The 72,089-nt window shown below is 38.8% G+C and overlaps 3 protein-coding genes across 4 annotated transcripts; all 3 read left to right on the forward strand.

Moving 5' to 3' along the window:
* Positions 1 to 15,275: 15,275 nt before the first annotated feature.
* On the forward strand, positions 15,276 to 18,659 carry S100a7l2 (S100 calcium binding protein A7 like 2). 2 transcript variants are annotated; one of them, XM_087630890.1, is made up of 3 exons: positions 15,276 to 15,378; positions 15,754 to 15,903; positions 18,344 to 18,655. In XM_087630890.1, the coding sequence occupies exons 2-3, from the start codon at positions 15,760 to 15,762 to the stop codon at positions 18,473 to 18,475; spliced, it is 276 nt and encodes a 91-aa protein (XP_087487016.1). In that variant the 5' UTR covers positions 15,276 to 15,378; positions 15,754 to 15,759; the 3' UTR covers positions 18,476 to 18,655. The 2 variants fall into 2 exon arrangements, with proteins under 2 accessions (XP_087487016.1, NP_001102657.1); NM_001109187.1 differs by lacking the exon at positions 15,276 to 15,378 and having other exon boundaries at positions 15,750 to 15,903; positions 18,344 to 18,659.
* A 7,844-nt stretch (positions 18,660 to 26,503) lies between these two features.
* On the forward strand, positions 26,504 to 29,900 carry LOC148006714 (protein S100-A7-like). Its single transcript, XM_087637587.1, has 3 exons — positions 26,504 to 26,606; positions 26,982 to 27,131; positions 29,589 to 29,900. The coding sequence occupies exons 2-3, from the start codon at positions 26,988 to 26,990 to the stop codon at positions 29,718 to 29,720; spliced, it is 276 nt and encodes a 91-aa protein (XP_087493713.1). The 5' UTR covers positions 26,504 to 26,606; positions 26,982 to 26,987; the 3' UTR covers positions 29,721 to 29,900.
* A 7,835-nt stretch (positions 29,901 to 37,735) lies between these two features.
* LOC134485741 (uncharacterized) lies at positions 37,736 to 41,130 on the forward strand. The gene is made up of 3 exons (XM_087637588.1): positions 37,736 to 37,838; positions 38,214 to 38,363; positions 40,819 to 41,130. Exons 2-3 carry the CDS (start codon positions 38,220 to 38,222, stop codon positions 40,948 to 40,950), a joined length of 276 nt encoding a protein of 91 aa, XP_087493714.1. The 5' UTR covers positions 37,736 to 37,838; positions 38,214 to 38,219; the 3' UTR covers positions 40,951 to 41,130.
* The last annotated feature ends 30,959 nt before the right edge of the window (positions 41,131 to 72,089 follow it).

Here is a 72,089-nt window from a genome sequence, read left to right on the forward strand (position 1 = left end):
CTATTTCTATTGTGAAATTAGTCAACTTTCCCAAGCTATGAAGCAACTAACAGAAGCTTGAAAAATGATCATATACTATAACTAAGATACACTCTGCAGATACAAAGATGGATATCACACCACAGGTGCTAGCCCTTCAAGAGTTCAAGCTCTAGTGGTAGGCCAGTAGATAAAGGAATGACACCATTTGACAAATGCTTATTTATCACCTAGGGGCTAAGAGAACATCTTAGAACACATTAACTTCTCAAGGTCCTTAATTAGGGATCTCTATCTTGATGATGAAGGGTGGATGTTGTCCTTGATGATGCAGCTATCCATCAAAGCTCATTCAGAGGCAGTGACTTATGAGGTCTTCTATGTCCAGAAAATATGTGATACCGGCTGAGTCAGAGGAGAACAAAGACAAAGAAGGGAGTGTGTGCTGAAAATGAGGGCTCAGAGAAGATTGTGAAGAGCCTGCTACACCAACCCAAGTTCTGATTTCATTCTCTGATGCTTGTGTTATAGCTTGTTAGTTTTGTGCTATTTGTTTCATGGTTTGTTTGATATTCTTTTTTATTGCTTTTTAAAAAAGAAATTGCTGCATAGATAATGTGAAAAACCATTAACATAATAAACATAATGGGAACATAACTCTGGCCACAGCCCAGGAAATAAGTCAGAGGCTACAGTCAGGAGTGATTTCTAAGCTCAAAATCCTAAGGCTTGCAACTAGCAGATGTGAACCTTGGTCAATGTGTATTGATGCCTGTTATGTTCTCAGTTGCTCCTTATCACTTGATCTACATTGTCTCATCCACTTTTCAGAGTGGTCTTCTAGGTGAAGAACTTGTACATTTCATTGCGTAGATCTGGAAACAGAAGCTTAGATTTGCTCCCAGTTTCATTTTAATTCAAAGTATGGCTGACGAACCAGCAACAGCGCAGCTTCCAAACTTTCAATGTGGATGAAGAAGAGAGGAAGAGTACTATGGAATTTTCTAGCTTAGATAAGGCTTTTGGAGGAAAAAGAAAACATGCTTATTGTTATATTGTAAGATCTGGAAATTTCTATTGCAAAGTTCATTGTATAAAGAGACTTGGCACTGAAAGACGGATCTTGGTTGAATTCACAGAATAAAGCATTGCCAGTGCAGGTAAAACTGTGACTATGGGTAAAATAATCTGTAGAATTGTAGATGAGAAACAGAAAAGAACAGAGAATTTTGATATTACATATAGCCAGAAGAAAGGCACTGTAGAAGAACTTGATAAAAGGTAGACAAGGAAGCAAGGGGAACAGCATGCTCTTCTCTAGGGCTCACTGGCTCAGCTTGTCTCTGCTAAGAAAAACTTAACATTGCTGGTGACCTTGTATTTCTGGATACTGGTCCAGAGAATAATAAAATCAACAAAATTCTGGAGAAATGGCTCAGCAGATTCGAACATTTTCTCCACAAGCATGAAGACCTGAGTTCAAATTTCCAATTCTTGTGGAGAATACAAGGGTATGCTTTCACCTGTAACACCAATGCTATGGAGTACAGAGGTAGGTGCATAAGTAGGACTCCAGGATCAAGGAGAGACCCCCATCTCAGAGGAGTAAGGTGCAGAGTGATAAAACAGGGCACTTGATATCCTCCTTTGGCTACCATATGCACATATTTGTTCACTCATGCAAATACCACAAACATAAACACATTTACACATGTGAGACCACATCAGTTCTGTCAGGCTGGTGGTGCTTCTCTACTACTCTCTGGATAAAAATATCATTGAAAACATCAACACTGAAGTCTAGAGCTATTTCTGAGGAGCACTACTCTTCCTTCATATTTCCCCTCATGCAAGAGCATTCGTTTTTGTGCTTAGGTGCCATTAGAAGTCAAAATGGGAAATGATTCTGTACTTACAGTTTCAGAATGTCTTGATACAGAAGACAGAAATAATCTGCCCCTGAAACCCAATTCCTGAAGCCATGACAATCACTGATCACACATCTAAGCTGAGGGGCTGTGTGAATCAAACTCTGGAACTAGAAAGTAAAGTCGAATCACAGGGTATGAGGTTAACGGTATGCTTTGCTGCATACGTCATGAAAAATCCAAATTTGAAAGTAAAAACAGTATAATTTATAACAATGACAAAATCAGTATGATCTTTGGGTACAAATTAAACATGTATAGAATTTATTTCAGACTATGACAGGACTAATTAATTCTGATTAAAAAATGATCTCAGAGAGTGATAGTCTAGATTCATAAATTAAAAGGCTCTAAGGTATCAGTCCTCCCAACTTGATTTCTAGGTTTGAGGCAAACCCAATCAAGATCTTAGAAAGCTGTTTTATTGAGAAATGGATTTTAAAGACTATATGAAGAAGCAAAAGACCTAGAAGAGACAATGTAATACTTCAGGAGGAAAAAAATAGTTTGAATTATTAACATCATTTAATTTTGAAACATGTTAGAAATCTACAGTAATCAAAACTACATGGTACTGGTGTAAGAAGAGACATGTAGCCCATTATTCCACAGGCAAAGCCAGACTGTCCTAAGAAAGAAAAAAGCAATTCAAATAAGAAAAGACAATAATCCTTTAAAAAATTTGTGTTGGAATAATGAGATGCTTTATACACAAAATATGAGCATAGACATGTGCATATTTTCCATAAATTTAAAATGAATCATAGCTTTGAATACTAAATAAAGTCTTTCTAGGAAAAGAAAAAAGAAAAACAAGAGAGAATCTAGGTGCCTCTGCTGAGAATGGTAACAAGCTCTGAGATGCAGGACCAAAAAACACAACAGATAAAGAAACACTGGCCAGTTGAACTTAATTGAAATTTATGATTTTACACCATAAATTATGTTTTAGAGATGAAACACTAACAAACTTGGAGAAAAGCTTTGTATAATATTTATTTAATAAATGTCCAACATACAAAATATGTAAATAGCTCTTAGACATCAATGATAAGTGCTATTCCCTGTTGCTGTAAAATTATAAAAAAAGGCTGTCTTTTATCCCGCACTAAATCCAGCACTGCAGTGCCCCAAGATATCTGATAGATATCTTAATCTCAGTCAGCAAAGCCTCTTACCTGCTTTGCTCCATCCCATATAACACTGCCAATGGACCTTCTCTGAGTATGGCAATAATCTCTCTACCCATCCAGTTCCCAAGGCAGGTTGCCACCATGCCAGAAATATACATCTCAATTCCATGGTGGCTTAGTGTCATAGCCGCTACATACTCTCTTAAACTTAATTCACCACAAGAAAGTACACACAACACAATAACCTCTGATCCAATTGGTAAGATATAATTGCCTACCTAAACATACAAAGCCCTAAGAACATTCATAACAACCTGTAAAGGTACAGAGTGTAAGTTTAACATTGGGCTCCATGTTCTCTTGGTGGTTTCTCCTCCTGTCTCCTTCCTTTCCAGTCTCTTCCTCTTCCTTCAAACTTTTCTCCTGCCCTCCTTCCTTCTTGTCCAATGACAGGCCTCGTTCTATCTTGTACCTGCCTTCACTTGTATGACATCCTACAATACCCCTAGCTCTGGTGCCAAGAGGTTTGTTCATCTCTCAACTTTGGTCAAGAAGGTTCTTATTACAGAGGATCTAGCTAATGTAGGAGGTCAAAACTGTTCAACATCACGAGAACAATTGACTATGGGTGCCCAGTCTCATAGAGAACATTTATAACAGCAGCCCAAGGCTCAAGGGACATCAAACAAGAAGGGGCAGCAAGAATATAGGAGCCAGAAGATAAGGAGTGGTGCAGTGAGAAGCTAACCCCTGACATGACAAGACATGACATGACTTGTTGAAGTCATTGTGGCTGTGCTTACCTGTACAAGACCTGCAAAACCCAAACCAGTTAAAATTTCCAGTATAAGTAAGGGAGGGGATTTCAATGCATTCTTAGCTGAGGAGCTATTGACAGTTGATGGAAGTTGAGGGAAGAACTATGTCCTTTAGGGCAGGTAGCCATTAGTAGGTTGCCCATGTCTCAGTGGATGACCCCACATCCATTCACATATAAGCTGCAAAATTAGTACTCAGTGAATTCTGTAAAAGAGTAGAAAGTGTGGAATTACGATGGGAGTATGTTGAGAGGACCCACAGGGAATTGGAGGAAGAGAATGTGTGTGAGTATGAGCAAACTACATGGTATAAATGTGAGAGATTTACAAAGAATAAAATAAAAAATGTTACTGATAAAAGTAAGCAAATAATCTAAGTAGAAAATTTACAAAATATCTAAAAACATATTTCATATACACACATGAGCCAATGCAGCACAACCAATTTAAGCTTTTCTCTGACTAGCTTACAAGTAAATGAGACTCAGACTATGGTTATTTTATTTGGTTTTGACAATTACTGGGGGGTATTCTCTAATCTACTTTTCTAACTTCTTGCGTAACTCCTCAGTGGCATTTCCCAAATACTTGCTGTTTCTCTGGTCCATGGTCTCATGACACATCTCTTCTCATGGTGCCATCTCTCTTTTCCGTGTTCCTCTTCCTCTTTTATTCTCCACCCCAACCAGGTAACTCAAAATCTATATACCTCTAATCCTTCCAGTAATTGACTATAGCCACTTTTATTTAATCAATAGTTTTAAGATAAGAAACAAGGTTTGTACAACAAAAGTTTGTAAACATAAAAATTCACTTGTAGACCTAGACCTTCTTGTACAGAATTTAGCCTTACAATATATAGCAATAGACCAAACCTCAACAAGCATACACATACATATACATACTAAAACACATTAAAGATTTGTCATTACTGGGTCAAGGACTGCCCCAGGAAGAACAAGAGGGGCCTCTCCAGTGGCTCCGAAGGCAAGCCTCTTGGTCCTAGAGTGCTGGCTATGCACAAAGATAGAAGGAAAGCCTGCCCAGTTGTTTTGTGAACGCGGGGGGCCTAACACTCTGTGCTCCTATGTCCAAATGGACTAGTGTCCAGCAAAAGACCTTGAGTATAGAGGACTACCGACAACAAATGATACTTATGGACTGCCCGAAGAACAGTGGACCTTGGCGTGGGCCGGGTAACCCACTAGTTCATGGTCATCCCTGACTGCCCCTATCCCTTGCTCATGAGAAATTTGCTCTCCAAAATGGTTTGTGTGGGCTGAATTGGCTGGGTGAGGCCATGTGTATGCATATCTGCAGACTGTGTATGTGGAACTTAAGATCTGTCTCAGTGCACCAGTACCTGATGCTGGGAGATGTGTGGCTTAGTGTTGTTCTGCCTAGAACACATCACTCCTGCCAGCTGGGCACTAACAATTATCACTCAATCCAGGACTTGAACTGTGGTAGAGTGGCTGATGTTTTGCCTTTGAATAAAATGTCCCAGAGGATGGGACCACTGGTCAGCTGCCATGGACTAGATTCTCCACCTGTTGGGGACAATCTGGTCACCTTGCTGCCCAATTCTGACCTGGAGCCACCATAGCATGAGTGTCAAGTACTGGCAGAAGCCCATGGGTGGAGGAAAGACCTCTGTGACTGGCTGATTGACCCCTGTTGAAAGCCGAGGCTACCTTGTCTACAGACGGGAACAGTTCTCTTCATGAAGGTCAGAGATAAGTGGGTGCTGCCATGGTGGACAACACAATGTCATCTGGAATGGCTGAACCCCAACCCCCCAGCACATCAGTGCCGCAGATGTCTTCGCCATCTCTTGGATGCCCTGATGAAGCCAGCAACTGTGAGTACTATTCATTGCTCAGGATATCAGGAGGGAAGAGATTCAGTGGCATGGGGCAGTAACAAAACAGATAAAGTGGCTCGGGAAATGGCTATGCAGGAGCCTATCCTGGTTACAGGCCTGCAAGAGACAGCCACTGGGAACTGGGATTGGACTAAGGGATGGCCTCACTTAGAATGTACAACAGAAGAAAAGGCCCAAATTGTGTAAACAAACAAACAAACAAACAAACAAACAACAAAAAAAAAAAGGACAATGGCACACTTGAGGGAAAACTATATTCCTCAGAGAACAAAGAAAAGACTCACTTTGCCAAATACAGAAATGGACTCATTTAGGAGATAAAAAGTTTGTCCAAGAGGCAAAGATTAAAACAGACACAGAAGGAACACCCATTCAGAGCCTGCCCCACATGTGGCTCATTCATATACAGCCATCCAATTAGACAAGATGGATGAAGCAAAGAAGTGCAGGCCAACAGGAGCTGGATGTAGATCGCTCCTGAGAGACACAGCCAGAATACAGCAAACACAGAGGAGAATGCCAGCAGCAAACCACTGAACTGAGAACGGGACCCCAGTTGAAGGAATCAGAGAAAGAACTTGAAGAGCTTGAAGGAGCTCGAGACCCCTTATGAACAACAATGCCAAGCAACCAGAGCTTCCAGGGACTAAGCCACTACCTAAAGACTATACATGGACTGACCCTGGACTCTGACCTCATAGGTAGCAATGAATATCCTAGTAACATCACTAGTGTAAGGGGAAGCCCTTGGTCCTGCTAAGACTGAACCCCCAGTGAACGTGATTGTTGGAGGGAGTTTGGCAATGGGGGGAGGATGGGGAGGGGAACACCCATACAGAAGGGGAGGGGGAGGGATTAGGGGGATGTTTGCCTGGAAACCGGGAAAGGGAATAACACTCGAAATGTAAATTAATACTCAAGTTAATGAAAAAAAAAGTTTGTCCAAGTAGTTAAGTGTATCTAATAGACTTTAAGATTTTAGCCAGAGAGGCAGTAAAAAGTATAAGGTATGTCAATAAGTGAATGCTTAGCAAGCAAACAGGGCAAAGAGACCTAGAGAGTTTAGTGAAAAGTCGAAGTGAACTTCACTGAGATAGAACCAGAAAAATATGATCACAAGTATCTCCTAGTGCTTGCAGATACTTTTTCAGGAATAGATAGAAGCTTTCCTCACCAAACAAGAGATGGCCTCTGCAATCATCAAGAAGATACTGGAAGAAATCTTCCCCAGGTCTGGAATGCCCAAGGTAATATGGTCAGACAATGGCCCTACTTTCGTTGCCAAGGTAAGCCAGGGTGTAGCCAAGTATTTAGAGGTTGATTGGAAATTACATTGTATTTACAGACCTCAAAGTTCAGGACAGGTAGAGTAAATAAATAAAACTCTGACCCTGACCAAATTGACCATGGAGGCTGGCGCAGACTGGGTGGCACTCCTTCCCTCTTGCTCTCTTCAGAGCAAGAAATACCCCTTCCAGATTCAGCCTTACCCCCGTTGAGATCTTATATGGGGCCTCAGCTCCTCTGACTGTATTAGATGATGTTACTGAACCAACATGTCATAGTAATAATGATTTGTATGCCAGGCTAAAAGACCTACAGGTGATACAGAAAGAAATCTGCTCAGAGCTGGCAGCAGCCTATGCCCTGGTGACCCCGAGACATCTCATCAGTTCCAGGTTGGAGACTCGGCTAAATACGATAGCACCGAATCCAGATACTCGAGCCTCACTGGAAAGGACCGTACCTGGTGCTGCTGACCACCCTGACAGCCATCAATTCTCAGCCCTCACCAGCTGTGTACTAGCTGTTGGGGCTGAGAGCTAGGACCTAGAGGGATACTCAGATCTTCAAAAAGCTCCCTAGACTTAATTTCATGTTTGTCCTGGGTTCTATCAAGATAGGTGTGGGGATAGGCTTGATTTCTATTACAAATGATGTAACATTGCATATGTTAGTACTCCTAACACTTCTTGGGACTTTGCCTTGGGATCACAATCTGTATAAGTTTAGAAATTCTAAAAGCTAGTCATGACCTTGGTGTGTAGGTTTAGATAGTGTCCAGATTGGAATCCTGATGCTAAAGACTTAGTAAAAAAAAAAAGAGTTGAGAACTACTTAAGGCTATCTAGGTGCTGCAAGGGCAGCACAAGGACATCTGCCATTGCCCTGCAATGCAAGGCTTATAGAGAATTCAGAACTGCCATTGACTCAGATATAAAAAGAGTGAAAGACTTTTTAGCTGACCTCCAAGAACACCTAACCTCCCTCTCAGAGGTAGTCCTTCAGAATAGGAGAAGATTAGACCTGATATTCCTTAAAGGAGGAGTCTGTGTGCTACACTGAGAGAAGAATGTTGCTTCTATGCAGACTATTCAGGAGTAATTAAAGACTCCATGAATAAACTTAGAGAAAGGTTAGACAAAAGACAGAGAGACAGAGAAGCGCATCAGGGATGGTTCGAGAGCTCCTTGGATGACTACTCTGATATCTTCCCTTATAGGACCCTTCTTAGTTTTGCTTCTGCTTCTGATTATAGGTCCATGTGTGTTAAAGAAACTAGTTAATAGATTTGACTCCTACAAAAAGATAGAGACGCTCAACAAGGTTGGTTTGAGTCTTAGTTCACTCGGTATCCCTGGATGACTACCCTACTCTCTGCTATATGGCTGGGCCATTACTAATAATTTTCTTGGTTTTAGTTTTTGGACCCTGCATGACAAACAGGTTAATTGCTTTTGTTAAAAATCGAGTGGGTGCTGTGCGGTTGATGGTTCTGAGACAACAGTACCAGTCAGTTAGGACAACTGGTGAGACCAAATACGAGACTTGATATCAAAATTCTAAGATTAGAATTACTTAGTAGAAGAAGAGGGGAATGAAAGGAAAATTATACAGTTTTAAGGTTTAAAAATATGAAGTTAAAAGAGTAAGTTTCAAAATTCACAAACTCAGGGATAAACACTGTGAAAAGCAAGTCCAGGCAGCCCCGCCCTGCCGCTAGGACTAACAGACCATAAAGATAAAGAAAAGGAATGCAGGAACCAGCCCGAGTTATCAGGACTGACCCAAACCATCTGGCAGAAAGGCACCTCCCCCAGCTTACTCAGAGTCACACCTTAACCAGATGTCCTTCAAACCCTGATACGCCCCTAGCTTCTAAAATCCTGTACGCTCCAGTCAATACATACTCTCCTGCTGTGCTGTAATCTCACTGCCATGTTTAAATGAGCCAATCACTTATAGCCACGCCAGAAATTAGCCAATTGTGTGTAACCATGCCAAACCCCCTAGCCTTCCCTATATAAACCCCTGACTTTTGAGCTTTGGGGTCAACACCTCTGTCTCCTGCGCAGGATACGTGTCGACCCGGAGATCCCCGTAATAGATCTCTGTAATAAACCTCGCCTTTGCTTATTACATCCAAAAAAAAAAAAAAGATTTGTCATTAGAAAATGTCAAACTAAAGCAGCAATGACATACCACTATTCATCTTTTAGAACAGCTAAACTCAAAAGACTGACAATACCAACTGCTGATGGAGACGAAAAAAAAATTAAAGCCTTCACCCATTGTTGGTAAAATCAAAATGTGTCTTTAGGAAGTCAAATGGCAATTCCTTATAGAGGTAACGCATTGGGCATATAATTCAGCACTTATGTTCCCTGGGACCCAGCTAAAAATTGAATGCTATGTGCATACGGAAACACTCATATAATATTTAGAACAGTTGTATTTATAATTGTGAGAACCTCGATGTAGGGCTAGAGAATGACTGAATAGTTAAGAGCACTTGCTGCTCTTGCCAATAAAAGAAGTCAATCTTAAAGGGCTAATGACTGTTTAATTCCAATAATATGACATTCCTGAAAAGGAAAAACTATATGATAGCAAAATAATAATAATAGTAATAATAAAAAAATTTCCTGGTTTCAATGTATGGGCAGGTTTGAATAGGTAAAGCAAGGGAGGTTCTCAGGAAATGAAACTGCTGTGCATGATATTACAGTTGTGAATGCATGCCACTGGATTTACCAAAGGCCATTGACCTGCACAAAACTTCAAGTGGCCTTTAGTGCATGCACATTTTAATATTATTTAAAATGAAGGAATAATTTGAAGATGGAATGAAGGGCATCATTTTTAATGCATATGAGTATTTTGTTTGCATATTAGTCTGCGTATGTATGTGGTTTGTTCCCACAGAAGCCAGAGAACATAACTGAACTGAACTTACAGTTTAAGCTGCCAGGTAGGTGCTGAAAATTGAACTGGATCCTTTGGCAAAGCAGCTAGTGCTCTTAATCATGGAGGCATCTCCCCATATCTAAATATGATTTTAAAATATTAGTTATATTGCACATGTGTACAGCAAATTAATTGACAACGTTGAAGGGAAAGGTGGTAGTCTAATAATTCAACCATGAGCAGTCTCTAAAATTGAGGCAATGCATATTGAATGTGAGCATGTTGCCTTCTTTAAGGCAGTTTGCCTCAGGTGGATGATTCTAATACTGCTGCACATACTAGAACTCAATCAGACAAGTCACATGATTGGTCATTTTGCAAAATATCTGGCAAGTACTTGTGACACATTGTTAAGGTTGTCAAATACATAGGCTCTCTGAGAGAACTTTAATAGATAGAAGGAGCCTCTAAAGACACCACAATTACATATAATATGGTATTCCTAATGGGACTCCAGAACAGAAAAAGGATGTAAGATTAAAAGCAAACAAACATGAAGTGGAAACTTCTGATTCCTTTGGTAAGTCAGCTTTTTCAAATGTATTTCACTGGTCACACAGGTGAAAGAATGTTTTGCTAAAGCAACCCATGAAAGCAAGTTTTGCTAAAGGAGACACAGGTGAAAGGACATATAACACATGAAAAGATGTGTAATGTTTAGAAGGAATGTAAATATGACATCATAGACAGGGGGAGCTAGAGGATTGGTTTCCCTTGCTCCCCTTTGCTAGTCTTTGCTGACAACATTCATGTATTGGTTTACCTTTCATTGTATTGCTGAGCTTAACTTGTGGAGGCCTGGGTCCTTATCACTGCTTGCAAGAGGAGTCTAAACAGGAGGTTTGGGAACAAAACAAAGGTGACTCACTGAGAGAGCTATGTAAGGCCAGAGGCTGGAATAGTGACCCAGAGAAAGCAACTTGTTCAAAGGCATCAATGGAGCTGGCAGGAAACCTGGTTTGGAATATCTGACTCTGAAATCTCAGAATCCGCTGCCATTGGACCAGCACTACAGTGTACTAATGTCAGAGCACCACAAGCTGTAAGCTCCAGTATGCCTATACCTGTAGTACCACACCTATACCTGTAGTAATTGACCTTCAGGTCTGCACCTGCTATGGTTCATCTTATCCCATTTGGATATAGCTTTTTCATCCATCAAAGGCAGGAAGTCACCTACTGGTAGTTAGAGTTGACATCTGCAAAGGTTCTCCTCCCCTTCCATCCTCCAAACCCCACTGAGCCAGCTCAGTTCTTTAGCACCACTGTTAGTGAGCCAGGCAAAGAACCCTAAAGTCCAAAGCATCTCAGGCAGGGAAAATTATCTCTATTATAGAAGATGCTGAGAAATTCACTTACTCCACAAGTCTCTACTGAGTTTCCTGGAAACTTTGGGAAATTTCTAAATTTCTAGTAATGATGTCAGATATAAACCCCACAGAATTAAAGATACAATTCAATGTGAACCTCTACTGAAAAGGAACAAGGTTCTGAATAAACATATGGGGAAAAGGTTGGACATGAAATTTGTATTAAACATTGAAGGATGAGTATAAATCAGCCATATGAGTAACTGAGAGTGCAGGAATATTGCAGACAGTAAAATCCAGTCAATATTGTAAAGGCCTTAATATCCACAGTCCATGAATAGGTCTCCTGAGAGGAGAGGACTCCTGAGACCCTCCACCCCAGTTCATTGTTTCTCTAGGGAAGGCAATGTTGTCCTCCTTAGTTACCTAGCTCAATAATATATAAATATTTTATTCTTAAACTCCTTTGTTATGTTTTAAGTTTCTCTAGTTCTTCTAAATATCAATCCAGAGAGATTCATTATATCCAAAATTTGACAAGGTAACAAATTAAGATGCTAAACACCCTTGACTTCATTGTAAATAAAATCTTTTGTGTGTGTAGTGTGTCTTCATGATCACGTGGGTGTTTCTATATATGTGTGCAGGTATATGTGCACATGTGTGCTTTCAGAGGTCAGAGGTTGATGTCAAGAATCTTTCTTCATAATTATCTACTTTATTATTTGATACATGAACTCTTACTAAATGTGGAATTCATAGATTGCTTGGCTGGTTGGTCAATGACAAGGTATCTACCTGTCCCTATGCCATCACACTGAGTTTACAGAAATCCTGTGCTGATTTTTATGTGTGTGATAAGGACAAGACTCAGAAGGCTGTGTTTGTAGAATAGGTACAGCCAGCTCTTCAGCGCCTACATCTAGAATATAAACCAAAAACTTCTGTGACTGTGAATAACATCAAACATTACATTTCCTAAATCACCAGAAGTCCATGGATTATGAAGTAAAGGGATAAGGAAAGCACCACTGGGTGAACGTGCCATATTACCAGGAAAATACCTCTGGAAATGTGAAATTCACCACACACGAAAAATATCTAAGAACAAGGGGGCATGGTGAATGGTGTTAATCCAGTTCCAGCAGACCTAATACCCTCTTCCAGCTTCTACTGACATCATGAATAGATGTGGTGCATAACTATAGAAGCAGGCAAACCACTCACAAGAATAAAGTTAATTCTTTGAAAAAGGATGAGTGTTAAGGGATATCCTTGCCTTCTAGCCAAAAATAAATATAATTTTTACCATCATAAGAATACTAGTGATGACTAGGGGTTTTCAGTAACAGAAGTGGACTGCTACATAGCAATAGCTTAGCACACAGCACATGTTCATGTACTTGGATTTTAACCCCAATTCCTCTCCACCCAGCAGTCATAGACTTAAAAAGCTTGGAAGATGTGTAGTACTTATTCAGTGCCTTTATGACTGACAGAAGAAATAGAATCAAGACAGGCATTGTGGCGTACTAAGAGGATAGAGGCAGAGGAATCCAGAATTCAAGGGCATCTTTGGTTATACAGTGAATTTGAAGCCTACCTGGAATATATGAGATGCTTTTAGGAAATATGGACTGTTGGAAGTAGATCTCTGCAACCCTCAAAAATAATAGCAAAGAAATAAATACCGGACTCCAGTTTAATTGGTTTTTTGACTGTAAAATGGAGGCAATATTATCCTCCTGTTCATAGTAGTATTCTTCTGTAGGTCAGATTGAGCGAGCTGCATAAAAGTACCCTGGGCAGGTTGATGGGTGGATGATGATCTAAGGATAAAGAAGTGAGCAATGACAGAAGAATTACAGAACCAGGATTCAAAAGGACTTCAACAGATTTGAGTGGACTCTAAATCAAGACAAACCAGAGTCCTTCAGTGAGGCTGACAAATAGGCCTGTGAAGGCATGATGGGGTGAGAGGTGCGATAATAGCATCTTTGATAAAGTGGGGCTGATGGTATGATATAGTGGTTAGACAAGTGAGGCAGTCCTGGGAGGCATTGCAAAGGTTGAGGAAGAGTCAGAGTCAGAGGAAGAGGTGGAGGAGGAGAAGAAGAAGGAGATGAACCCAAAGCTACACCACTGACTTAGGGTTTCACATGTAACATCAACTGAAGCACATTGTTTGTTCCAGGGAAAATTAGAATTTAGTTAACTCTGGCAGGCCCCACTACTATTTGTCACTGGCTATAAAGTCTTGGGAGCATCCAGAAGACAGTTGGTATAGGAAACGAATAGTGACCCAATTCGACATTGACATGTATTTGTTGTGCGACCTTAAGAAAGTGACTTGATCCCACCAAACCTATTCTATTTCCTCCAGTGTAACAAAAAGCTAACTACTGCTCCTCAGAGCTGGGGATTAAACAAAATCACATATAGCATGCACCCAGTACAGAGCATGCTCATGGAGGGGACAAGCAAATGACAGAAGGCCATCAGTCACTCACAGGTAATTCTCTTTTGTAGATATCTACACTTCACTTTAACCCTGGCTCAAGTTCCCTCGAATCTTTTCATTCTTTCACAGGAGGGCCCTTCTTTACATCTTCCCAAAAGGCCTTAACAAATATAGATTCAGGGAAAACAACTGCACTTTGCCACCTGATTTCAAGGCAGATCAAGGAAGAATAGCAGCTCGTTAACAAGATCTGATGTAGCAAGTCTGAAGTGAGCCCTACTGTGGGGCAGACTAGGGAAAGAACATGGTTTAACATGGTTCCATAAGTTTATAAACTAGTGGGGAAGTGATGGGCACAGGAAAAGAGGGAAGGAATAAAAAACAGAGTGCCAATGAAGGACAATGTGAGTCAATCTTAATTTGGTGACTTTAACATTTAGACTTGTAGAATTGGATGCAAGCTGAGCCTGTGAAGGTCAGTAGTAAGCATTCTTCAGAAATAGCTTTATCACTTAGGTCAACAGGACCCCAGCTTCCCTGATGTGAGCTCCCAGCTTCCAGCCCAGTAGGAGAAACTTCTTACCTCAGTCTACTGTAAAAAGACCTCCAAAAGATCATACCACACCTCCTAGGAATTGCTCTCCCTCCTACCACTCCTTTCATGTAATTAATGCCTTTTCTCCTTTCAAGGACCAGCTGGAAGTCCCAGCCCTTTTCAGACCTGCCTTGCAGAACCTGCTCAACTAGAAACACACCTGGACCAGCTGTGCCTGCCTCTAACCTCCTGAAAAACATACAGCTTTTTTAGAATCACCACACCCCTGGCCTTCTGCCCTTCTCCTCCCACTCTCTATGGTCTGTGGTAGCCTCAGGGCAACAGCGCAGGTGATTTTTCAGAGTGGAAATTATCAAAAATATTTGAACTATCCAATGAACATATATATATATATATATATATATGTTCTTAGATATATATATATTCATATATATATGTACATATATATATGTTCTTAGATATATATATATTCATATATATATGTACATATATATCTTCTTTGAGATCATGATTTCATTTCTTAGTCTATTTTCTCTCATTTTTGTTTCTTTTTATTCTATTTACATTCTACCCATATCCTTTTCCTGGTCTTCCTTCCTGCAGTTGCTCATTCCAGTCCTCCTCAGCCTTTCCTCTGAGAGGTTGCTCCACTCAACAGGATCAGTCCTTTCACTTTCCTGGGGCCTCTAGTCTATAAAAAATTGGGTCCATCTTCTCTTACTGAAGACAGACCAGGAAGTCCTCTGGTCTGCTTTACACTTAAGTTAGTTATTTGAAAGAGGGAGAGTAAAATAGCAAGCAAAGAAGGTAGGGACACTGGAAGGGAGAAGAAGAGAGTAGAGAAGGGAAAAAAAGAAAGGAGAGCAGAGAGAGAAGAAGAGAGAAAGAAAATAGATATAGAGATATTAGTTCTGTCCCAACTCTAGGATTGGGAGGGTAACTCCATTATTAAGTTGTGACTCAATATTTCCCGAGGAAAGTCATGACTCCAGCAAGGGCCTACCTATAAATATTTGTGTACACCTCCTCTGACACACATTCTGTTTGGCTCCACAGTTTGGTAAGTAATCTTTCAATTTCCCTATCAGGGTGCTACAAGCTGGATTATAACGATTTAGTTTTTCATTGGCACAGAATTGTTTTAATCCTTTCTCCTAGAAGCCTTTCCAACCAACCTTGACAGGTTTGTTGTTTTCTCTACTGTTTGTAAGAGCCTTATGTTACAAAATGCTGTAATTTTTGATTTTCTATAGAATATCAAAATCTCATTTTTTACATATGATTAACAAGCTTTCTCCCCAGCACCAGTAACCTAGCATTTCCTTTTATTTGATGTTCCTCTGATCTTACAATTTATTCCTATCTAGAAAACAGGTCAAGGAAAGGAGAACAATTCCTCCTCCTTGCAAAGCTTTTGTTTCCATTCTTCCAACAGTATAAGATGGCCCAAAATTTGACCTCAAGTGAGCAGGAGGTAATGAAACTCTTCGACTTATTTCAAAATTACCATGTGAGAAGAACAGACAAATTGGATGTCCAGGAAACAAAAAGGGTGTTGAGAGAATTTTTTCCAAATTTTATGAAGGTACGTACTTCTTACTGATGGTGGAGGGTATGGTCTGCAACAGTCAGAGCAAAAGTTCAAACTCTTTCCTTTCAGGGTGACTGGGGTGGTCATACTTAGATATTGATACTTAGGAAACTGCAGTTGGAATGTATTGTGAGAGCCCATATTCTAAACAGAAGTATATATCTGCTCACCAATGACAGAGAGGCACAAAATTAAAACACAGTTAATTTCACTGCCTTAATTGCCAGGAAGATAGACTGGGTGGGATATTTTGTGTGTGTGTGTGTGTGTGTGTGTGTGTGTGTGTGTTTGTTTGTTGGTTGGTTTTGTTAAAGCAAATTTGAGTTGCTATGGTAAAAATATGTAATTTCAACTATCAATTGGGAACGTTAGACATAAGGCCAGGTCCATGAATGCATTCCACAATAGTGATTTACTGAGAAATGGAGGAATACTAAGCCCTGAATGGGGACTTGACGTAGTCCTAGATGGTTTTTTTTATTCCATAGACCTAGGGAAGAAAATTCAAGCAGAACGATCACATGGAAATCATATTCCAATATCCAATACAGTTAGTATTCCCTAATCTAGCTGGATTGGAAAGGGAGGGAGGGAGGGAGGGAGGGAGGGAGAGAGAGAGAGAGAGAGAGAGAGAGAGAGAGAGAAGAGAGCTCTCTCTCACTCTCTCTCTCTTTGTGTGTGTGTGTGTGTGTGTGTGTGTGTGTGTTTGTGTCTGATTGATGAATATGGAGGAAAAGTATGGAATTGGCTTTATTCACTAGAATACAGATGTTTGTTAGCCACCATAATTACAAGATCCATGTGCCTGTAAAAAGGGCAAGTGTTCTTTTTTTTAAATTCATTTATTTTATATAAGTACACTGTAGCTGTCTTCAGATACACCAGAAGAGGGCATCAGATCTCTTTACAGATGGTTGTGAGCCACTATGTGGTTGCTGGGAATTGAACTCATGACCTCTGGAAGAGCAGTTAGGTTCTCTTAACCACTGAGTCATCTCTCCAGCCCATGGTCAAGTGTTCTTAATGCTTTAACTATATTTCCAGCCTCAGTTTAAACTTGTCACAACTGGGAAACTCAGAAAATCAGAAGGCTGTATTAAGACAGAGAATTTGTACAAGAAGCTTCTGGGCAGAGTGGCTCTTGATTTATCCCTCCATGAATACTACTCCCTAATCTAACATTTGAATTGTTATGTACAAGGAGAGGCTAAACCATGGTGTTCCAGGGAGAGAGTGTAAGATCTGCACCTGGTGGAGCTCTCACACTCACTAAGATCCATCATTACAATTGAGCCCCCTCACATCCATCCCTGCACAGGCTGAAGGAATGCCCATTCAGAGTGTGTCCCACACATATAAAGCTAGCAAACTAGATAAGATGGTTGAAGCAAAGAAGTGCAGGCTGACAGGTACTGGACATAGATGTCTCTTGAGAGACGCAGCCAGAATACGGCAAATACATAGGTGAATCCCAGCAGTAGACCACTGAACTGAAATGGGACCCCTGTTGAAGGAATCAGAGAAAGGACTGAAAGAGCTGAAGGGGCTTGAGGCCCCATATGAACAACAATTCCAACCAACCAGAGATTCCAGGGACTAAGCCACTACCCAAAGACTATACATGGACTGACCCTGGGCTCCAACTGCATAGGTAGCAATAAATAGCCTAGTAAGGGCACCAGTGGAAGGGGAAGCCCTTGGTCCTGCCAAGGCTGGACCCCCAGTGAATGGGATTCTTGGGGGGAGGGCAGTAATGGGGGATGGGGAGGGGAACACCCATATAGAATGGGAGGGGTAGGAGTTAAGGGGATGTTGGCATGGAAACCGGGATAGGGAACAGCATTTTAAATATAAATAAGAAATACCCAATTTAATAAAGATGAAAAAAAAACCTAGAAAGATCCACCATTTAGTCATGTTTTTCACATATTTCCCAGTAAGTAGCTTGAGTGGGATCCAGTAATCAGTTGCCTTCAGGAGAAATAATGAGGGACAAATGACTGAAAAGAGTTCAGGGAGCACTGATACATATAACTGAAAGTTAGGTTTATATCCCCTGTCCTTTTCTCTATTCTCAGCCTCTGCAACTGTAAAAACCATTCACCCTTTGCCAGGTGTCTCCTGACTTTCTCAAGGAAGATGGCATTCATGCAGGCTACATTTTTGTAAGGACCAAAGTGGGACATTTCTAAAGTTATTGTGTCTTTGTCTGAAAATCAGAGTCCTAGTTCAGGATTTAGAGGGCTGCCACAACCAAATTAAAAAAAATATCATCTGCTTATTGTGGATCATCACAAGCACTCATTTCTACACATTCATACTTAAATGGAATTTCTGGGTCATTTTTTCCCTGCATTTGCTTTCTGTTCACTCAGTGTGTAACCTGGTACTCTTCCCAGAACACTGTCAATACTAACAGTCATCTCTCTTCCAGGCATTGAATGCAAGTGGTATTAAGATACTGAATGACTTGGAGAAGGAGATAACCCTTGATGAGATTTGGGACATGATTGGAAGAATGGCCATGGCGTACAATAAGAAGAACAGCAATGCCCTCAAAGATTAGCCTCACAGCAATGTGCTTTTCCTTGAAGAAGGTGGGCATAGCCATGGCCAGAGCTCCTAAGTAGGAATTCTGCTCATGTTTCTTCTGCCCAACCAGTGCTACAGAAATTTAATGTCACAGGCATTAACATTGTGTGTGTGGGTGCAAGTTTCAGGAGAATAAAATCTTCACACCAGTGCTCTCCATGGTGCTGATGTCTCTTTTCAGACTTGTTCATCCCAAACAACTGAGCATCAGTTGTTCCGTATTCTTCTAGAGTGTTTTAAGCTCTCCATTCAGTCACAACTAAATGAGCAACAGCAATACTAAGGGTCTGTTTTTAGCTACATTTGTTCATCTTCATAACTATGTCACATCTCTGACATCAGAGCTAACTCACTTATTGCAGCCTATGAATATTGTCCTTGTGACTGTGGTTATGCAAAGTATCTAGTCTCTTCCTATCAACTTACCAGCTATCTTAAACCAGACCCTTACCACTCCACACTTTAAAATTCATGAACATCTCTCTCTCTTACTTGACACTGTACTATACCGACAGTCTTTCCGTGCAGAACCCCAGTCTATTCAGGAATGCTGTGGGAACACAGACAAATGGGCTTAGCAGCAAGAAGCCCATATCTGAGTCCATGTTTCTTTGCTTTGGGTCACTTATAACATTCTTTGGATAATAGATGATGGGTGCCATCCTTATTTGTGAGGTGAAAGTTGTGATTCTTCCACACAACTTTGCTTGAAGTGAATAAGGGTTTACATTGGTAAAATTCATGAAGACCTTTGTGAACTGTTGTCCTAAGAGACTTATCTGGGAGGTATTTGTTGGTACAGAACGTTTTGTGCTTCCTTTTCGAATCCTCAGGTATAGTCCACTTGAGAAAGTAGCTCAGAGTTGTCCCTCTTCATGACATACAGTGTAGTATGGGCATCAGATGAGTCCTTCTTAACATGTTTCTTTCCTCATAAAAACAATGTCAATGCAATAAAAACAATTGGAAATGAAAATAGTGCATGCAGGAAGCACTCTCTGGGGGCACTTTGCATATGTGGATATGGTACCTGACCTATGTCCTATGAAGAGACAAGTTACATGAGGGTATATCTTACACAACATGGAATGAGAAAGAAGTTTGGGGTCTAGCTTTAAGTGATCTTTGTTACTATTATATCTTCACAATCTCTCAATGTTTTTACAATAAAAATCACTGTAAATTCAGGCTACAGTTTGGGACTCTGACCATTACACACATTCATCCCTGACATTGAGACTAAGGAATATATAACAGCATTAATGGTTGCTGAGGAGTGGAGCTTGTATATGTCTTCACAATATGTGCCTGAGTTTAAAAGGAACAAGTATCTGACAATGACACTGAGGGGATATATAGACTAATGCCACAATAACAAAATCAAAGACACCAATCCATGGAAAATGACATATGGCTCGAATAGTTGAAAAGCAGAACCATGCCACCAGGCTAAGGGTTGATCCCAACTCAATGTCTCACTTAGGTTTCAGACTGGAAAGCTGTACAACCAAAGGAGCTGTTCCTGAGTGACATTAAATGTGTCCATTGCATCCTGAAGATTGCATCCTGAGACTGGCAGGATGAGGATACCGATTCTCCTGGTTCCTGTCATTGTGCATATAGCCTTAAAATACCACCCTAATCCCTGCTGCTCAAGAGCTCCTCACAGAGCCTGCTGGCCATGTTTCAGGTTAAACTTCCTTTCCTCTTATAAGAACAGGAACAGCTAGCACATGGAATTTCATTCATGAAATCAAGTCATTCACATCACAAGCCAATGATGTACACTCATCCTGAAAACATATACTCATTCTCCAAGGCTTGTATAGCTTTTGTTCACCCCCATTTCACTAAAACCTCTGCAGAAGGCTATTTCTCCCATACTAAGGTCAGCTAACAGCTTATTGGACCCATATGCCCTGCTAGGCGTCATTCCTTCCAATTCTAGCCTGGTGTGCAAATATGTCTGCAAATCTCAAGGGAAAATCAGACCTTGGCTAGAACTTGGGTAATTTATTTCTCATCAGTGTTCAGGATTGCCACTCACAGTCAGAAAGGATCCATAATGCCTTCCCCAACATGTGTCTTTCCCCAAATTTAGTTTCATATAACCACATTAAAATGGTTGTCTAAAGGACAACGTGATATAAATCTAAAATATTTCTTTCATTTTCAAGCATTAATTATGTATGTAAGTACACCCGCTATTTAACTACCAAACTAAAGGGTCTGGGAGAGGCCAAATTTTTAAGAGCACATACTGCTATTAAGGAGTGAGGGCTAAGTTCAAGTCCCAGAATCTGTAACAGTGAGCTTACATCAGCTGTAACTCCAGCTTCAGGGCAGGTGAGATGCCTCTGGCCTCTAGGGCACCTTTGATCATATGCACAATATTCATACACAATGTTTGAAATAATAAATATTTAAAAATGAGAATTACAATGCCTAAATCCATTTAATTCAAAAACAATTTATTTACTGAGTATTTGCCATATATGCAATCACCTTATGAACTGATATAATATCTTATGTGGCTGTAAATTTAGTCTGGTTCAAGAGGGATGTATGTTTATTTATAAATGTGACTTGACTCTGTACTGAGTTCAAGTCTAATTTAGGTAATTATGGAAAAAATAGGAGATAATTAAAAATGTTGGCATATTAGATAATATTTATCATATGAATATTATCTTTAATAATTTACATTTGATGCATATGATCAGTAATCTGCTTATTTTAGATTAACATAAGTTAGAATCACTGAATATAGGAGCCTGTGGGGGATTATCTATATTTGTTAAATTGATCTGGGAAACTTAATCTAAATTTATGCAGCTATGACCATGCCAGAGTTGGTAAAAAAAAAAACAAAAACAAAAACAAAAAACAAAACACAAAAAACAAATAACAAAAAAAAACAATCCAAAAACTCCAAGAGGATCACTTGCATTCACTCATCTCTTTGCTCACTATAAATAAAGTTAGCAAATGCTTGAATGCTCCTGACAGCAGTGTGTCTTTGATGTCATAGACTCTTCCCTGGAACTGTGAGAAAAACAATACTTCCATAAATTTCTTTTTTCAGGGATTTTTGTCAAAATGAAAATGCTTATTAGTACAGATTTGATTTAAGTCATAAAGAAATTATAAACGATTGTTAGCATTGTCTGTTTTAATGAATCAAAAAACCTCAAAGTATATATTTGTGGAGTAAGACAGCCACTGGCAGGATTCTCATTTGAATAGTAATTGGTTTGGTCCAGAGCAATTCCAGGAAAGGGGAAAGGTAGTGAAGCCTCTAGCAAAGAGGACTGGGGGCATGTCTGTCATTCAATTCAAGGGCAAATAGCAAATAACCCAAGCAATTCTGAAAAGGTTTAAAGAACTTATCCTCATGTTGGGAAGCCCAAAGCAGTTGAGACAAGAAGCCTGGGCAGCTTCTTCTGTTCACTGGACACCAACAGGAAGAGAGGTCAACAACACTGGAGGCTACTGACAATATGATTCTTCTTTCTTTGTATATGGGACAGCCACTTTTGCATGGCAACTTCTTTGTTTAGCAAGAGCCCGCATCTGACTCAGAAACATTAGGAATACTGACACACTTCAGGTGTTATGTAATTGTGAAGAGGTTGATGGCAGTCAGAACTACCTTGAACAATCCCTAGGAATTTCTGGTCTTTAGTAGGAGCTCTGGGCTTAAGTTAGGCTTTCTTCACTTGTCAAGTATTACAATTGCTCTTGTCTGTATGAGAGCATTATAGGAATATTCTATAGACATTCTCATTTCTATTACTTTAATTTTGTGGTTGGCATTCACACAATGTTGGAAGAAAAACAACTTGTGGCTCATTTTTATAACTGAGAGTACATGACCTTATACTTTGTGTAGAGTTGAGGCAGGTTTGGCAACATACCATTCAGTGTAGTGCACTTAGAAGTATCGGGCTCATCCAAGTGAGTTTCTTACTGTTCATCATTCATGAAGGATGCTAAGGCCACCTGTCCTCCAGTAAAAATATAGATAACATCCGGCTGAGTTCCTTCTCTGTTCTCATCCTGTTTCCCAGTCTTTTGCAAGGACTCCTCACTCCTTTCATTAAGCAGCATAGAGACCTATGAGAATATATGCACAAAATATTAAGTCATAATCATGAAATTCCTCAAAGTGCAGGTACATAAGCAATCTCTTGTACCTACTGAAGTGGACCAATGCCTCATCCTCCTCCTGAATCATATTCCTGGTTATTTTCTGTTGTAGGATGAAGATTCATCACATGGAATCACAAGATACAGTACAGAATTTTACCAGGTCTGCAATCCACGTACCTTTTCTGTTTCTATAGGCAGAAATGAATTTTTTACTCATCTGCAGTATGAAATGCAAGCACCATGTGCTTCCAATTAATTCATCGGTTTTCTCCAAATAAGAAACTATGTAGAGGTTATTGTGGTATTTCAGGATACAGATTACTCCTTAGTTTTGACACATGGGCATCTAGAGATGGAATATTTAACAGCACAACTTAAAATTTGATTCTATGAAAACTTCCTCTATCGGCATAAGACATATATCACATACTATAGTAGTTCTCATTCACACCCAAAGACGTGAGCTCTTCACCTTGGTGCAGGCACCACGTTAAATAAGTATGTGAAAATGAGTTAAAGGCTTTTGCTTCAGAATCCACAAATTTCCTTCATCAAACAAATTAAAGACAAGGATCAACTTGCCCAATATGGAAGCCCTGCCAACTGACCTCCTTAAATCAAGAATAACAAATAAATCAAGGTTAATAAATCAAGCTACTTCTCAAAAAGTACTGCAATCCATGTAAATCCCTGTCAGCAAGACGCCTGGGCCTTGATCACCTAATGATGATGATGCTTCCCCAACCCTTTGTGTTCATTACAGATGCCTTGATCCAGTCTGTACATACCATGCAGCTTACCTTTGAAACACTAAATCATCCATGACCTTGCCGACAGCTGAACTAATGGCCTCTCATATCCAATCTCAAACACTGAACTGTCACAAAAGGTTAATGTGGTGGAAATTTTTAATCTTTACATGAGGTTTCTACTCCACCTTTTTTCTTAAAGTTTTCAGAGAAAAGACATGCATAATCTTTATATAAGTCCTGTCAACATTACAGCTGTGCATCTATCTATCCTCTATGCTATTGAATCTATTTTCTATTGATAACCCTGAATTTAATTGTTATTTATTTTGTTTTATTTCGACTGCTCTTAATTCTAATTGGTCTTGGCCTCATAACAATATTTTAATGTCTTATCTATCCCATAATGGGTTTTCTTCCTCTTTGACCTTTTTCTTCTCTCTTGTGCTCCTTCTCTGATGATCACCAAACCAGGAATTCTAAAACCTGTGTATATCTCTGCTTCCTATCTATTGGCTCTTGGCATCTTTATTTTCCAATCAGAAATACCTAGGAGACAAAGTCATATAAGGTCTACAACTGACTCTCTCATCTCTGGGGAAACCAGACTTGGGCATTTGAATATTAACATTAGAATACAAGAAGCATCAGTCCAACCCACTATGTTTCCCCATATTAGTGCATTTCAAAGAATTTTTTCCTTATAGCAAGAAAAATATGTATTAGGAACTATTTTGAAACAATTTTGAGATTTATTAAGTGTGAATTTCATTTAAAAGTATACTGTTTGAATGTCATAACTTAGATGATATTTTCTTCATCTATTTTCTCTTAATGAGTTTATAAATTTTATCTAAGTTATCTATTATTTTAATTCATATCTTCATCTTAAAACTATCTTTTAGACCTTGACTTCCTTTCTAATTTTTAAACACCTTTTATTGCACCACAGGAAGATCTTAAGTGAATCAGAAATTATGAAGGACTACGTATGTACTCTGTATTGGCACAGTGCAGCAGTCAATCGCCTTGTATCTGTTTGTTCTCTTTGGACAATATTTTGACCATAGGTAACATCAGGGCATTTTGCCCAGTTGCTAGATTGTCATAATCAAGGCAAATTTATTTGAAGGTATTGAGGTATGATATAGTGGTTAGACAAGTGAGGCAGTCCTGGGAGGCATTGCAAAGGTTGAGGAAGAGTCAGAGTCAGAGGAAGAGGTGGAGGAGGAGAAGAAGAAGGAGATGAACCCAAAGCTACACCACTGACTTAGGGTTTCACATGTAACATCAACTGAAGCACATTGTTTGTTCCAGGGAAAATTAGAATTTAGTTAACTCTGGCAGGCCCCACTACTATTTGTCACTGGCTATAAAGTCTTGGGAGCATCCAGAAGACAGTTGGTATAGGAAACGAATAGTGACCCAATTCGACATTGACATGTATTTGTTGTGCGACCTTAAGAAAGTGACTTGATCCCACCAAACCTATTCTATTTCCTCCAGTGTAACAAAAAGCTAACTACTGCTCTTCAGAGCTGGGGATTAAACAAAATCACATATAGCATGCACCCAGTACAGAGCATGCTCATGGAGGGGACAAGCAAATGACAGAAGGCCATCAGTCACTCACAGGTAATTCTCTTTTGTAGATATCTACACTTCACTTTAACCCTGGCTCAAGTTCCCTCGAATCTTTTCATTCTTTCACAGGAGGGCCCTTCTTTACATCTTCCCAAAAGGCCTTAACAAATATAGATTCAGGGAAAACAACTGCACTTTGCCACCTGATTTCAAGGCAGATCAAGGAAGAATAGCAGCTCGTTAACAAGATCTGATGTAGCAAGTCTGAAGTGAGCCCTACTGTGGGGCAGACTAGGGAAAGAACATGGTTTAACATGGTTCCATAAGTTTATAAACTAGTGGGGAAGTGATGGGCACAGGAAAAGAGGGAAGGAATAAAAAACAGAGTGCCAATGAAGGACAATGTGAGTCAATCTTAATTTGGTGACTTTAACATTTAGACTTGTAGAATTGGATGCAAGCTGAGCCTGTGAAGGTCAGTAGTAAGCATTCTTCAGAAATAGCTTTATCACTTAGGTCAACAGGACCCCAGCTTCCCTGATGTGAGCTCCCAGCTTCCAGCCCAGTAGGAGAAACTTCTTACCTCAGTCTACTGTAAAAAGACCTCCAAAAGATCATACCACACCTCCTAGGAATTGCTCTCCCTCCTACCACTCCTTTCATGTAATTAATGCCTTTTCTCCTTTCAAGGACCAGCTGGAAGTCCCAGCCCTTTTCAGACCTGCCTTGCAGAACCTGCTCAACTAGAAACACACCTGGACCAGCTGTGCCTGCCTCTAACCTCCTGAAAAACATACAGCTTTTTTAGAATCACCACACCCCTGGCCTTCTGCCCTTCTCCTCCCACTCTCTATGGTCTGTGGTAGCCTCAGGGCAACAGCGCAGGTGATTTTTCAGAGTGGAAATTATCAAAAATATTTGAACTATCCAATGAACATATATATATATATATATATATATATATATGTTCTTAGATATATATATATTCATATATATATGTACATATATATATGTTCTTAGATATATATATTCATATATATATGTACATATATATCTTCTTTGAGATCATGATTTCATTTCTTAGTCTATTTTCTCTCATTTTTGTTTCTTTTTATTCTATTTACATTCTACCCATATCCTTTTCCTGGTCTTCCTTCCTGCAGTTGCTCATTCCAGTCCTCCTCAGCCTTTCCTCTGAGAGGTTGCTCCACTCAACAGGATCAGTCCTTTCACTTTCCTGGGGCCTCTAGTCTATAAAAAATTGGGTCCATCTTCTCTTACTGAAGACAGACCAGGAAGTCCTCTGGTCTGCTTTACACTTAAGTTAGTTATTTGAAAGAGGGAGAGTAAAATAGCAAGCAAAGAAGGTAGGGACACTGGAAGGGAGAAGAAGAGAGTAGAGAAGGGAAAAAAAGAAAGGAGAGCAGAGAGAGAAGAAGAGAGAAAGAAAATAGATATAGAGATATTAGTTCTGTCCCAACTCTAGGATTGGGAGGGTAACTCCATTATTAAGTTGTGACTCAATATTTCCCGAGGAAAGTCATGACTCCAGCAAGGGCCTACCTATAAATATTTGTGTACACCTCCTCTGACACACATTCTGTTTGGCTCCACAGTTTGGTAAGTAATCTTTCAATTTCCCTATCAGGGTGCTACAAGCTGGATTATAACGATTTAGTTTTTCATTGGCACAGAATTGTTTTAATCCTTTCTCCTAGAAGCCTTTCCAACCAACCTTGACAGGTTTGTTGTTTTCTCTACTGTTTGTAAGAGCCTTATGTTACAAAATGCTGTAATTTTTGATTTTCTATAGAATATCAAAATCTCATTTTTTACATATGATTAACAAGCTTTCTCCCCAGCACCAGTAACCTAGCATTTCCTTTTATTTGATGTTCCTCTGATCTTACAATTTATTCCTATCTAGAAAACAGGTCAAGGAAAGGAGAACAATTCCTCCTCCTTGCAAAGCTTTTGTTTCCATTCTTCCAACAGTATAAGATGGCCCAAAATTTGACCTCAAGTGAGCAGGAGGTAATGAAACTCTTCGACTTATTTCAAAATTACCATGTGAGAAGAACAGACAAATTGGATGTCCAGGAAACAAAAAGGGTGTTGAGAGAATTTTTTCCAAATTTTATGAAGGTACGTACTTCTTACTGATGGTGGAGGGTATGGTCTGCAACAGTCAGAGCAAAAGTTCAAACTCTTTCCTTTCAGGGTGACTGGGGTGGTCATACTTAGATATTGATACTTAGGAAACTGCAGTTGGAATGTATTGTGAGAGCCCATATTCTAAACAGAAGTATATATCTGCTCACCAATGACAGAGAGGCACAAAATTAAAACACAGTTAATTTCACTGCCTTAATTGCCAGGAAGATAGACTGGGTGGGATATTTTGTGTGTGTGTGTGTGTGTGTGTGTGTGTGTGTGTGTGTGTGTTTGTTTGTTTGTTGGTTGGTTTTGTTAAAGCAAATTTGAGTTGCTATGGTAAAAATATGTAATTTCAACTATCAATTGGGAACGTTAGACATAAGGCCAGGTCCATGAATGCACTCCACAATAGTGATTTACTGAGAAATGGAGGAATACTAAGCCCTGAATGGGGACTTGACGTAGTCCTAGATGGTTTTTTTTATTCCATAGACCTAGGGAAGAAAATTCAAGCAGAACGATCACATGGAAATCATATTCCAATATCCAATACAGTTAGTATTCCCTAGTCTAGCTGGGTTGGAAAGGGAGGGAGGGAGGGAGGGAGGGAGAGAGAGAGAGAGAGAGAGAGAGAGAGAGAGAGAGAGAGAGAGAGAAGAGAGCTCTCTCTCACTCTCTCTCTCTTTGTGTGTGTGTGTGTGTGTGTGTGTGTGTGTTTGTGTCTGATTGATGAATATGGAGGAAAAGTATGGAATTGGCTTTATTCACTAGAATACAGATGTTTGTTAGCCACCATAATTACAAGATCCATGTGCCTGTAAAAAGGGCAAGTGTTCTTTTTTTTAAATTCATTTATTTTATATAAGTACACTGTAGCTGTCTTCAGATACACCAGAAGAGGGCATCAGATCTCTTTACAGATGGTTGTGAGCCACTATGTGGTTGCTGGGAATTGAACTCATGACCTCTGGAAGAGCAGTTAGGTTCTCTTAACCACTGAGTCATCTCTCCAGCCCATGGTCAAGTGTTCTTAATGCTTTAACTATATTTCCAGCCTCAGTTTAAACTTGTCACAACTGGGAAACTCAGAAAATCAGAAGGCTGTATTAAGACAGAGAATTTGTACAAGAAGCTTCTGGGCAGAGTGGCTCTTGATTTATCCCTCCATGAATACTACTCCCTAATCTAACATTTGAATTGTTATGTACAAGGAGAGGCTAAACCATGGTGTTCCAGGGAGAGAGTGTAAGATCTGCACCTGGTGGAGCTCTCACACTCACTAAGATCCATCATTACAATTGAGCCCCCTCACATCCATCCCTGCACAGGCTGAAGGAATGCCCATTCAGAGTGTGTCCCACACATATAAAGCTAGCAAACTAGATAAGATGGTTGAAGCAAAGAAGTGCAGGCTGACAGGTACTGGACATAGATGTCTCTTGAGAGACGCAGCCAGAATACGGCAAATACATAGGTGAATCCCAGCAGTAGACCACTGAACTGAAATGGGACCCCTGTTGAAGGAATCAGAGAAAGGACTGAAAGAGCTGAAGGGGCTTGAGGCCCCATATGAACAACAATTCCAACCAACCAGAGATTCCAGGGACTAAGCCACTACCCAAAGACTATACATGGACTGACCCTGGGCTCCAACTGCATAGGTAGCAATAAATAGCCTAGTAAGGGCACCAGTGGAAGGGGAAGCCCTTGGTCCTGCCAAGGCTGGACCCCCAGTGAATGGGATTCTTGGGGGGAGGGCAGTAATGGGGGATGGGGAGGGGAACACCCATATAGAATGGGAGGGGTAGGAGTTAAGGGGATGTTGGCATGGAAACCGGGATAGGGAACAGCATTTTAAATATAAATAAGAAATACCCAATTTAATAAAGATGAAAAAAAAACCTAGAAAGATCCACCATTTAGTCATGTTTTTCACATATTTCCCAGTAAGTAGCTTGAGTGGGATCCAGTAATCAGTTGCCTTCAGGAGAAATAATGAGGGACAAATGACTGAAAAGAGTTCAGGGAGCACTGATACATATAACTGAAAGTTAGGTTTATATCCCCTGTCCTTTTCTCTATTCTCAGCCTCTGCAACTGTAAAAACCATTCACCCTTTGCCAGGTGTCTCCTGACTTTCTCAAGGAAGATGGCATTCATGCAGGCTACATTTTTGTAAGGACCAAAGTGGGACATTTCTAAAGTTATTGTGTCTTTGTCTGAAAATCAGAGTCCTAGTTCAGGATTTAGAGGGCTGCCACAACCAAATTAAAAAAAAATATCATCTGCTTATTGTGGATCATCACAAGCACTCATTTCTACACATTCATACTTAAATGGAATTTCTGGGTCATTTTTTCCCTGCATTTGCTTTCTGTTCACTCAGTGTGTAACCTGGTACTCTTCCCAGAACACTGTCAATACTAACAGTCATCTCTCTTCCAGGCATTGAATGCAAGTGGTATTAAGATACTGAATGACTTGGAGAAGGAGATAACCCTTGATGAGATTTGGGACATGATTGGAAGAATGGCCATGGCGTACAATAAGAAGAACAGCAATGCCCTCAAAGATTAGCCTCACAGCAATGTGCTTTTCCTTGAAGAAGGTGGGCATAGCCATGGCCAGAGCTCCTAAGTAGGAATTCTGCTCATGTTTCTTCTGCCCAACCAGTGCTACAGAAATTTAATGTCACAGGCATTAACATTGTGTGTGTGGGTGCAAGTTTCAGGAGAATAAAATCTTCACACCAGTGCTCTCCATGGTGCTGATGTCTCTTTTCAGACTTGTTCATCCCAAACAACTGAGCATCAGTTGTTCCGTATTCTTCTAGAGTGTTTTAAGCTCTCCATTCAGTCACAACTAAATGAGCAACAGCAATACTAAGGGTCTGTTTTTAGCTACATTTGTTCATCTTCATAACTATGTCACATCTCTGACATCAGAGCTAACTCACTTATTGCAGCCTATGAATATTGTCCTTGTGACTGTGGTTATGCAAAGTATCTAGTCTCTTCCTATCAACTTACCAGCTATCTTAAACCAGACCCTTACCACTCCACACTTTAAAATTCATGAACATCTCTCTCTCTTACTTGACACTGTACTATACCGACAGTCTTTCCGTGCAGAACCCCAGTCTATTCAGGAATGCTGTGGGAACACAGACAAATGGGCTTAGCAGCAAGAAGCCCATATCTGAGTCCATGTTTCTTTGCTTTGGGTCACTTATAACATTCTTTGGATAATAGATGATGGGTGCCATCCTTATTTGTGAGGTGAAAGTTGTGATTCTTCCACACAACTTTGCTTGAAGTGAATAAGGGTTTACATTGGTAAAATTCATGAAGACCTTTGTGAACTGTTGTCCTAAGAGACTTATCTGGGAGGTATTTGTTGGTACAGAACGTTTTGTGCTTCCTTTTCGAATCCTCAGGTATAGTCCACTTGAGAAAGTAGCTCAGAGTTGTCCCTCTTCATGACATACAGTGTAGTATGGGCATCAGATGAGTCCTTCTTAACATGTTTCTTTCCTCATAAAAACAATGTCAATGCAATAAAAACAATTGGAAATGAAAATAGTGCATGCAGGAAGCACTCTCTGGGGGCACTTTGCATATGTGGATATGGTACCTGACCTATGTCCTATGAAGAGACAAGTTACATGAGGGTATATCTTACACAACATGGAATGAGAAAGAAGTTTGGGGTCTAGCTTTAAGTGATCTTTGTTACTATTATATCTTCACAATCTCTCAATGTTTTTACAATAAAAATCACTGTAAATTCAGGCTACAGTTTGGGACTCTGACCATTACACACATTCATCCCTGACATTGAGACTAAGGAATATATAACAGCATTAATGGTTGCTGAGGAGTGGAGCTTGTATATGTCTTCACAATATGTGCCTGAGTTTAAAAGGAACAAGTATCTGACAATGACACTGAGGGGATATATAGACTAATGCCACAATAACAAAATCAAAGACACCAATCCATGGAAAATGACATATGGCTCGAATAGTTGAAAAGCAGAACCATGCCACCAGGCTAAGGGTTGATCCCAACTCAATGTCTCACTTAGGTTTCAGACTGGAAAGCTGTACAACCAAAGGAGCTGTTCCTGAGTGACATTAAATGTGTCCATTGCATCCTGAAGATTGCATCCTGAGACTGGCAGGATGAGGATACCGATTCTCCTGGTTCCTGTCATTGTGCATATAGCCTTAAAATACCACCCTAATCCCTGCTGCTCAAGAGCTCCTCACAGAGCCTGCTGGCCATGTTTCAGGTTAAACTTCCTTTCCTCTTATAAGAACAGGAACAGCTAGCACATGGAATTTCATTCATGAAATCAAGTCATTCACATCACAAGCCAATGATGTACACTCATCCTGAAAACATATACTCATTCTCCAAGGCTTGTATAGCTTTTGTTCACCCCCATTTCACTAAAACCTCTGCAGAAGGCTATTTCTCCCATACTAAGGTCAGCTAACAGCTTATTGGACCCATATGCCCTGCTAGGCGTCATTCCTTCCAATTCTAGCCTGGTGTGCAAATATGTCTGCAAATCTCAAGGGAAAATCAGACCTTGGCTAGAACTTGGGTAATTTATTTCTCATCAGTGTTCAGGATTGCCACTCACAGTCAGAAAGGATCCATAATGCCTTCCCCAACATGTGTCTTTCCCCAAATTTAGTTTCATATAACCACATTAAAATGGTTGTCTAAAGGACAACGTGATATAAATCTAAAATATTTCTTTCATTTTCAAGCATTAATTATGTATGTAAGTACACCCGCTATTTAACTACCAAACTAAAGGGTCTGGGAGAGGCCAAATTTTTAAGAGCACATACTGCTATTAAGGAGTGAGGGCTAAGTTCAAGTCCCAGAATCTGTAACAGTGAGCTTACATCAGCTGTAACTCCAGCTTCAGGGCAGGTGAGATGCCTCTGGCCTCTAGGGCACCTTTGATCATATGCACAATATTCATACACAATGTTTGAAATAATAAATATTTAAAAATGAGAATTACAATGCCTAAATCCATTTAATTCAAAAACAATTTATTTACTGAGTATTTGCCATATATGCAATCACCTTATGAACTGATATAATATCTTATGTGGCTGTAAATTTAGTCTGGTTCAAGAGGGATGTATGTTTATTTATAAATGTGACTTGACTCTGTACTGAGTTCAAGTCTAATTTAGGTAATTATGGAAAAAATAGGAGATAATTAAAAATGTTGGCATATTAGATAATATTTATCATATGAATATTATCTTTAATAATTTACATTTGATGCATATGATCAGTAATCTGCTTATTTTAGATTAACATAAGTTAGAATCACTGAATATAGGAGCCTGTGGGGGATTATCTATATTTGTTAAATTGATCTGGGAAACTTAATCTAAATTTATGCAGCTATGACCATGCCAGAGTTGGTAAAAAAAAAAACAAAAACAAAAACAAAAAACAAAACACAAAAAACAAATAACAAAAAAAACAATCCAAAAACTCCAAGAGGATCACTTGCATTCACTCATCTCTTTGCTCACTATAAATAAAGTTAGCAAATGCTTGAATGCTCCTGACAGCAGTGTGTCTTTGATGTCATAGACTCTTCCCTGGAACTGTGAGAAAAACAATACTTCCATAAATTTCTTTTTTCAGGGATTTTTGTCAAAATGAAAATGCTTATTAGTACAGATTTGATTTAAGTCATAAAGAAATTATAAACGATTGTTAGCATTGTCTGTTTTAATGAATCAAAAAACCTCAAAGTATATATTTGTGGAGTAAGACAGCCACTGGCAGGATTCTCATTTGAATAGTAATTGGTTTGGTCCAGAGCAATTCCAGGAAAGGGGAAAGGTAGTGAAGCCTCTAGCAAAGAGGACTGGGGGCATGTCTGTCATTCAATTCAAGGGCAAATAGCAAATAACCCAAGCAATTCTGAAAAGGTTTAAAGAACTTATCCTCATGTTGGGAAGCCCAAAGCAGTTGAGACAAGAAGCCTGGGCAGCTTCTTCTGTTCACTGGACACCAACAGGAAGAGAGGTCAACAACACTGGAGGCTACTGACAATATGATTCTTCTTTCTTTGTATATGGGACAGCCACTTTTGCATGGCAACTTCTTTGTTTAGCAAGAGCCCGCATCTGACTCAGAAACATTAGGAATACTGACACACTTCAGGTGTTATGTAATTGTGAAGAGGTTGATGGCAGTCAGAACTACCTTGAACAATCCCTAGGAATTTCTGGTCTTTAGTAGGAGCTCTGGGCTTAAGTTAGGCTTTCTTCACTTGTCAAGTATTACAATTGCTCTTGTCTGTATGAGAGCATTATAGGAATATTCTATAGACATTCTCATTTCTATTACTTTAATTTTGTGGTTGGCATTCACACAATGTTGGAAGAAAAACAACTTGTGGCTCATTTTTATAACTGAGAGTACATGACCTTATACTTTGTGTAGAGTTGAGGCAGGTTTGGCAACATACCATTCAGTGTAGTGCACTTAGAAGTATCGGGCTCATCCAAGTGAGTTTCTTACTGTTCATCATTCATGAAGGATGCTAAGGCCACCTGTCCTCCAGTAAAAATATAGATAACATCCGGCTGAGTTCCTTCTCTGTTCTCATCCTGTTTCCCAGTCTTTTGCAAGGACTCCTCACTCCTTTCATTAAGCAGCATAGAGACCTATGAGAATATATGCACAAAATATTAAGTCATAATCATGAAATTCCTCAAAGTGCAGGTACATAAGCAATCTCTTGTACCTACTGAAGTGGACCAATGCCTCATCCTCCTCCTGAATCATATTCCTGGTTATTTTCTGTTGTAGGATGAAGATTCATCACATGGAATCACAAGATACAGTACAGAATTTTACCAGGTCTGCAATCCACGTACCTTTTCTGTTTCTATAGGCAGAAATGAATTTTTTACTCATCTGCAGTATGAAATGCAAGCACCATGTGCTTCCAATTAATTCATCGGTTTTCTCCAAATAAGAAACTATGTAGAGGTTATTGTGGTATTTCAGGATACAGATTACTCCTTAGTTTTGACACATGGGCATCTAGAGATGGAATATTTAACAGCACAACTTAAAATTTGATTCTATGAAAACTTCCTCTATCGGCATAAGACATATATCACATACTATAGTAGTTCTCATTCACACCCAAAGACGTGAGCTCTTCACCTTGGTGCAGGCACCACGTTAAATAAGTATGTGAAAATGAGTTAAAGGCTTTTGCTTCAGAATCCACAAATTTCCTTCATCAAACAAATTAAAGACAAGGATCAACTTGCCCAATATGGAAGCCCTGCCAACTGACCTCCTTAAATCAAGAATAACAAATAAATCAAGGTTAATAAATCAAGCTACTTCTCAAAAAGTACTGCAATCCATGTAAATCCCTGTCAGCAAGACGCCTGGGCCTTGATCACCTAATGATGATGATGCTTCCCCAACCCTTTGTGTTCATTACAGATGCCTTGATCCAGTCTGTACATACCATGCAGCTTACCTTTGAAACACTAAATCATCCATGACCTTGCCGACAGCTGAACTAATGGCCTCTCATATCCAATCTCAAACACTGAACTGTCACAAAAGGTTAATGTGGTGGAAATTTTTAATCTTTACATGAGGTTTCTACTCCACCTTTTTTCTTAAAGTTTTCAGAGAAAAGACATGCATAATCTTTATATAAGTCCTGTCAACATTACAGCTGTGCATCTATCTATCCTCTATGCTATTGAATCTATTTTCTATTGATAACCCTGAATTTAATTGTTATTTATTTTGTTTTATTTCGACTGCTCTTAATTCTAATTGGTCTTGGCCTCATAACAATATTTTAATGTCTTATCTATCCCATAATGGGTTTTCTTCCTCTTTGACCTTTTTCTTCTCTCTTGTGCTCCTTCTCTGATGATCACCAAACCAGGAATTCTAAAACCTGTGTATATCTCTGCTTCCTATCTATTGGCTCTTGGCATCTTTATTTTCCAATCAGAAATACCTAGGAGACAAAGTCATATAAGGTCTACAACTGACTCTCTCATCTCTGGGGAAACCAGACTTGGGCATTTGAATATTAACATTAGAATACAAGAAGCATCAGTCCAACCCACTATGTTTCCCCATATTAGTGCATTTCAAAGAATTTTTTCCTTATAGCAAGAAAAATATGTATTAGGAACTATTTTGAAACAATTTTGAGAATTATTAAGTGTGAATTTCATTTAAAAGTATACTGTTTGAATGTCATAACTTAGATGATATTTTCTTCATCTATTTTCTCTTAATGAGTTTATAAATTTTATCTAAGTTATCTATTATTTTAATTCATATCTTCATCTTAAAACTATCTTTTAGACCTTGACTTCCTTTCTAATTTTTAAACACCTTTTATTGCACCACAGGAAGATCTTAAGTGAATCAGAAATTATGAAGGACTACGTATGTACTCTGTATTGGCACAGTGCAGCAGTCAATCGCCTTGTATCTGTTTGTTCTCTTTGGACAATATTTTGACCATAGGTAACATCAGGGCATTTTGCCCAGTTGCTAGATTGTCATAATCAAGGCAAATTTATTTGAAGGTATTGAGGTATGATATAGTGGTTAGACAAGTGAGGCAGTCCTGGGAGGCATTGCAAAGGTTGAGGAAGAGTCAGAGTCAGAGGAAGAGGTGGAGGAGGAGAAGAAGAAGGAGATGAACCCAAAGCTACACCACTGACTTAGGGTTTCACATGTAACATCAACTGAAGCACATTGTTTGTTCCAGGGAAAATTAGAATTTAGTTAACTCTGGCAGGCCCCACTACTATTTGTCACTGGCTATAAAGTCTTGGGAGCATCCAGAAGACAGTTGGTATAGGAAACGAATAGTGACCCAATTCGACATTGACATGTATTTGTTGTGCGACCTTAAGAAAGTGACTTGATCCCACCAAACCTATTCTATTTCCTCCAGTGTAACAAAAAGCTAACTACTGCTCTTCAGAGCTGGGGATTAAACAAAATCACATATAGCATGCACCCAGTACAGAGCATGCTCATGGAGGGGACAAGCAAATGACAGAAGGCCATCAGTCACTCACAGGTAATTCTCTTTTGTAGATATCTACACTTCACTTTAACCCTGGCTCAAGTTCCCTCGAATCTTTTCATTCTTTCACAGGAGGGCCCTTCTTTACATCTTCCCAAAAGGCCTTAACAAATATAGATTCAGGGAAAACAACTGCACTTTGCCACCTGATTTCAAGGCAGATCAAGGAAGAATAGCAGCTCGTTAACAAGATCTGATGTAGCAAGTCTGAAGTGAGCCCTACTGTGGGGCAGACTAGGGAAAGAACATGGTTTAACATGGTTCCATAAGTTTATAAACTAGTGGGGAAGTGATGGGCACAGGAAAAGAGGGAAGGAATAAAAAACAGAGTGCCAATGAAGGACAATGTGAGTCAATCTTAATTTGGTGACTTTAACATTTAGACTTGTAGAATTGGATGCAAGCTGAGCCTGTGAAGGTCAGTAGTAAGCATTCTTCAGAAATAGCTTTATCACTTAGGTCAACAGGACCCCAGCTTCCCTGATGTGAGCTCCCAGCTTCCAGCCCAGTAGGAGAAACTTCTTACCTCAGTCTACTGTAAAAAGACCTCCAAAAGATCATACCACACCTCCTAGGAATTGCTCTCCCTCCTACCACTCCTTTCATGTAATTAATGCCTTTTCTCCTTTCAAGGACCAGCTGGAAGTCCCAGCCCTTTTCAGACCTGCCTTGCAGAACCTGCTCAACTAGAAACACACCTGGACCAGCTGTGCCTGCCTCTAACCTCCTGAAAAACATACAGCTTTTTTAGAATCACCACACCCCTGGCCTTCTGCCCTTCTCCTCCCACTCTCTATGGTCTGTGGTAGCCTCAGGGCAACAGCGCAGGTGATTTTTCAGAGTGGAAATTATCAAAAATATTTGAACTATCCAATGAACATATATATATATATATATGTTCTTAGATATATATATATTCATATATATATGTACATATATATATGTTCTTAGATATATATATTCATATATATATGTACATATATATCTTCTTTGAGATCATGATTTCATTTCTTAGTCTATTTTCTCTCATTTTTGTTTCTTTTTATTCTATTTACATTCTACCCATATCCTTTTCCTGGTCTTCCTTCCTGCAGTTGCTCATTCCAGTCCTCCTCAGCCTTTCCTCTGAGAGGTTGCTCCACTCAACAGGATCAGTCCTTTCACTTTCCTGGGGCCTCTAGTCTATAAAAAATTGGGTCCATCTTCTCTTACTGAAGACAGACCAGGAAGTCCTCTGGTCTGCTTTACACTTAAGTTAGTTATTTGAAAGAGGGAGAGTAAAATAGCAAGCAAAGAAGGTAGGGACACTGGAAGGGAGAAGAAGAGAGTAGAGAAGGGAAAAAAAGAAAGGAGAGCAGAGAGAGAAGAAGAGAGAAAGAAAATAGATATAGAGATATTAGTTCTGTCCCAACTCTAGGATTGGGAGGGTAACTCCATTATTAAGTTGTGACTCAATATTTCCCGAGGAAAGTCATGACTCCAGCAAGGGCCTACCTATAAATATTTGTGTACACCTCCTCTGACACACATTCTGTTTGGCTCCACAGTTTGGTAAGTAATCTTTCAATTTCCCTATCAGGGTGCTACAAGCTGGATTATAACGATTTAGTTTTTCATTGGCACAGAATTGTTTTAATCCTTTCTCCTAGAAGCCTTTCCAACCAACCTTGACAGGTTTGTTGTTTTCTCTACTGTTTGTAAGAGCCTTATGTTACAAAATGCTGTAATTTTTGATTTTCTATAGAATATCAAAATCTCATTTTTTACATATGATTAACAAGCTTTCTCCCCAGCACCAGTAACCTAGCATTTCCTTTTATTTGATGTTCCTCTGATCTTACAATTTATTCCTATCTAGAAAACAGGTCAAGGAAAGGAGAACAATTCCTCCTCCTTGCAAAGCTTTTGTTTCCATTCTTCCAACAGTATAAGATGGCCCAAAATTTGACCTCAAGTGAGCAGGAGGTAATGAAACTCTTCGACTTATTTCAAAATTACCATGTGAGAAGAACAGACAAATTGGATGTCCAGGAAACAAAAAGGGTGTTGAGAGAATTTTTTCCAAATTTTATGAAGGTACGTACTTCTTACTGATGGTGGAGGGTATGGTCTGCAACAGTCAGAGCAAAAGTTCAAACTCTTTCCTTTCAGGGTGACTGGGGTGGTCATACTTAGATATTGATACTTAGGAAACTGCAGTTGGAATGTATTGTGAGAGCCCATATTCTAAACAGAAGTATATATCTGCTCACCAATGACAGAGAGGCACAAAATTAAAACACAGTTAATTTCACTGCCTTAATTGCCAGGAAGATAGACTGGGTGGGATATTTTGTGTGTGTGTGTGTGTGTGTGTGTGTGTGTGTGTGTTTGTTTGTTTGTTGGTTGGTTTTGTTAAAGCAAATTTGAGTTGCTATGGTAAAAATATGTAATTTCAACTATCAATTGGGAACGTTAGACATAAGGCCAGGTCCATGAATGCACTCCACAATAGTGATTTACTGAGAAATGGAGGAATACTAAGCCCTGAATGGGGACTTGACGTAGTCCTAGATGGTTTTTTTTATTCCATAGACCTAGGGAAGAAAATTCAAGCAGAACGATCACATGGAAATCATATTCCAATATCCAATACAGTTAGTATTCCCTAGTCTAGCTGGGTTGGAAAGGGAGGGAGGGAGGGAGGGAGGGAAAGAGAGAGAGAGAGAGAGAGAGAGAGAGAGAGAGAGAGAGAGAGAAGAGAGCTCTCTCTCACTCTCTCTCTCTTTGTGTGTGTGTGTGTGTGTGTGTGTGTGTGTGTGTTTGTGTCTGATTGATGAATATGGAGGAAAAGTATGGAATTGGCTTTATTCACTAGAATACAGATGTTTGTTAGCCACCATAATTACAAGATCCATGTGCCTGTAAAAAGGGCAAGTGTTCTTTTTTTTAAATTCATTTATTTTATATAAGTACACTGTAGCTGTCTTCAGATACACCAGAAGAGGGCATCAGATCTCTTTACAGATGGTTGTGAGCCACTATGTGGTTGCTGGGAATTGAACTCATGACCTCTGGAAGAGCAGTTAGGTTCTCTTAACCACTGAGTCATCTCTCCAGCCCATGGTCAAGTGTTCTTAATGCTTTAACTATATTTCCAGCCTCAGTTTAAACTTGTCACAACTGGGAAACTCAGAAAATCAGAAGGCTGTATTAAGACAGAGAATTTGTACAAGAAGCTTCTGGGCAGAGTGGCTCTTGATTTATCCCTCCATGAATACTACTCCCTAATCTAACATTTGAATTGTTATGTACAAGGAGAGGCTAAACCATGGTGTTCCAGGGAGAGAGTGTAAGATCTGCACCTGGTGGAGCTCTCACACTCACTAAGATCCATCATTACAATTGAGCCCCCTCACATCCATCCCTGCACAGGCTGAAGGAATGCCCATTCAGAGTGTGTCCCACACATATAAAGCTAGCAAACTAGATAAGATGGTTGAAGCAAAGAAGTGCAGGCTGACAGGTACTGGACATAGATGTCTCTTGAGAGACGCAGCCAGAATACGGCAAATACATAGGTGAATCCCAGCAGTAGACCACTGAACTGAAATGGGACCCCTGTTGAAGGAATCAGAGAAAGGACTGAAAGAGCTGAAGGGGCTTGAGGCCCCATATGAACAACAATTCCAACCAACCAGAGATTCCAGGGACTAAGCCACTACCCAAAGACTATACATGGACTGACCCTGGGCTCCAACTGCATAGGTAGCAATAAATAGCCTAGTAAGGGCACCAGTGGAAGGGGAAGCCCTTGGTCCTGCCAAGGCTGGACCCCCAGTGAATGGGATTCTTGGGGGGAGGGCAGTAATGGGGGATGGGGAGGGGAACACCCATATAGAATGGGAGGGGTAGGAGTTAAGGGGATGTTGGCATGGAAACCGGGATAGGGAACAGCATTTTAAATATAAATAAGAAATACCCAATTTAATAAAGATGAAAAAAAAACCTAGAAAGATCCACCATTTAGTCATGTTTTTCACATATTTCCCAGTAAGTAGCTTGAGTGGGATCCAGTAATCAGTTGCCTTCAGGAGAAATAATGAGGGACAAATGACTGAAAAGAGTTCAGGGAGCACTGATACATATAACTGAAAGTTAGGTTTATATCCCCTGTCCTTTTCTCTATTCTCAGCCTCTGCAACTGTAAAAACCATTCACCCTTTGCCAGGTGTCTCCTGACTTTCTCAAGGAAGATGGCATTCATGCAGGCTACATTTTTGTAAGGACCAAAGTGGGACATTTCTAAAGTTATTGTGTCTTTGTCTGAAAATCAGAGTCCTAGTTCAGGATTTAGAGGGCTGCCACAACCAAATTAAAAAAAAATATCATCTGCTTATTGTGGATCATCACAAGCACTCATTTCTACACATTCATACTTAAATGGAATTTCTGGGTCATTTTTTCCCTGCATTTGCTTTCTGTTCACTCAGTGTGTAACCTGGTACTCTTCCCAGAACACTGTCAATACTAACAGTCATCTCTCTTCCAGGCATTGAATGCAAGTGGTATTAAGATACTGAATGACTTGGAGAAGGAGATAACCCTTGATGAGATTTGGGACATGATTGGAAGAATGGCCATGGCGTACAATAAGAAGAACAGCAATGCCCTCAAAGATTAGCCTCACAGCAATGTGCTTTTCCTTGAAGAAGGTGGGCATAGCCATGGCCAGAGCTCCTAAGTAGGAATTCTGCTCATGTTTCTTCTGCCCAACCAGTGCTACAGAAATTTAATGTCACAGGCATTAACATTGTGTGTGTGGGTGCAAGTTTCAGGAGAATAAAATCTTCACACCAGTGCTCTCCATGGTGCTGATGTCTCTTTTCAGACTTGTTCATCCCAAACAACTGAGCATCAGTTGTTCCGTATTCTTCTAGAGTGTTTTAAGCTCTCCATTCAGTCACAACTAAATGAGCAACAGCAATACTAAGGGTCTGTTTTTAGCTACATTTGTTCATCTTCATAACTATGTCACATCTCTGACATCAGAGCTAACTCACTTATTGCAGCCTATGAATATTGTCCTTGTGACTGTGGTTATGCAAAGTATCTAGTCTCTTCCTATCAACTTACCAGCTATCTTAAACCAGACCCTTACCACTCCACACTTTAAAATTCATGAACATCTCTCTCTCTTACTTGACACTGTACTATACCGACAGTCTTTCCGTGCAGAACCCCAGTCTATTCAGGAATGCTGTGGGAACACAGACAAATGGGCTTAGCAGCAAGAAGCCCATATCTGAGTCCATGTTTCTTTGCTTTGGGTCACTTATAACATTCTTTGGATAATAGATGATGGGTGCCATCCTTATTTGTGAGGTGAAAGTTGTGATTCTTCCACACAACTTTGCTTGAAGTGAATAAGGGTTTACATTGGTAAAATTCATGAAGACCTTTGTGAACTGTTGTCCTAAGAGACTTATCTGGGAGGTATTTGTTGGTACAGAACGTTTTGTGCTTCCTTTTCGAATCCTCAGGTATAGTCCACTTGAGAAAGTAGCTCAGAGTTGTCCCTCTTCATGACATACAGTGTAGTATGGGCATCAGATGAGTCCTTCTTAACATGTTTCTTTCCTCATAAAAACAATGTCAATGCAATAAAAACAATTGGAAATGAAAATAGTGCATGCAGGAAGCACTCTCTGGGGGCACTTTGCATATGTGGATATGGTACCTGACCTATGTCCTATGAAGAGACAAGTTACATGAGGGTATATCTTACACAACATGGAATGAGAAAGAAGTTTGGGGTCTAGCTTTAAGTGATCTTTGTTACTATTATATCTTCACAATCTCTCAATGTTTTTACAATAAAAATCACTGTAAATTCAGGCTACAGTTTGGGACTCTGACCATTACACACATTCATCCCTGACATTGAGGCTAAGGAATATATAACAGCATTAATGGTTGCTGAGGAGTGGAGCTTGTATATGTCTTCACAATATGTGCCTGAGTTTAAAAGGAACAAGTATCTGACAATGACACTGAGGGGATATATAGACTAATGCCACAATAACAAAATCAAAGACACCAATCCATGGAAAATGACATATGGCTCGAATAGTTGAAAAGCAGAACCATGCCACCAGGCTAAGGGTTGATCCCAACTCAATGTCTCACTTAGGTTTCAGACTGGAAAGCTGTACAACCAAAGGAGCTGTTCCTGAGTGACATTAAATGTGTCCATTGCATCCTGAAGATTGCATCCTGAGACTGGCAGGATGAGGATACCGATTCTCCTGGTTCCTGTCATTGTGCATATAGCCTTAAAATACCACCCTAATCCCTGCTGCTCAAGAGCTCCTCACAGAGCCTGCTGGCCATGTTTCAGGTTAAACTTCCTTTCCTCTTATAAGAACAGGAACAGCTAGCACATGGAATTTCATTCATGAAATCAAGTCATTCACATCACAAGCCAATGATGTACACTCATCCTGAAAACATATACTCATTCTCCAAGGCTTGTATAGCTTTTGTTCACCCCCATTTCACTAAAACCTCTGCAGAAGGCTATTTCTCCCATACTAAGGTCAGCTAACAGCTTATTGGACCCATATGCCCTGCTAGGCGTCATTCCTTCCAATTCTAGCCTGGTGTGCAAATATGTCTGCAAATCTCAAGGGAAAATCAGACCTTGGCTAGAACTTGGGTAATTTATTTCTCATCAGTGTTCAGGATTGCCACTCACAGTCAGAAAGGATCCATAATGCCTTCCCCAACATGTGTCTTTCCCCAAATTTAGTTTCATATAACCACATTAAAATGGTTGTCTAAAGGACAACGTGATATAAATCTAAAATATTTCTTTCATTTTCAAGCATTAATTATGTATGTAAGTACACCCGCTATTTAACTACCAAACTAAAGGGTCTGGGAGAGGCCAAATTTTTAAGAGCACATACTGCTATTAAGGAGTGAGGGCTAAGTTCAAGTCCCAGAATCTGTAACAGTGAGCTTACATCAGCTGTAACTCCAGCTTCAGGGCAGGTGAGATGCCTCTGGCCTCTAGGGCACCTTTGATCATATGCACAATATTCATACACAATGTTTGAAATAATAAATATTTAAAAATGAGAATTACAATGCCTAAATCCATTTAATTCAAAAACAATTTATTTACTGAGTATTTGCCATATATGCAATCACCTTATGAACTGATATAATATCTTATGTGGCTGTAAATTTAGTCTGGTTCAAGAGGGATGTATGTTTATTTATAAATGTGACTTGACTCTGTACTGAGTTCAAGTCTAATTTAGGTAATTATGGAAAAAATAGGAGATAATTAAAAATGTTGGCATATTAGATAATATTTATCATATGAATATTATCTTTAATAATTTACATTTGATGCATATGATCAGTAATCTGCTTATTTTAGATTAACATAAGTTAGAATCACTGAATATAGGAGCCTGTGGGGGATTATCTATATTTGTTAAATTGATCTGGGAAACTTAATCTAAATTTATGCAGCTATGACCATGCCAGAGTTGGTAAAAAAAAAAACAAAAACAAAAACAAAAAACAAAACACAAAAAACAAATAACAAAAAAAACAATCCAAAAACTCCAAGAGGATCACTTGCATTCACTCATCTCTTTGCTCACTATAAATAAAGTTAGCAAATGCTTGAATGCTCCTGACAGCAGTGTGTCTTTGATGTCATAGACTCTTCCCTGGAACTGTGAGAAAAACAATACTTCCATAAATTTCTTTTTTCAGGGATTTTTGTCAAAATGAAAATGCTTATTAGTACAGATTTGATTTAAGTCATAAAGAAATTATAAACGATTGTTAGCATTGTCTGTTTTAATGAATCAAAAAACCTCAAAGTATATATTTGTGGAGTAAGACAGCCACTGGCAGGATTCTCATTTGAATAGTAATTGGTTTGGTCCAGAGCAATTCCAGGAAAGGGGAAAGGTAGTGAAGCCTCTAGCAAAGAGGACTGGGGGCATGTCTGTCATTCAATTCAAGGGCAAATAGCAAATAACCCAAGCAATTCTGAAAAGGTTTAAAGAACTTATCCTCATGTTGGGAAGCCCAAAGCAGTTGAGACAAGAAGCCTGGGCAGCTTCTTCTGTTCACTGGACACCAACAGGAAGAGAGGTCAACAACACTGGAGGCTACTGACAATATGATTCTTCTTTCTTTGTATATGGGACAGCCACTTTTGCATGGCAACTTCTTTGTTTAGCAAGAGCCCGCATCTGACTCAGAAACATTAGGAATACTGACACACTTCAGGTGTTATGTAATTGTGAAGAGGTTGATGGCAGTCAGAACTACCTTGAACAATCCCTAGGAATTTCTGGTCTTTAGTAGGAGCTCTGGGCTTAAGTTAGGCTTTCTTCACTTGTCAAGTATTACAATTGCTCTTGTCTGTATGAGAGCATTATAGGAATATTCTATAGACATTCTCATTTCTATTACTTTAATTTTGTGGTTGGCATTCACACAATGTTGGAAGAAAAACAACTTGTGGCTCATTTTTATAACTGAGAGTACATGACCTTATACTTTGTGTAGAGTTGAGGCAGGTTTGGCAACATACCATTCAGTGTAGTGCACTTAGAAGTATCGGGCTCATCCAAGTGAGTTTCTTACTGTTCATCATTCATGAAGGATGCTAAGGCCACCTGTCCTCCAGTAAAAATATAGATAACATCCGGCTGAGTTCCTTCTCTGTTCTCATCCTGTTTCCCAGTCTTTTGCAAGGACTCCTCACTCCTTTCATTAAGCAGCATAGAGACCTATGAGAATATATGCACAAAATATTAAGTCATAATCATGAAATTCCTCAAAGTGCAGGTACATAAGCAATCTCTTGTACCTACTGAAGTGGACCAATGCCTCATCCTCCTCCTGAATCATATTCCTGGTTATTTTCTGTTGTAGGATGAAGATTCATCACATGGAATCACAAGATACAGTACAGAATTTTACCAGGTCTGCAATCCACGTACCTTTTCTGTTTCTATAGGCAGAAATGAATTTTTTACTCATCTGCAGTATGAAATGCAAGCACCATGTGCTTCCAATTAATTCATCGGTTTTCTCCAAATAAGAAACTATGTAGAGGTTATTGTGGTATTTCAGGATACAGATTACTCCTTAGTTTTGACACATGGGCATCTAGAGATGGAATATTTAACAGCACAACTTAAAATTTGATTCTATGAAAACTTCCTCTATCGGCATAAGACATATATCACATACTATAGTAGTTCTCATTCACACCCAAAGACGTGAGCTCTTCACCTTGGTGCAGGCACCACGTTAAATAAGTATGTGAAAATGAGTTAAAGGCTTTTGCTTCAGAATCCACAAATTTCCTTCATCAAACAAATTAAAGACAAGGATCAACTTGCCCAATATGGAAGCCCTGCCAACTGACCTCCTTAAATCAAGAATAACAAATAAATCAAGGTTAATAAATCAAGCTACTTCTCAAAAAGTACTGCAATCCATGTAAATCCCTGTCAGCAAGACGCCTGGGCCTTGATCACCTAATGATGATGATGCTTCCCCAACCCTTTGTGTTCATTACAGATGCCTTGATCCAGTCTGTACATACCATGCAGCTTACCTTTGAAACACTAAATCATCCATGACCTTGCCGACAGCTGAACTAATGGCCTCTCATATCCAATCTCAAACACTGAACTGTCACAAAAGGTTAATGTGGTGGAAATTTTTAATCTTTACATGAGGTTTCTACTCCACCTTTTTTCTTAAAGTTTTCAGAGAAAAGACATGCATAATCTTTATATAAGTCCTGTCAACATTACAGCTGTGCATCTATCTATCCTCTATGCTATTGAATCTATTTTCTATTGATAACCCTGAATTTAATTGTTATTTATTTTGTTTTATTTCGACTGCTCTTAATTCTAATTGGTCTTGGCCTCATAACAATATTTTAATGTCTTATCTATCCCATAATGGGTTTTCTTCCTCTTTGACCTTTTTCTTCTCTCTTGTGCTCCTTCTCTGATGATCACCAAACCAGGAATTCTAAAACCTGTGTATATCTCTGCTTCCTATCTATTGGCTCTTGGCATCTTTATTTTCCAATCAGAAATACCTAGGAGACAAAGTCATATAAGGTCTACAACTGACTCTCTCATCTCTGGGGAAACCAGACTTGGGCATTTGAATATTAACATTAGAATACAAGAAGCATCAGTCCAACCCACTATGTTTCCCCATATTAGTGCATTTCAAAGAATTTTTTCCTTATAGCAAGAAAAATATGTATTAGGAACTATTTTGAAACAATTTTGAGAATTATTAAGTGTGAATTTCATTTAAAAGTATACTGTTTGAATGTCATAACTTAGATGATATTTTCTTCATCTATTTTCTCTTAATGAGTTTATAAATTTTATCTAAGTTATCTATTATTTTAATTCATATCTTCATCTTAAAACTATCTTTTAGACCTTGACTTCCTTTCTAATTTTTAAACACCTTTTATTGCACCACAGGAAGATCTTAAGTGAATCAGAAATTATGAAGGACTACGTATGTACTCTGTATTGGCACAGTGCAGCAGTCAATCGCCTTGTATCTGTTTGTTCTCTTTGGACAATATTTTGACCATAGGTAACATCAGGGCATTTTGCCCAGTTGCTAGATTGTCATAATCAAGGCAAATTTATTTGAAGGTATTGAGGTTTATTATCTTCTCTGAAATGGAATTAAGGTACTGTCAGTTGCAGACATGTCTCATAGACAAAAGGTCTTTTAATAATGAAATCATCTTAAATGTCATATTTTGTGAATCTCTCATGACTTGAAGACCATCTATCTGTATAACGTACAAATAGGTTGTTCAATATTGATTATTTTTAGTTATTATTTGAATGATCGTGAAAAAAGATTATTGCATTCAACTTGATTTTTGTATGACTGTGAATTTGATTACCTGATTACTAACTTTTTTATATATTTCTTTTAATCAATTTGTAATAGCAACCATTAAGAAGACTGTGTCTCAATCTTGTATTTTTAAATGTCTTTTATATGGATAATATCTACTTAATCATAAAAAATAATTTTTATTTTGTACTAATATTCAAGGAATTATACTCATGAAAACTTTAAAGCCATGTCAATATAAATAATGCTGTACTAATGTTACAAATTTACCCTTATTTTTGTATCAATATACACAATTTTGTACCAATGTAAGATTATTGCTATAAAATATTTTGTTTTAAGAGTAGATTTACTAACCTTACTATATTTGTCTAATTTCTTTTAGTATTTCTATTTCTCCCCTTTTCTTATAAGCCTCCTTCTCTTTACCCAAGAAAGTAATAAGGATGGGGAATAGAAAAGGAGAGATAGAAATCCTTGAGTCTAAGCTCCCACATTTAGTTTCCTCTGTGTCTAAAACTATAGTTGTTTATAAATTATCTCCTAAAAGGAGAATATATTTATATGTTTTTAATTTTTTATTTATTGATTTTTACACTCCAGATTTTATTCCCTTTCCAATTCAAAACCCCAACAGTTTCACATCCCATATCTCCTTGCTGCTCCCACCCCCATTTTCCTCCCCACCAGACATCTAAACTTCCAGGGGCCTCCCATCCTTTGAGGATTAGGTGCATCTTCTCTGACTGAACTCAGGAGTCATCTGCTGTATATGGGCTGGAGGTCTCATCTCAGCTGGTGTATGCTGACTGGTTAGTGATCCACTGTGAAAGATATCTCTGGGATTCAGGTTAACTGAGACTGCTGGTGCTGCTACAGGGTAGCCCTCCTCCTCATTTTCTTCCAGATTTTCCCTAATTTGAGCAGTGGGGTGAGCAGCTTCTATTCATTGACAGTTTTAGACACAGAGGAAACTAAATGTGGGAGCTTAGACTCGAGGATTTCTATCTTACAGGCCATGCATCTTTCCTTTGAAAGATTAAAACATCCCCACCCTTGCAGACAGCTGAGCTAATGGCATTTTTCACTTTCTCTCTGGTCTCAAACACCGAGTTGTCATGACAGGCTAATGTAGAAATTTTTAATTTTAACTTGGGGTTTCTACCCCACCTTGATCTTAAAGTTTTTAGAGAAAAGACATCCATAACATTTATATAAACCCTAAATAGCATAATAGCTAGATAGATATTTATCCTCTATGCTATCATTATATATGCTTCTCATTAAACCGCCAACTTTTATTTATTATTCATTTTCTTTTATTTGAACTGCTCTGAACTCTAATTGGCCAGGTCTCAGGACTATGCTTTATGGCATATCAAACCCATATTTGTTTCTCTTCCTCCTTTATATTCTTATCTCTTGAGATCCTTTTTGTTGACCTCCAACCCAGGAATACTAAACCCTGTCTATGTGTCTTCTGGACGTTGGCATTTTTATTTACCAATCAAAAGTAACTTGGGGACAAGTGTATACAGTGTCTACATGTGACTCTCTCATATCTGGGGAACCAGCATTGGTGAATAAATTTTAGCATTAGAATACAAGCAACATCAGACCAACTCATTACATTTCTCCCTTTTTTTGCATTTAAAAGATTTTTTTTTATTCTTTTTTTCAGAGCTGGGGACCGAACCCAGGGCCTTGTGCTTGCTAGGCAAGTGCTCTACCACTGAGCTAAATCCCCAACCTTAAAAGATTTGCTTATAGCAACAAAAATGTATATTAGAATCTGTTTTTAAAATAATAATGAAAATTATTCTGTATGGATTACATTTAAAAGTCTTATCTCTATGTCATAACTTAGATGAGGTACTTAATTTATCATCTATTTAAAATTAATGAGTTTGTAATTTTTATCTAAATTATCTCTTATTTTAATTCATATTATCATCTTAAAACTACCTTTTAGAAGAACAGCTTTCTATTTTTTAAATCCTTTATAGTTTTATTGTCAGTCTCTATTTACTCTTTAACCTCATCGGATAATTGTGACGGAATAAACATTTGAGTATGTAGAAAGAACAGGGACACAACTTTGATAATTTAAACAATTTGTAGAAACAGCTGGCTGCTTGGATAGTCTCTAACTATTCCTTTAAATATTTAAACAGTTAGCTATTTACTGAGATAGCTTCTAAGAAAGATGCAAAAACATGAGGAGAACTTCAAATAATAATTACAAAAGGAGTCCGTTTCCTGAGTGAATGAGTTTTACTACATCAATTGATATTGGTCTTCTGCTGATCCAGAAAAGTTTTTTTTTATTAATACTTTCTTTTTTCACTTCTTTTTAACTAGATATTTTTATTTACATTTTTCTTTTTTTCTTTTTTTTACTTGTTTATTAGATCTATTTCCTTACATACATTTCAAATGTTATTCCCCTTCCCGGTTTCCTGTCTATAAGCCCCTATCCCCTCCACTTCCCCTCCCCCATATGGGTTTTTCCACCCTATAACCCCCTTAGTGGCCCCCAATATTGCTCCTGCACTGGGGGACCAACCTTGGCAGGACCAAGGGCTTCCCCTTCCACTGGTGCCCCAACAAGGCTATTCTCTGCTACATATGCAGTTGGAGCCCTGGATCAGTCCATGCATATACAGTCTTTCGGTAATAGTTTAGTCCCTGGAAGTTCTGGTTGGTTGGCATTGTTGTTCTTATGCAAGCTTCTTCAACTCTTTCAGTACTTCCTCTAATTCCGCCCAAGTGGGTCCTGATCTCAGTTCAGTTCTCTGCTTCTAGCATTGACCTCTGTATTGGTCATGCTCTGAATGTGTCTCTCAGGAGAGATCTGTATCTGTTCCCTTTCAGCATGCATTTTTTAGCTTCATCAATCTTATCTAGTTTTTGTGGCTATATATATATATGGGCCACATGTGGGGCAGGCTCTGAATGGCCATTCCTTGAGTCACACCTCTAAACTTTGCTTCCATATTCCATCCTATGGATATTTTTCCCCTTTTAAGAAGGGGTGGGAACATCCGCATATTGGTTATTCTTTTTCTTGAACTTCCTGTGATCTATGGATTTCATCTTGGGTAATTTGAGCTTTTTGGCTAATATCTACTTATTAATGAGTGCATACCAAGTGTGTTTTTCTGTGATTGAGTTTGCTCACTCAGGATGATATGTTCTAGTTCATTCCATTTGCCTATGAATTTCATGAAGTCATTGTTTTTGACAGCTGAGTAGTTCTCCATTGTGTATAGATATACCACCTTTTCTGTATCCATTCCTCTGTTGAAGGGCATCTGGGTTCTTTCCAAATTCTGGATATTATGAATAAGGGTGCTATGAACATAGTGGAGTATGTGTCTTTGTTGTGTGTTGGAGCAGAGCATCTTTTCGGTATATGACCAGGAGTGGTATAGCTGGGTCCTCAGGTAGTGCAATGTCCAAACTTCTGAGGAAGCTCCAGACTGATTTCCAGAGTAGTTGTACCAGTTTGCAATCCCACCAACAATGGAGGAGTGTTCCTCTTTCTCCACATCCTCGCCAGCATCTGCTGTCTCCTGAGTTTTTTATTTTAGCCATTCTGAATATTGTGAGGTGGAATGTCAGGGTTGTTTTGATTTGCATTTCCCTGAGAACTAAGGATGTTGAACATTTCTTTGGGTGCTTTTTGGCCATTCCATATTTCTCAGCTGAGATTGTTTTGTTTAGCTCTGTGGAGTCTATCTTCCTGAGTTCTTCATATATTTTGGATATTAGCCCTCTATGAAATGGAGGGCTGGTAAAGATATTTTCCTAATCTGTCAGTTGGTTTTTCATAATTACAATGTCTTTTGCCTTAGAGAAACTTTGCAGTTTTATGAAGTCCCATTTGTTGATTCTTGATCTTAGAGCATAAACTATTGATGTTTTGTTCAGGAAATTTTTTCCAGTGCCCATGTGTTCGAGATTCTTCCCCACTTTTTCTTCTATTAGTTTGAATGTACCTGGTTTGATTTGGAGGTCCTTGATACACTTGGACTTAAGCTTTGTACATGGTGATAAGAATGGATCGATTTGCATTCTTCTACATGCTGACCTCCAGTTGAACCAGCACCATTTGTTGAAAATGCTATGTTTTTCCATTGGATGGTTTTAGATCCTTTGTCAAAGATCAAGTGAGCATAGTTTTGTTGGTTCATTTCTGGGTCTTCACTTCTGTTCCATTGATCTATCTGCCTGTCTCTGTACCAATACCATACAGATTTTATGACTATTGCTCTGTAATACTGCTTAAAATCAGGGAGTGTGATTTCCCCCAGAAGTTCTTTATTGTTGAATACAGTTTTTGCTATCCTGGGTTTTTTGTTATTCCAAATGAATTTGCAAATTGCTTTTTCTATTTCTATAAAGAATTGCGTAGGAATTTTGAAGGGGATTGTATTGAATCTGTAGGTTGCTTTTGGCAAAATGCATCTTCACTATATTAATCCTTCCAATCCATGAGCATGGAAGATTTTTCCATCTTCTGAGATCTTCCTCAACTTCTTTCTTCAGAGACTTGAAATTCTTGTCATCCAGATCTTTCACTTGCTTGGTTAAAGTCACACAAAGATATTTTATATTATTTGGGAGTATTGTGAAGTGTTATTTCTCTAATTTCATTCTCAGCCTGTTTATCCTTTGAGTATAGGAAGGCTACTGATTTGTTTGATTTAATTTTATACCCCAACACATTTCTGAAATTGTTTATCAGGTTAAGTAGTTTTCTGGTGGATATTTTGGGGGTCACTTAAGTATACTATCGTATCATCTGCAAGTAGTGATATTTTGATTTTTTCACTTCCAATTTATATCCCTTTGACCTCCTTTTGCTCTCTGATTGCTCTGGCTAGGACTTCGAATACTATATTAAATAAGTAGGGAGAGAATGGGCTGCCTTGTCTAGTCCCTGATTATAGTGTGATTGCTTCAATTTTCTCACCATTTAGTTTGATATTAGCTACTGGCTTGCTGTATATTGCTTTTACTGTGTTAAGATATGGGCCTTAAATTCCTGATCTTTCCAGGACTGTTATCATGAAGTGGTGTAGAATTTTGTCAAATGCTTTCTCAGCATCTAATGAAATGATCATGTTCTTATCTTTGAGTTTGTTTATATAGTGGATTACATTGATGGATTTTCATATATTAAACCATCCTTCAATCCCTCAATCAAGTAGGATGAAGCCTACTTGATCATGATAGAAGACCATTTTGATGTGTCCTTGGATTCGGTTTACAAGAATTTTATTGAGTATTTTTTGTGTCATTATTCATAAGGGAAATTGGTTTGAATATCTCTATCCTTGTTGGGTCTTTGGGAGGTTTAGGTATAAGAGTAACTGTGGCTTCATAGAAGGAATTTGTTAGGGTTTCCTCTGTTGCTGTTTTGTAGAGTAGTTTGGACAGTATTGGTATGAGGTCTCCTATGAAGGTCTGATAAAATTCTGCACTAAACTCATCAGGTCCTGGATTCTTTTTGGTTGGGAGACATTTAATAATTGCTTCTATTTCTTTAGGAGTTATGGGGTAGTTTAGATGGTTTGTTTGTTCCTAATTTAACTTTGGTACCTGATATCTGTCTAGAAATTTGTCCATTTCCTCCAGATTTTCCAGTTTTGTTAAATATAGGCTTTTATAATAGGCTCTGATGAGTTTTTTTAAGTTTTTTTCTGATTCTGTTGTTATGTCTCCCTTTTCATTTCTGATTTTGTTAATTTGGATACACTCTTTGTGATCTCTGTTTAGTCTGGCTAAGGCTTTATCTATCTTGTTGATTTTCTCAATGAACCAGTTCCTGGCTTTCTTGATTCTTTGTATAGTCCTTTTCATTTCTACTTGGTTGATTCAACCCTGAGTTTGATTATTTCCTTCCTTCTACTCCTCTTGTGTTTATTTATTCCTTTTTGTTTAGAGCTTTTAGGTGTGCTGTCAGTCTGATGACATATGCTCTCTCCTGTTTCTTTTTCCAGGCTCTGAGAGGTATGAGTTTTCCTCTTTTTACTGCTTTCACTGTTTTCCATAAGTTTGGGAATATTCTATCTTCATTTTCATTAAGTTCTCAGAAGTCTTTAATTTCTTTCTTTATTTCCTCCTTGACCAAGTTGCCATTGAGGATATTATTGTTAAACCTCCATTTATACGTGGGCTTCCTGTCATTATTGTTTTTATTGAAGACAAATCTTAGTGCATGATGATCTGGTAGGATGCATGGGAGTATTTATATCTTCCTGTATCTGTTGAGGCCTGTTTTGTGACCGATTATATGGTCAATTTTGGAGAAGGTTCCATGAGGTGCTGAAAAGAAGGCATATCCTTTTGATTTAGGATAGGATGTTCTATAAATATCTGTTAAATCCATTTGGTTAATAACTTCTGTTAGTTTCTCTACATCTCTGTTTAATTTGTATTTCCATGATCTGTCCATTGATCAAAGTTGAAATCTCCTACTATTATCATGTGAGGTGCAATGTGTACTTGAACTTTAGTAAGGTTTCTTTTATTTATGTAGGTGCCCTTTCATTTGGAGCATAGATATTTAGGATTGAGAGTTCATCTTGGTGAATTTTTCCTTTTATTAATATGAAGTGTCCTTCCTTATCTTTTTTAATGACTTTTGGTTGAAAGTCAATTTTATTTGATATTAGAAAGGCAACTCCAGCTTGTTTCTTCAGGCCATTTGCTTAGAAATTTGTTTTCCTGCCATATACTCTGAACTAGTGTCTGTCTTTGTCTCTGAGGTATGTTTCTGTATGTAGCAAATTCTGGGTCCACTTTAAGAATCCGGTCTGTTAGTCTCCGTTTTTTTACAGGGTATTGAGTCGGTTGATGTTGAGTGATATTAAGGAATAGTGATTGTCGCATACTATTATTTTTGTTGTTAGAGGTGGAATTATGTTTGTTTGTCTCTCTTTTGGTTTCATTGCAAGGAAATTATATTCTTGCTTTCTATATGGTGTAGTTTCTCTCCTTGTGTTGGAGTTTTCCATCTATTATCCTTTGTAGGCCTGGATTTGTAGAAAGACATTGTGTAATTTGGTGTTCTCATGGAATATCTTGGTTTCTCCATGTTTGTTAATTGAGAGTTTTGCTGGATATAGTAACTTGGGCTGGCATTTGTGTTATCTTAGGGTCTGTATGACATCTGTCCGAGATCTTGTAGCTTTCCTAGTCTCTGGTGTGAAGTCTGGTGTAATTCTTATAGGTCTTCATTTATATGTCACTTGACTATTTTCTCTTACTGCTTTTAATATTCTTTATTTGTTTTGTGCACTTGGTGTTTTAATTAATATGTGATGGGAGGAATTTCTCTTCTGGTCCAATCTATTTGGTGTTCTGTAGTCGTCTTGTATGTTTATGGACATATCTTTAGGTTAGGGAAGTTTTCTTCTATAATTTTGTTGAATATATTTACTGGCCCTTTAATTTTGGAGTCTTCATTTTTTTTGTATACCTATTATCCTTTGGTTTGACCTTCTCTTTGTGTCCTGGATTCCCTGTGTGTTTTGGGCTAGGAGCTTTTTGTGTTTTGCATCATCCTTAACAATTGTGTTGATGTTTTCTATGGTATCATCTGCCCCTGAGATTCTCTCCTCTAGCTATTGTATTCTGTTATTGATGCTTGTATCTACAGCTCCTTGTCTCTTCCTTAGGTTTGTTATTTCCAGGATTGTCTACCTTTGTGCTTTCATTATTGTTTCTATTTTCATATTCAATTCATTCACCTGCTTGCCTGTGTTTTTCTGTAATTCTTTCAGGAATTTTTTTGTTTTCTCTCTAAGGGCATCTACTTGTCTACTTGTGTTTTCCTGCATTTCTTTAAGGGAATTCATTATGTCTTTCTCAATGTCCTCCATCATTATCAAAAATGTGATTTTAAATCTAAATCTATGTGATTCCTTCTTGGGTCTGGCCTGTGGGCAGAGTGTAGTCTTTTCTTAGTTTTTAGGAGTATCCATATTTCTGAGGCTATCTCTTCCACAGGATTTGGGTGCATGGATCTGTTTTGCATAGAACAGAACCATGGGTACCTGTGGCTGTGTGTTCCTATATCCTTTTGTCCAGAGGCACTGTGCAGCTTCCCCTTGGACCAGGGATGTGGTCAGAGGTGTGCAGAGGTGGCAGTCTGTTTTATGGTCTCAGGATGTATGCACTCCTGGGTGCTCAGCTCTCTTTCCCCACAAGATTTGGGTCAAAAGTTTTCATAGATTCAAATTTTAGGCTGTGCTATTAAAATATTCCATCTGCAAATGCCCATTTGTCAAAACTAAGGGGTAATCTCTATTCTGAAATACCACAATAACCTCTGCAGAGTTTCTAATTGCAAGAAACTAATAATTTAATTTATAACATGTGGTGTTCTCCTTTCATCCTGTACATGAATGAACCATTCGTTTCTGCCTATCAAAGCAGAAAACATTTCTGGATTTGCAGACCTAGCATAATTCTGTGCTGTAGCTCTTGTTTCTATGTGATGAATCTGCACAACTCACCAGAAAATAACCAGGAATATGGATCCAGACATAGGATCTGGCATTGGAACACTCCTGAAGTTATGAGGGATATTTTCTGTCCTTGCCTTTTGAGGAATTTCATGATCATGATTTAATCTTCTGTGCATATATTGTCACAGGTCTCTATGCTGCTTAATAAAAGACATGAGAAGTCCTCACAAAAGGCTTGGAAATATGATATGACCAGAGAGGTAATTCACCTGGATGTTATCTATATTTTTACTGAAGAACAGGTGATTTTAGCACCCTTCATGGATGTTGAAGAATAAGGAACTAACTTTTGTGGACCACATACTTCTGAGTGCACTACACTGAATGGTATGATGTCTAACCTGCCTCAACTCATTATTAAGTCTAAGGCCCTGTACTCTCAGCAAGAAAATGAGCCACAAGTTGATTTTCTTCCAACATTGTATGAATACTAACCACAAATTGATAGTATTAGAAATGAGAATGTCTGTATACAGAGTTTTCTCATAATGTTTTCATATGGACTTCAGAAATTGTTATATTTGACAAGTATAGAAGGCCTAACACCAGTCCAGAGCTCCTATAAGGGATCAAAAATTCCTTGGGTTTGCACAAAGTAATTGTGTTATAGAATGCCATCAACTTTTTCACAATTGCATAGCACCTGAATGTGTCATTTTTCCTAAAATTTCTGAACCAGGTGTTGGCCCTTAGGAAGCAATGATGGTTCCATGCAGTCCCGGGTGTCCTATTTACACAATGAAGAGAATCATGTTGTCAGTGGCCTCCAGTTTGCTGACCTCTCTCACTTTTTGTGTGCAGTGGACATGGAGAACTTCCTCAGGCTTCTGGTATCAACTTCTTTGGGCCTCCAGCATGCAGTTAAGGTTTTTAAACCATGTCAGAACTCCTTGGGTTAATTGACTATTTCCTTTGAGTTGAATGACAGACATACTACCAGTGTCTGTTTTGCTATTAGTTCCACTGGACTTGCCTTTTTGTGGTATTTCGCTGGAGCAAACAAATTACTATTCAAATTCGAGTCCTGAAAATGGCTTTCATACTCCACAAATCTGTATATTGGTGTTTCTTTGATTCATTAAAATAGACAGTACTAACCGTCTTTCATAATATATTTGTGACTTAAATGATTATGAACTAATAACCATTTTATTTTGACAACAATCCATGAAAAGCAATTTAGGGAAGGATTGTTTTGTCTCACAGTTCCAGGGAACAATCTCTGACTTCAGAGTGGTAGGAGGAACTTTGGAGCATTTGATAACTTTATTTAGAGCCAGGAAAGAAATGAATGAATGGAAATGATTAACTGGGGTTTTCTTTTTATCAAACCTAGACCCATATAGGTGCCTACATTTAGGGTAAGTTTTCCCACATTAACTTGACATGTCTAGATTATCCCCCTCCACTTCCTATTTTCAGTGATTCTACATTCTGTTAAGCCAAAATAAACAAATTACTAACCATACATAGCCAATGTAAAGTTTTTAGAATAACATTTATATAATAATACTAGCAATATGCCACCCCTGTTTAATTTCCTCCACATTTTATTATTATTGACTAAATTTCAGTTAAACACAGTTCGGGAGTCATGTCATGTTTATAAATAAATATCTATCCATCTTGTACCAGGCTAAATTTAAAGCAATATATGATGTTTTGTGAGTTCATAAATGATTATCTATATAGCAAATGCTAAATGAATAAATCTTGTTGGATTATTTGAAGTTTGTAACTCTCATTTTCAAAATATTCATTATTTTGAACTGTGTGTGTTTTTATGAATATGTGCATATGAGTACATGTACACTGCAGGCCAGAAGTATCTTGTCTGCCCTGAAGCTGGAATTACAGTTGGTGTAAGCTCACCATTGTGGATGCTGAGACATGAACTTAGCCCTCATCTCATAAGAGCAGTATGTTTTTGAATATTTGATCTCTTGCAGACCCATGAGTTTGGTAGCTCTTAAATACTGGGTGTAGTTACAGGTTTATTAACTATATAATTAATCCTTGAGGATGAAACTCATAGCAGTTATGGGAATGTTTAACTAGTCTATGTTATCACAAATTAACTTTGGTAAGTGGTGTCTGTCTAGAAAATTATCCATTTCATAAAGATTTTTCAATTTTGTAGAATACAAGCTTTTTTTTTTTATTAACTTGAGTATTTCTTATATACATTTCGAGTGTTATTCCCTTTCCCGGTATCCGGGCAAACATCCCCCTCCCCCCTCCCTTTTCTTATGGGTGTTCCCCTCCCAACCCTCCCCCCATTTCTGCCCTCCCCCCACCAGTCTAGTTCACTGGGGGTTCAGTCTTAGCAGGACCCAGGGCTTCCCCTTCCACTGGTGCTCTTACTAGGATATTCATTGCTACCTATGAGGTCAGAGTCCAGGGTCAGTCCATGTATAGTCTTTAGGTAGTGGCTTAGTCCCTGAAGCTCTGGTTGCTTGGCATTGTTGTACATATGGGGTCTCGAGCACCTTCAAGCTCTTCCAGTTCTTTCTCTGATTCCTTCAACGGGGGTCCTATTCTCAGTTCAGTGGTTTGCTGCTGGCATTCGCCTCTGTATTTGCTGTATTCTGGCTGTGTCTCTCAGGAGCGATCTACATCCGGCTCCTGTCGGTCTGCACTTCTTTGCTTCATCCATCTTGTCTAATTGGGTGGCTGTATATGTATGGGCCACATGTGGGGCAGGCTCTGAATGGGTGTTCCTTCAGTCTCTGTTTTAATCTTTGCCTCTCTATTCCCTGCCAAGGGTATTCTTGTTCCCTTTTAAAGAAGGAGTGAAGCATTCACATTTTGATCATCCGTCTTGAGTTTCATTTGTTCTAGGCATCAAGGGTAATTCAAGCATTTGGGCTAATAGCCACTTGTCAATGAGTGCATACAATGTATGTCTTTCTGTGATTGGGTTAGCTCACTCAGGATGATATTTTCCAGTTCCAACCATTTGCCTACGAATTTCATAAACTCGTTGTTTTTGATAGCTGAGTAATATTCCATTTTGTAGATGTACCACATTTTCTGTATCCATTCCTCTGTTGAAGGGCATCTGGGTTCTTTCCAGCTTCTGGCTATTATAAATAAAGCTGCTATGAACATAGTGGAGCACGTGTCTTTTTTATATGTTGGGGCATCTTTTGGGTATATGCCCAAAAGAGGTATAGCTGGATCCTCAGGCAGTTCAATGTCCAATTTTCTGAGGAACCTCCAGACTGATTTCCAGAATGGTTGTACCAGTATGCAATCCCACCAACAATGGAGGAGTGTTCCTCTTTCTCCGCATCCTCGCCAGCATCTGCTGTCACCTGAGTTTTTGATCTTAGCCATTCTCACTGGTGTGAGGTGAAATCTCAGGGTTGTTTTGATTTGCATTTCCCTTATGACTAAAGATGTTGAACATTTCTTTAGGTGTTTCTCAGCCATTCGGCATTCCTCAGCTGTGAATTCTTTGTTTAGCTCTGAACCCCAGTTTTTAATAGGGTTATTTGTTTCCCTGTGGTCTAACTTCTTGAGTTCTTTGTATATTTTGGATATAAGGACTCTATCTGTTGTAGGATTGCTAAAGATCTTTTCCCAATCTGTTGGTTGCCGTTTTGTCCTAACCACAGTGTCCTTTGCCTTACAGAAGCTTTGAAGTTTTATGAGATCCCATTTGTCGATTCTTGATCTTAGAGCGTAAGCCATTGGTGTTTTGTTTAGGAAATTTAGAATACAAGCTTTTGAAGTAAGACCAAATGAATTTCTTCAGTTTCTGTTGTTTTGTCTTCTTTTTAATTTCTGATTTTGGTAATTTGGATACTGTCTCTGTCTTTCAGTCAGTTTGGTTTGACTAATGATATATCTGTCTTGTTGATTTTCTCAAAGAACCAGTTCATGGTTTTGTTAATTCTTTGTATTGATTTCTTTGTTTCTAACTGATTGATTTCAGCCATGATTTTGATTGTTTTCTGCGTTATAATCCTCCTTGGTTTTCTTGCTTCTTTCCATTCTAGAGCTTTCAGCTGTACTTTTAAACTGCTGATGTGAAAAATTTTCTGATTTCTTTTTGAAGGCACTTAGTCCTTTGAATGTCCTTGTAGTGCTGCTTTTATTGTTTCTCATATGTTTGAGTATGCTATGCCTTCATTTTCATTAAGTACTAGAAAGTCTTTAATTACTTTATTTCTTGTCTGACTCTAAGCTCATTGATTAGAGAGCTGTTCAAGTTCTATGAATGTGTAGATTTCCAGTGTTCCTGTAGTTGTTGAGGTACAAATAAGTCCCTGGAAGTCTGATAGGATACAATGTGTTATTTCAGTTTTCTTGTATCCTCTGAGGCTTGCCTTTTGGTCAATATATGTTCAATTTTTGAGAAAGAACCATGAGATGCTGAAAGACAAAATCTTTTGTGTTTTTGGGGAAATAATCTATAGATATGTGTTAGGTCCATTTGATTCACCATGCCTTTTAGTTTCATTATTTCTCTGTTTATTTTTTTCTTTATGTCCTGTCAATTCATGATAAGGGTGTTTTGAAGTCTACCGCCATTTATGAGTAAGTTTCAGTGTGTGATTTAAGCTTTAGCAGTCTTTATTTTACAAAGATGTAGGTGCACTTGTCTTAGTGCACAGATGTTCAGGTTTGAGATATCATATTGGTAGACATTTCTGTTCATGAGTATGACGTATACTTCCATGTCTCTTTATGAATTTTTTTGAATGACTGTTTTATTAGATATAAGAATGGATACCCACCTTTTTTCTTGTGTCATGTTTTTGCTTCAAAAATATTTTTCCATTCCTTTACTCAGCTGTAATGTTTATCTGTATTATTGAGGTGTGTTTCATGTATTCAGCACAATCATGGATCCTGTTCTTGCATCTGTTATGTCAATCCATGTAGTTTTAATTAGAGAATTGTGTCCGCTTTGACCTATTTTTGTTGCTATTTAATTTATTTTAATGTATTAGATCCCCCCTCTGTGTGTGTGTGTGTGTGCGTGCACACACACACACACACACACACACACACACACACACACACACACACACTCACACCCTAAACTTAACCCGAATCCTAATCCTAACCCTAACCCTAAACCTTGTACATGAACACAAATTCTCTCTCTCTCTCTCTCTCTCTCTCTCTCTCTCTCTCTCTCTCTCTCTCTCTTTCTCCTCTCTTTCTCCTGCATGTGCTTTCCTTGTTTTCTGGATTGGAATTATTTGTTTCTTGTGTTTTCTTGGATGTAGTTTTCCTTCTTGGGCTGCAACTTTCCTGTTAGTTTTTTCTAACTGTTAAGCTGAATTTGTAGATAGATATTGTTTGGAATTGGATTTGTCTTGAAATATCTTGTTTTTTCCATCTAGGTTGATTGAGAGTTTTGCTGAGTATAGGTTGCCACATGTGCTTTTATAGAGATTACACCATATATGTCCAGGCCTTTCTAGCTTTTAGAATGTCTCTTGTTAAATCAGGTATGATTCTGATAATCTGCTTTGTCTCTTACCTAGCCTTTTCCACTTGCTGCTTTTATTATTCTTTTGTTGTTCTGTAAATTTTGAGTTTTGATTATTATGTAGTGGGAGAATCTTCTTTTCTTGTTGAGTGTAATTGGTGGTCTATAAGCTTCTTATATGTTTATAGGCACCCCTTTCTCTAGATTGGAATAGTTTTCTTCTATGATTTTGTTAATGTTGTCTGGGCCTTGTAGCTAACTCTCTTTATCTTCCTCTGCCCCTATTATTCTTAGGTTAGGTATTTTCTTGGTATTCCCAGATTTCCTGGATGTTTTGTGTCAGAAATACTTTTAGATTTAAATTATTCTTCAATCTATGTTTAAATTACTTCTCATTTGTCTTCTTTTCTTTTTCATCTTTATTAACTTGAGTATTTCTTATTTACATTTCGATCGTTATTCCCCTTCCTGTTTTCCAGGCCAACATCCCCCTAACCCCTCCACCTCCCCTTCTCTATGGGAGTTCCCCTACCTATCCACCCACCATTACTGCCCTCCCCCCAACAATCACGTTCACTGGGGGTTCAGTCATGGCAGGACCAAGGGCTTCACCTTCCACTGGTCCTCTTATTGGGCTACTCATTGCTACATATGCAGCTGGAGTCCACTGTCATTCCATGTATAGTCTTTGGGTAGTGGCTTAGTCCCTGGAAGCTCTGGTTGGTAGGCATTGTTGTTCATATGGGGTCACAAGCCCCTTCAAGCTCTTTCAGTCCTTTCTAAGATTCCTTCAACAAGGGTCTTGTTCTCAGTTCAGTGGTTTAATAATGGCATTCGCCTATGTATTTGCTGTATTCTGGCTGTGTCTCTCAGGAAAAATCTACATCTGGATCCTGTCAGCCTACACTTCTTTGCTTCATCCTCTTATCTAGTTTGGTGGCTGTACTTGTATGGGCCATATGTGGGGCAGGCTCTAAATGGGTGTTCCTTCTGCCTCTGTTCTAAACTTTGCCTCCCTATTACCTCCCAAGGGTATTTTTGTTCCCCTTTTAAAGAAGGAGTGAAGCATTCGCATTTTGGTCATCCTTCTTGAGGTTCATGTGTTCCGTGCATCTAGGGCAATTCAAGCATTTGGGCTAATGTCCACTTATCAATGAGTGCATACCATGTATATTTTTCTGTGATTGGGTTACCTCACGCAGGATGATATTTTCCAGTTCCATCCATTTGCTTATGAATTTCATAAAGTTATTGTTTTTGGTATCTGAGTAATATTCCATTGTGTAGATGTACATTTTCTGTATCCATTCCTCTGTTGCAGAGTATCTGTGTTCTTTTCAGCTTCTGGCTATTAAAAATAAAGCTGTTATGAACATTGTGGAGCATGTGTCTTTGTTATATGTTGGGGCATCTTTTGGGTATATGCCCAAGAGAGGTATAGCTGGGTCCTCAGGTAGTTCAATGTCCAATTTTCTGAGGAACCTCCAGACAGATTTCCAGAATGGTTGTGCCAGTCTGCAATCCCACCAACAATGGAGGAGTGTTCCTCTTTCTCCGCATCCTCGCCAGCACTTGCTGTCACCTGAGTTTTTGATCTTAGCCATTCTCACTGGTGTGAGGTGAAATGTCAGTGTTGTTTTGATTTGCATTTCCCGTATGACTAAAGATGTTGAACATTTCTTTAGGTGTTTCTCAGCCATTCAGCATTCCTCAGCTGTGAATTCTTTGTTTAGCTGTGAACCCCATATTTTAATAGGGTTATTTGTCGCTCTGCGGTCTAACTTCTTGAGTTCTTTGTGTACTTTGTATATAACCCCTCTATCAGTTATAGGATTGGTAAAGATCTTTTCCCAATCTGTTGGTTGTCGTTTTGTCCTAACAACAGTGTCCTTTGCCTTACAGAAGCTTTGGAGTTTTATGAGATCCCATTTGTTGATTCTTGATCTTAGAGCATAAGCCATTGGTGTTTTCTTCAGGACATTTTCTCCAGTGCCCATGTGTTCGAGATGCTTACCTTCTCTTTCTTCTATTAGCTTGAATGTATCTGGTTTGATGTGAGGTCTTTGATCTACTTGGACTGAAGCTTTGTACAGGGTGATAAGCATGGACTGATCTGCATTCTTCTACATACTGACCTCCAGTTGAACCAGCACCATTTGCTGAAAATGTTATCTTTTTTCCATTGGATGGTTTTGGCTCCTTTGTCAAAAACAAGTGACCATAGGTGTGTTGGTTCATTTCTGTGTCTTCACTTCTATTCCACTGGTCTATCTGCCTGTCTATGTACCAGTACCTTACAATTTTTATCACTATTGCTCTGTAATACGGCTTGAGTTCAGGGTTAGTGATTCCCCTGGAAGTCCTTTTATTGTTGAGGATAGTTTTAGCTATCCTAGCTATTTGATATTACAGATGAATTTGCCAATTGTTCTAACTCTCTGAAGAATTGGATTGATATTTTTTTCTTTTATTTATTTATTTATTTTTTATTAACTTGAATATTTCTTATTTACATTTCGAATGTTATTCCCTTTCCCGGTTTCCGGGCAAACATCCCCCTAATTCCTTCCCCTCCCCTTCTTTATGGGTGTTCCCTTCCCCATCCTCCTGGATTGGTATTTTGATGGGGATTGCATTGAATCACTAGATCACTTTTGGTCAAGTGGCCATTTTTTACTATATTAATCCTGCCAATCTGTGAGCATATCAGATCTTTCCTCTTCCTGAGATCTTCTTCAACTTCTTTCTTCACAGGCTTTAAGTTCTTATCATACAGATCTTTCACTTGCTTGGTTAAATTCACACCGAGGTGTTTTATATTATTTGGGACTATTACAAATGGTGTCGTTTCCCTAATTTCTTTCTCGGCTTGTTTCTCTTTTGTATAGAGAAAGGCTACTGATTTATTTGAGTTAATTTTATACCCATCCACTTTGTTGAAGTTGTCTATCAGCTTTAGTAGTTCTCTGGTGGAACTTTTGGGATCACTTAAATATACTATCATATCATCTGCAAATAGTGATATTTTGACTACTGCTTCTCCAATCTGCATCTCTTTTATCTCTTTTTGTTGTCAGATTGCTCTGGCTAGAATTTCAAGAACTATATTGAATAGGTAGGGAGAGATTGCGCAGCCTTGTCTAGTCCCTGATTTTAGTGGGATTGCTTCAAGTTTCTCTCTATTTATTTTAATGTTAGCTACTGGTTTTCTGTATAAGGCTTTTACTATGTTTAGGTATGGGCCTTGAATTTCTATTCTTTCCAGGACTTTTATCATGAAGGTGTGTTGAATTTTGTCAAATGCTTTCTCAGCATCTAATGAAATGAACATGTAGTTTTTATCTTTCAGTTTGTTTATATAATGGATTACGTTGATGGTTTTCTGTATATGAAATCATCCCTGCATGGCTGGGATGAAGCCTACTTGATCATGGGGGATGATTGTTGTGATGTGCTCTTGGTTTCGGTTTGCCAGAATTTTATTGAGTATTTTTGTGTCGACATTCATAAGGGAAATTGGTGTAAAGTTTTCTTTCTTTGTTGGGTCTTTGTGTGGTTTAGGTATAAGAGTAATTGTGGCTTCAGAGAAGGAATTTGGTAGCCCTCCATCTGTTTCAATTCTGTGGAATATTTTGGATAGTATTGGTATGAGGTCTTCTATGAAGGTCTTATAGAATTCTGCACTGAACCTATCTGGACCTGGGCTATTTTTGATTGGGAGATCTTTAATGACTGCTTCTATTTCTTTAGGAGTTATGGGGTTGATTAAATGACTTATCTGTTCCTGATTTAACTTTTGTACCTGGCATCTGTGTAGGAAATTGTTCATTTCTTGCAGATTTTCCAGTTTTGTTGAATATGGGCTTTTGTTGTAGGATCTGTTGATTTTTGAATTTCCTCTGATTTTGTTGTTATGTCTCCCTTTTCATTTTTGAATTTGTTAGTGTGGACACACTCTCTGTGTCCTCTCATTAGTTTGGCTAAGGGTTTATCTATCTTGTTGATTTTCTCAAAGAGCCAAATTTTGGTTCTGTTGATTCTTTCTTTTGTCCCTTTTGTTTCTACTTGGTTGATTTTTGCTCTGAGTTTGATTATTTCCTGCCTTCTACTCCTCCTGGGTGTATTTGCTTCTTTTTGTTCTAGAGCTTTTAGTTGTGGTTTCAAGCTGCTGATATATGCTCTCTCCTGTTTCTGTCTGTGGGCACTCAGAGCTTTGAGTTTTCCTCCCACCACAGCTTTCATTGTGTCCTGTAAATAGGGTATGTTGTACCTTCATTTTCATTAAATTCTAAGAAGTCTTTAATTTCTTTCTTGATTTCTTCCTTGACCAGGCTATCATTGAGTAGAGCACTGTTCATCTTCCATGAATATGTGTGTGTTCTTCCCTTATTATTTTTGAAGATCAGCTTTAGCCCGTGGTGGTCTGAGAGGATGCATGGGATTATTTCCATCTTTCTGTATCTACTGAGGCCTGTTTTATGACCAATTATATGGTCACTTTTGGAGAAATTACCATGAGGTTGTAAGAAAAAGGTATATCCTTTCATTTTAGGATAGAATGTTCTGTAAATATCTGTTAAGTCCAATTCATTCATGACTTCACTTAGTCCATCTATGTCTCTGTTTAATTTCTGTTTCCATGACCTGTCCATTGATGAGAGTGGAGTGTTGAAATCTCCTACTATTATTGTGTGAGGTGCAATGTGTGTTTTGAGCTTTAGTAAGGTTTTTTTTTTATTAACTTGAATATTTCTTATATACATTTCGAGTGTTATTCCCTTTCCCGGTTTCCGGGCAAAAATCCCCCTCCACCCTCCCTCCACCCCTTCCTTATGGATATTCCCCTCCCAACCCTTCCCCCATTGCCGCCCTCCCCACAACAGTCTAGTTCACTGGGGGTTCAGTCTTAGCAGGACCCAGAGCTTCCCATTAAACTGGTGCTCTTACTAGGATGTTCATTGCTACCTATGTGGTCAGAGTCCAGGGTCAGTCCATGTATAGTCTTTAGGTAGTGGCTTAGTCCCTGAAGCTCTGGTTGCTTGGCATTGTTGTACATATGGGGTCTCGAGCACCTTCAAGCTCTTCCAGTTCTTTCTCTGATTCCTTCAACGGGGGTCCTATTCTCAGTTCAGTGGTTTGCTGCTGGCATTCGCCTCTGTATTTGCTGTATTCTGGCTGTGTCTCTCAGGAGCGATCTACATCCGGCTCCTGTCGGTCTGCACTTCTTTGCTTCATCCATCTTGTCTAATTGGGTGGCTGTATATGTATGGGCCACATGTGGTGCAGGCTCTGAATGGGTGTTCCTTCAGTCTCTGTTTTAATCTTTGCCTCTCCCTTCCCTGCCAAGGGTATTCTTGATCCCCTTTTAAAGAAGGCGTGAAACATTCACATTTTGATCATCCTTCTTGAGTTTCATTTGTTCTAGGCATCTACGGTAATTCAAGCATTTGGGCTAATAGCCACTTATCAATGAATGCATACCATGTATGTCTTTCTGTGATTGGGTTACCTCACTCAGGATGATATTTTCCAGTTCCAACCATTTGCCTACGAATTTCATAAAGCCGTTGTTTTTGATAGCTGAGTAATATTCCATTGTGTAGATGTACCACATTTTCTGTATCCATTCCTCTGTTGAAGGGCATCTGGGTTCTTTCCAGCTTCTGGCTATTATAAATAAGGCTGCAATGAACATAGTGGAGCACGTGTCTTTTTTATATGTTGGGGCATCTTTTGGGTATATGCCCAAAAGAGGTATAGCTGGATCCTCAGGCAGTTCAATGTCCAATTTTCTGAGGAACCTCCAGACTGATTTCCAGAATGGTTGTACCAGTATGCAATCCCACCAACAATGGAGGAGTGTTCCTCTTTCTCCGCATCCTCGCCAGCATGTGCTGTCACCTGAGTTTTTGATCTTAGCCATTCTCCCTGGTGTGAAGTGAAATCTCAGGGTTGTTTTGATTTGCATTTCCCTTATGACTAAAGATGTTGAACATTTCTTTAGGTGTTTCTCAGCCATTTGGCATTCCTCAGCTGCGAATTGTTTGTTTAGCTCTGAACCCCATTTTTTAATAGGGTTTTTTGTCTCCCTGCGGTCTAACTTCTTGAGTTCTTTGTATATTTTGGATATAAGGCCTCTATCTGTTGTAGGATTGGTAAAGATCTTTTCCCAATCTGTTGGTTGCCGTTTTGTCCTAACCAAAGTGTCCTTTGCCTTACAGAAGCTTTGCAGTTTTATGAGATCCCATTTGTTGATTCTTGATCTTAGAGCATAAGCCATTGGTGTTTTGTTCAGGAAATTTTTTCCAGTGCCCATGTGTTCCAGATGCTTCACTAGTTTTTCTTCTGTTAGTTTGAGTGTGTCTGGTTTGATGTGGAGGTCCTTGATCCACTTGGACTTAAGCTTTGTACAGGGTGATAAGCATGGATCGATCTGCATTCTTCTACATATTGCCCTCCAGTTGAACCAGCACCATTTGCTGAAAATGCTATCTTTTTTCCATTGGATGGTTTTGGCTCCTTTGTCAAAAATCAAGTGACCATAGGTGTGTGGGTTCATTTCTGGGTCTTCAATTCTATTCCATTGGTCTATCTGTCTGTCTCTGTACCAATACCATGCAGTTTTTATCACTATTGCTCTGTAATACTGCTTGAGTTCAGGGATAGTGATTCCCCCTGAAGTCCTTTTATTGTTGAGGATAGTTTTAGCTATCCTGGGTTTTTTGTTATTCCAGATGAATTTGCAAATTGTTCTGTCTAACTCTTTGAAGAATTGGATTGGTATTTTGATGGGGATTGCATTGAATTTGTAGATCGCTTTTGGTAAAATGGCCATTTTTACTATATTGATCCTGCCAATCCATGAGCATGGGAGATCTTTCCATCTTCTGAGGTCTTCTTCAATTTCTTTCATCAGAGTCTTGAAGTTCTTATTGTACAGATTTTTTACTTGCTTGGTTAAAGTCACACCGAGGTACTTTATATTATTTGGGTCTATTATGAAGGGTGTCGTTTCCCTAATTTCTTTCTCGGCTTGTTTCTCTTTTGTGTAGAGGAAGGCTACTGATTTATTTGAGTTAATTTTATACCCAGCCACTTTGCTGAAGTAGTTTATCAGATTTAGTAGTTCTCTGGTGGTACTTTTGGGATCACTTAAATATACTATCATATGATCTGCAAATAGTGATATTTTGACTTCTTCTTTTCTGATCTGTATCCCCTTGACCTCCTTTTGTTGTCTGATTGCTCTGGCTAGAACTTCAAGAACTATATTGAATAAGTAGGGAGAGAGTGGGCAGCCTTGTCTAGTCCCTGATTTTAGTGGCATTTCTTCAAGTTTCTCTCCATTTAGTTTAATGTTAGCAACTGGTTTGCTGTATATGGCTTTTACTATGTTTAGGTATGGGCCTTGAATTCCTATTCTTTCCGGGACTTTTATCATGAAGGGGTGTTGAATTTTGTGAAATGCTTTCTCAGCATCTAGTGAAATGATCATGTGGTTTTGTTCTTTCAGTTTGTTTATATAATGGATCACGTTAATGGTTTTCCGTATGTTAAACCATCCCTGCATGCCTGGGATGAAGCCTACTTGATCATGGTGGATGATTGTTTTGATGTGCTCTTGGATTCGGTTTGCCAGAATTTTATTGAGTATTTTTGCGTCGATATTCATAAGGGAAATTGGTCTGAAGTTCTCTTTCTTTGTTGGGTCTTTGTGTGGTTTAGGTATAAGAGTAAATGTGGCTTCATAGAAGGAATTCGGTAGTGCTCCATGTGTTTCAATTTTGTGGAATAGTTTGGATAATATTGGTATGAGGTCTTCTATGAAGGTCTGACAGAATTCTGCACTAAACCTGTCTGGACCTGGGCTCTTTTTGGTTGGGAGATCTTTAATGACTGCTTCTATCCTTAGGAGTTATGGGGTTGTTTAACTGGTTTATCTGTTCCTGATTTAACTTCGGTACCTGGTATCTCTCTAGGAAATTGTCCATTTCCTGAAGATTTTCAAGTTTTGTTGAATATAGGCTTTTATAGTAAGATCTGATGATTTTTTGAATTTCCTCTGAATCTGTAGTTATGTCTCCCTTTTCATTTCTGATTTTGTTAATTTGGACACACTCTCTGTGTCCTCTCGTTAGTCTGGCTAAGGGTTTTTCTATCCTGTTGATTTTCTCAAAGAACCAACTTTTGGTTCTGTTGATTCTTTCTCTGGTCCTTTTTGTTTCTTCTTGGTTGATTTCAGCTCTGAGTTTGATTATTTCCTGCCTTCTACTCCTCCTGGGTGTATTTGCTTCTTTTTGTTCTAGAGCTTTTAGGTGTGCTGTCAAGCTGCTGACATATGCTCTTTCCTGTTTCTTTCTGCAGGCACTCAGCGCTATGTATTTTCCTCTTAGCACAGCTTTCATTGTGTCCCATAAGTTTGGGTATGTTGTACCTTCATTTTCATTAAATTCTAAAAAGTCTTTAATTTCTTTCTTTATTTCTTCCTTGACCAGGTTATCATTGAGTAGAACATTGTTCAATTTCCACGTATATGTGTGCATTCTTCCCTTATTGTTATTGAAGACCAGTTTTAGGCTGTGGTGGTCCGATAGCACGCATGGGATTATTTCTATCTTTCTGTACCTGTTGACACCCGTTTCTTGACCAATTATATGGTCAATTTTGGAGAAAGTACCATGAGGAGCTGAGAAGAAGGTATATCCTTTTGCTTTAGGATAGAATGTTCTATAAATATCCGTTAAGTCCATTTGGCTCATGACTTCTCTTAGTCTGTCTACGTCTCTGTTTAATTTCTGTTTCCATGATCTGTCCATTGATGAGAGTGGGGTGTTGAAATCTCCCACTATTATTGTATGAGGTGCAATGTGTGTTTTGAGGTTTAGTAAGGTTTCTTTTACGTATGTAGGTGCCCTTGTATTTGGGGCATAGATATTTAGGATTGAGAGTTCATCTTGGTGGATTTTTCCTTTGATGAATATGAAGTGTCCTTCCTTATCTTTTTTGATGACTTTTAGTTGAAAATTGATTTTATCTGATATTAGAATGGCAACTCTAGCTTGCTTCTTCCGACCATTTGCTTGGAAAGTTGTTTTCCAGCCTTTCACTCTGAGGTAGTGTCTGTCTTTGTCTCTGAGGTGTGTTTCCTGTAGGCAGCAGAATGCAGGGTCCTTGTTGCGTATCCAGTTTGTTAATCTATGTCTCTTTATTGGGGAGTTGAGGCCATTGATGTTGAGTGATATTAAGGAATAGTGATTATTGCTTCCTGTTATATTCATATTTGGATGTGAGGTTATGTTTGTGTGCTTTTCTTCTCTTTGTTTTGTTGCCAAGACGATTAGTTTCTTGCTCCTTCTAGGGTATAGCTTGCCTCCTTATGTTGGGCTTTACCATTTATTATCCTTTGTAGTGCTGGATTTGTAGAGAGATATTGTGTAAATTTGGTTTTGTCATGGAATATCTTGGTTTCTCCATCTATGTTAATTGAGAGTTTTGCACGATACAGTAACCTGGGCTGGCATTTGTGTTCTCTTAGGGTCTGTATGACATCAGTCCAGGATCTTCTGGCCTTCATAGTTTCTGGCGAGAAGTCTGGTCTGATTCTGATAGGTCTGCCTTTATATGTTACTTGACCTTTTTCCCTTGCTGCTTTTAATATTCTTTCTTTATTTTGTGCGTTTGGTGTTTTGACAATTATGTGACGGGAGGTGTTTCTATTCTGGTCCAATCTATTTGGAGTTCTGTAGGCTTCTGTATGCCTATGGGTATCTCTTTCTTTAGGTTAGGGAAGTTTTCTTCTATGATTTTGTTGAAGATATTTACTGGTCCTTTGAGCTGGGAGTCTTCACTCTCTTCTATACCTATTATTCTTAGGTTTGATCTTCTCATTGAGTCCTGGATTTCCTGTATGTTTTGGACCAGTAGCTTTTTCCGCTTTACATTATCTTTGACAGTTGAGTCAATGATTTCTATGGAATCTTCTGCTCCTGAGATTCTCTCTTCCATCTCTTGTATTCTGTTGGTGAAGCTTGTATCTACAGCTCCTTGTCTCTTCTTTTGGTTTTCTATATCCAGGGTTGTTTCCATATGTTCTTTCTTGATTGCTTCTATTTCCATTTTTAATTCCTTCAACTGTTTGATTGTGTTTTCCTGGAATTCTTTCAGGGATTTTTGTGACTCCTCTCTATGGGCTTCTACTTGTTTATTTATGATTTCCTGGAATTCTTTCAGGGAGTTTTGTGACTCCTCTCTATGGGCTTCTACTTGTTTAATTATGTTTTCCTGGAATTCTTTCAGGCATTTTTGTGATTCCTCTCTGTAGGCTTCTACTTGTTCTCTAAGGGAGTTCTTCACGTCTTTCTTGAAGTCCTCCAGCATCATGATCAAATATGATTTTGAAACTAGATCTTGCTTTTCTGGTGTGTTTGGATATTCTATGTTTGTTTTGGTGGGAGAATTGGGCTCTGATGGTGCCATGTAGTCTTGGTTTCTGTTGCTTGGGTTCCTGCACTTGCCTCTCGCCATCAGATTATCTCTAGTGTTGCTTTGTTCTGCTATTTCTGACAGTGGCTAGACTGCCCTATAAGCCTGTGTGTCAGGAGTGCTGTAGACCTGTTTTCCTGTTTTCTTTCAGCCTGTTATGGCGACAGAGTGTTCTGCTTTCGGGCGTGTAGTTTTCCCTCTCTACAGGTCTTCAGCTGTTCCTGTGGGCCTGTGTCTTGAGTTCACCAGACAGGTCACTTGCAGCAGAAAAGTTGGTCTTACCTGTGGTCCCTAGGCTCAAGTTTGCTCGCGGGGTGCTGCCCAAGAGCTCTCCGCGGCAGCAGCAACTAGGAAGATCTGTGCCGCTGTTTCCGGGAGCTTCAGTGCACCCGGGTT

The sequence above is a fragment of the Rattus norvegicus genome, chromosome 2 (genome assembly GCF_021556685.1).
Source record: "Rattus norvegicus strain SHRSP/BbbUtx chromosome 2, alternate assembly SHRSP_T2T, whole genome shotgun sequence".
NCBI classification, from domain to species: Eukaryota; Metazoa; Chordata; class Mammalia; order Rodentia; family Muridae; genus Rattus; species Rattus norvegicus.

Bases quoted from the DNA above. Each gene is read 5' to 3' on its own strand.
- LOC148006714 (XM_087637587.1), top strand. From the start codon at position 26,988: ATGGCCCAAAATTTGACCTCAAGTGAGCAGGAGGTAATGAAACTCTTC. The intron at 27,132-29,588 runs GTACGTACTTCT...TCTCTCTTCCAG, and splicing joins TTTTTCCAAATTTTATGAAG to GCATTGAATGCAAGTGGTAT.
- LOC134485741 (XM_087637588.1), top strand. From the start codon at position 38,220: ATGGCCCAAAATTTGACCTCAAGTGAGCAGGAGGTAATGAAACTCTTC. The intron at 38,364-40,818 runs GTACGTACTTCT...TCTCTCTTCCAG, and splicing joins TTTTTCCAAATTTTATGAAG to GCATTGAATGCAAGTGGTAT.
- S100a7l2 (XM_087630890.1), top strand. From the start codon at position 15,760: ATGGCCCAAAATTTGACCTCAAGTGAGCAGGAGGTAATGAAACTCTTC. The intron at 15,904-18,343 runs GTACGTACTTCT...TCTCTCTTCCAG, and splicing joins TTTTTCCAAATTTTATGAAG to GCATTGAATGCAAGTGGTAT.